Source organism: Staurois parvus, unplaced genomic scaffold (assembly GCF_062004578.1).
Source record: "Staurois parvus isolate SC_StPar_1 unplaced genomic scaffold, SC_StPar_1.0 ptg000744l, whole genome shotgun sequence".
In the NCBI taxonomy this organism is placed as follows: Eukaryota; Metazoa; Chordata; class Amphibia; order Anura; family Ranidae; genus Staurois; species Staurois parvus.
The window spans coordinates 683,794-755,882 of record NW_028318540.1 but is presented as its reverse complement, the minus strand read 5'-3'; the positions used below and the strand labels follow the sequence as shown (position 1 = coordinate 755,882).

At 42.9% G+C, this 72,089-nt stretch overlaps 1 protein-coding gene across 2 annotated transcripts; it reads right to left on the bottom strand.

Moving 5' to 3' along the window:
* Positions 1-33,676: 33,676 nt before the first annotated feature.
* Positions 33,677-51,297, bottom strand: TNNI1 (troponin I1, slow skeletal type). Of its 2 annotated transcripts, none has more exons than XM_089654098.1 (6): positions 51,165-51,297; positions 48,285-48,416; positions 48,085-48,174; positions 47,602-47,778; positions 34,627-34,737; positions 33,677-33,832 (listed from the first exon to the last, which is right to left on the bottom strand). In XM_089654098.1, exons 2-5 carry the CDS (start codon positions 48,408-48,410, stop codon positions 34,630-34,632), a joined length of 501 nt encoding a protein of 166 aa, XP_089510224.1. In that variant the 5' UTR covers positions 48,411-48,416; positions 51,165-51,297; the 3' UTR covers positions 33,677-33,832; positions 34,627-34,629. The 2 variants fall into 2 exon arrangements, with proteins under 2 accessions (XP_089510224.1, XP_089510225.1); XM_089654099.1 differs by lacking the exon at positions 51,165-51,297 and adding an exon at positions 48,532-48,554.
* Between the last annotated feature and the right edge of the window lie 20,792 nt (positions 51,298-72,089).

Here is a 72,089-nt window from a genome sequence, read left to right as displayed (position 1 = left end):
GTAGATGCACTTGTGTTGTGGAAGAGGTTCAAGCTTTTGCAGGTTGGAGGTCTCTGTGTTGAGAGTCTGAAAAGTATTGTTAGAGGTACAGAAGATGATTCTGTATCATTGCAAACATTATGCCTTAGCACAGAACTGGATCTTCCAGTTCTGTTGTAGTAGAACAGTCCCAATTAATACTTTCTCCCATTGCTTATTCAAGGACCTTCAGCCTTGCTAGGGCAGCTGCTTCCTCCCTTTCCATTTGCAGAATCTTTATTTGGGATTCCACCTTTGCTTGGTGAGCTTTGCTCTGAGCTTCTATTTCAGCTTCCTTTCTGGCAAAGGAGGTTTGCGCTTTATTTGCTTCCAGACTTGCACAGGCCATTATTAATTGTAGCTTAATGTTGTACTTCTGGAGTGAGAGGGTCTATAACACAAAGCCCACGGAATGAATCCAGCCCTCCAGGCCATTTCACATGGCTTTTGCACCTCTCCTGCAGCTACAGTACCCCTCTCATCTCTGCCTCCACCTTGTCTCAGACAGAACTCCTCTGCCAGATCCTGCACCTCTCAGTGCAGCTGCAGCGCCCCCTCATCTCCACCTCCCCTGGTCTCAGCACTCAGTAGACTCTGGTAACTGACTCCACTCCTCCTCTGGTCCTCCACCAGACCCTGCACTTTCTGTTTCCCAGCTCTGCCCCCAAAGGGGGTGCACGGTGATGTTAGGGAGGGTGGGGATTCTTGACATTTGATGTATAGGGGTGGGGTGCTCGAGTTTTCAAGATATAACCGTCCCTTTGAGGGCAGCCATAATGCTGATACGGCCCGCGATGAAATGGAGTTTGACACGCCTGGTCTATAAGAACATGCTGTAAGCTTATTAACCCTTTGGCGCCGGTGCCTCCTGGCCTTTTAAGGGTTTCAGAAGCCGGGAGGCAGGGCGGGATTTTAAGGTCATGTGACCATTCGATTTACCATGTGATTCGCTGTCACGGCGGTCACATGATCGGTAAAGGTCTCAATGAAAAGAGGAGATCGAGACCTTTCCGTGAGTACTGGACATGTGTGCTCGGCGTCAAGGCCCAGACGCCAGGAGGCTGCACATTTGCGTGTGGCTGGCATGAAGAGGTTAAATGCAGATTTATGAGATCTGGTCTCCTGCAGTTCAGCAATGAAAGTTGTGTCTTATCCTTATCATCTTGCACTAAGAGATCTCTTTGTTGGTTTTGTGCATCTGTCTTTGGTAGTTCTGCTAAAGAGCCCTCCATATTAGAGTTCTTTAACTACTTACCCTCCTGAGAATTTACCCCCCTTCCTGACCAGACCTCTTTTTGCTACTCGGCGCTGCACTAATTCAACTGATAATTGTGCGGTCATGCAATGCTGCACCCAAACAAAATTTACGTCCTTTTTTTCACATAAATAGATCTTTCTTCTGGTGGTATTTGATCACCTGTGCACTTTTTATTTTTCACGCTATAATCAAAAAAAGGCCAAAAATTTTACGCCATTTTTTTGCTATACAGCGCTGCGCTAGTTATTTTCACACAAATAGAGCTTTCTTTTGGTGGTATTTGATCATCTGTGTGCTTTTTATTTTTGGTGCTATAACCAGAAAAATTTTTGAAAAAAAACTTTTTTTTTGAAAAAAAAACAATATTTTCTCATTTCGGTCTAAAAAATATCCAAAGAAACTCAAAGTTTGTTATAAATTTAGGCCAAAATCTATTCTGCTACATGTTTTTGGTTAAAAAAAATCCCAGCAAGTGTATATTTATTGCTTTGTGTGAAAGTTATAGCGTCTACAAACTATGATATAGATAATGTTTACGCTATAAACAAACTATGGTATAGATAATGTTTACGCTATAAACAAAAAAAGACCAAAAATTTTTAAGAAAAACAATATTTTTTTACTTTCAGCTATAAAAAATATATACTAAACTCAAAGTTAGTTATAAATTTAGGCCAAAATGTATTCTGCTACATGTTTTTGGTAAAAAAAATCCCAATAAGTGTATATTGATTGCTTTGTGTGAAAGTTATAGCGTCTACAAACTATGGTATAGATAATGGAATTTACACAGCTTTTACTTTCTCATTGCCCATCACATTTCTTGAGGGGCTAAAATATCAGGATAGTACAAACACCCTCAAATGACCCCTTTTTCGGAAAGTAGACACCCTAAGCTATCTACTGAGAGGCATATTGAGTCCATGGAAGATTTATTTTTTTTCCACAAGTTTCTGGAAAAGGACAAAATTATTTTTTTTTTACACAAAGTTGTCATTTAAATTATTTATTTCTCTCACAAGCTATGGGTATATGTGGAATTACACCCCAAAATACATTCTGTTACTTCTGTCGAGTATGGGGATACCACATGTGTGAGACTTTTTGGGACAAATACAGGAGCCTGAAATCCAATGACCACTTGGAAAGCCTGAAAGTGCGTAACTTCCTCATTACACTTCCTCACTACCTCACAGTTTCGAAGGCCCTGGCATGCCAGGATAGCACCAACCCCCCCCCCCCCCCAAATGACCCCTTTCTGGAAAGTAGACACCCCAAGGAATTTAAAAAGAGGCATGGTGAGTATTTTGCAGATCTCATTTTTTCTCACAAGGTTTTGAAATATAAAAAAGAATAGAAAAAATATGTTTTTGTTCTTCATTTTCTAAAAACTTGTGGCAACAAATGGGATCCGCAAAATACTTACTGTGCTTCTTATCAAATTGGGGTGTCTACTTCCCAAAAAGGGGTCATTTGGGGGGGTTAGGTGCTATCCTGGCATTTCAGGGCCTCCGAAACTGTGATAGGTAGTCTGGAAGTGTAATGAGGAAATAAAGCCCTTTAAAAGCCTGAAGGTGCTTATTGGATTTTGGTGTCCTGTACTTGGCTAGACTGCCAAAACATCTCTCATATGTGGTACCCCCATACTCGGGAGAAGTAGCAGAATGTATTTTGGGGAGTAATTCCACATATACCCATGGCATGTGTGAGCAGTAAATCATTTAAGTGACAATTTTGTGTAAAAAAATATATATATTTTTTTGTCATTTTTCAAAAACATGTAAAAAAAATAAATTCATCTATTGAGCAAATAGTTTGGGGAGTCTACTTTCCAAAAAGGGGTTGTTCTGGGTGGTGGGGGCATTCTATGCCCAGCATTAGAAGTTTATGCCACACATCACTGACTCTTCTAACCACCTGAAGACCAAGCCTTTTCTGACACTTTTTTTTCACATGAAAAAAATCAGTATTTTTTGCTAGGAAATTAATTTAAACCCCCAAACATTTATATATTTTTTAGATACCAAACATGACATGCTTTAAAACTGCGCATGCCCCGTGCAATGGCGACAAACTGCAAACATTTTTAATATCCATAGGCAACACTTTAAAAGCCTTTAAAAGCTACCATTTTAGATTTAGAGGAGGTCTAGTGTTAGAATTACTGCCCTTGATCTGACGTTCACGGCAATACCTCACATGCATGGTGCAACCGCTGTTTACATACCAGCACAGGTCAAGGCTTGTGCACACAGGTGTGCGCGCATGGGAGGGGCGATTTTTTTTTCTTTTTAGTTATTTTGATTTTCTTTTATTAATTTTACATTGTACCTTTCATTTTTTGTTTTTTATCACTTTTAATGCTATAACAGGGAATGCAAATATCCCCTATAACTTCAATGGGCATTGTTATATATTCTTTTTTGAGAAATCTGGGGTCTATCAGACTCTGGATATCTCCTCTGCCCTTACATTATCTAATCAAACCAAAATCGGTGTGATCAGATGCTTTCCCAATTTACAAATGGTGCTGTTTATATCCTGTGAAACTGAAGTGATAAAATGCTTGTAGCTTCCGAAATCTTAGACTATAGAGATGATGGGCACCACTCTGGTCTCCAATCATCTCTATGGTGAGCTGGCAGAAACACCGGCTGCATTCTCAGGTTCTCCTGATGGCACGAGACTGCCAGAGAAGGCTGTGGAAGGCAGCGGGGGAGGGGGGCATCATCTCCCGCTGCTTGTAAAAGCAATCCTGCAGCTAATTAGCCACTAGGATTGCTTTTACATGAAAAACAATACCAAGATGATGCCTGCAGCTGTAGGCATCATCCTGGTATAACACTTAACACTTTGCCATAAACGCCAGTTCCAAAATTGAACAAATGTTTAAATAGTGGCACGCTTGGATAAAAATTGTCCACGTCTAAGTGGTACCCCATTGTCAGGGCTCCGGGTATGACCAGAGGTGTGTGTACTGACACAGGGAAACGCAGGCTTCAGATATGGTATAAATAAGACAATTTATTAAGACTAACAATACAAATATAAACGCAGTGCACCAAACCCCAAGCTAACACAAATACATACAACAAGGTGAAACAAACCCAAACCTAAACTGATATAGATACACAGGTACATACACATATAGAGCACAACGTAGTCAGGCAGGCCGGGTCGATAACTATCAGGCAGGAAGGTACAGGAGGAGCAGGCGGAGAGTAGTCAGGTCACGAGTCGGGTACAGCAACTAACGGACAGGTAGGTACAGGGGGTCAGGCAGAGAATGGTCAGGGTCACAAGCCAGGGATCAAACAGGAGAAGTCAGCAGAGGTCAGGATAAGGCAGGGTCGGCAACAAGTCAGGCAGGAACAGGAATGCAGGTTACAAGATACAGGGGCCCATGGAAAAACACACACCAAGGCACAGACTGCAGGTCTGGCCATCCCTTAAATACACCTGCAATCAGCCCCAGGTGATGGCTAATTGCCGAAGTGAACCTCTGGTTGTTGAGAGCACCCGCTGGCCAGCCCTGGTACTGCAGCCCACAAGGCAGGTGAGTCCCACCACTATTGGCAAGTCCATTCCTGACACCCATATGGAAAAAGGATGACACCAAGTCCCAAACTATCTTGCCACTGCTCCCCATGTAGTCTGGGAATCCAGGGGGCTCCACGTGACTATCTTTTCCCTCGTAAATCCGAAACTTATAAGTATAGCCTGTTGCCCTCTCACAGGTCTTCTACATCTTGACCCCATATCTGGCATGCTTGCAGGGGAGAAATTGTTTGAATGCAAGGCGGCCAGAAAAATTAATGAGGGACTCATCAACGCAGATGTTTTGCTGGGGAGTATAGACATCTGCAAATTTTTGGTTAAGGTGATTTGCGAGGGGCTGAATTTTGTGGAGCCGGTCAAATTCAGGGTTACCCCGAGGATGACAGAGTGTATTGTCATTGTAATGCATAAAACACATTATACTCTCATATCTATGCCTGGCCATGGCAGCAGAGAACATGGGCATATGATGAATCGGGTCTGAGGACCAATACAACCGCAATTCATTTCTTTTAGTAATGCCCATCTTGAGGGTTAGGCCCAAAAAAAATGTAAATTCGAAAACCATAATGAGTTTCCATGCGACTGGTCTGGCAAGGTTTGAATTTGGGTTGGCGGCGATAAATTGTTGTACATATAAATTGCTTTGATCCACAATCAACACATACAGATATTCCGTGAAAAACAGCTTAAAAAATCAAGGAGGTATGTGAAAGACCAAGATGTACTAGACCGCTGGTACTCACCAGTTCACCAAAAGGTAGAGCAGCACTAGTACTGGCACTCTGCTGCATATGAGAGTCATCAAAATTTACCAGCAAGTGCTAACAGAGATCAGGCCTGATTCTGCGAACACTGCGGTTTTGTGTGCAATGTATCAAGTGACAGTGACCTACTGACACTGCACTTGCTGGGGGAGAAGGGGGGGTAAGCGTAGGGGCTAAATGCAGGTGCTGGCAGGTGCTGGGGCTGATCCCACTAACGCTGCGTTTTTGGGGACGCTATACTAATGTGAATGCTGGTATAGTGCTGATCTGATCAAAGATATTGACCCGTTCAGACACTATACTAGCAATGGAGGTTTATTGTGCATGAGCGTGCTCCTGGCAATCAAGGGGTTAAATGTGATGGCTGGTGTACTGATGAGCAATCTGACACTACCTGGGAGGGGAGTGAAAACCACATATATATGTGTGTGATTTTGCGCACCCATGCCACCCTGTAGCAGTATTTCTGCTATAGGGCGGTCAGGAAGCGGTTACAGAAGTGGTCATGCAACGCTGCACCCAAATTAAATTTACATCCTTTTTTCCCACAAATTGAGCTTTCTTTCGGTGCTATTTGGTCGCCTGTGCGTTTTTTATTTTTTGCACTAAAAAAAAAAAGGCTGACGATTTTGGGAAAAAAAATATATTTTTGACTTTTTGCTATAAAACACGTCCAATAAAAAAATCGAATTTAGTCATAAATTTTTGCCAAAATGTATTCCGCAACATGTCTTTGCTAAACAAAATCCCAATACGTGTAAATTAATTGGTTTACGTGAAAGTTATAGTGTCTACAAATGGCGGGAAAGATACTGGTATTTTTTTTTTTATTATACTACTAATAATGGCGATGATCAGCGACTTATGGCGGTGGTCAGCGATTTATGACAGTGGTCAGCGACTTATGGTGGGAACTGACTTGGGGTCACTGACATCCCTAGTGACCCCAATACAGTGATCAGTGCAAAAAAAACACTGACACTGTACTAATGGCACTGGGGAGGAAGGGGTTAACATTTTTTAGGTAATGAAAGCGTTAACTGTGTGAGGGGAGTGTTTTACTAGGGGGTGGGGGTGTGTACCTCACAGGAACATGCTGATCCCAAGAGATAAACTCTTCTCTCAGGATCAGCGTGCTCCGAACTGACAGATAGCAGAGCTGCAGTGATTGCCGGTAATCGGCAGGACCCGGCGGGTAACGACCCACCGGGACCCGGTGATTGACACCGCAATCGGCGGAACGGGTAGGGCGGGCATGCGCCTCCTACCTGTTTTGCAGACCAACATTTAAAAACAGCGTTCTGCACAGCGGTGCCACCCTGCCTCAGTAAAAACACTGTGGCTGGTCGGCAACCAGTTAAGAAAGCTGTGTATTTTGCAGACAGCCACTGGTAGCATTCATACACTTCAGACAGGTGATCTATAGTTTGTTAATTCTGCTGGTTGATCAATAAAGCGAAGCAAAACTGACATGCAGTATGTAGTTCTGTCCCAAAGGTCTGACAGATTGCTGGAGAACCAATCACAGCAGGTCACATGACAGTTGTATACAATGGATGGCTTCATTCATGCCATCCATTGTATACTAGTGCCTAGCTGTGAATGGTCACAGCAGGTCACATGTACATGTCATGTGTTTAGCTGTGGCCAAATCACAGCTATGCACAATAAAAAAAAAAACCTGAATGAATCGATTTCATTCAGGTAAATGCTTGCTTATAGCAAAGTAATTCTTTGCTATAAGCAAATTGTTTAAAAAAAAAAAAATACTGATCACTTCCCCAAAGTAGTACAATGTTACCATGGTAACATTGTACTACTTTGGTCATAGTAAAATATGAAAAAAAATCTTTAAAAAAATAAAAAAAATTTAATAAAAAATTAAAAAAAAATATATATATATATATATATATTTTTTTCATACTGTCACCAGTCAGTGTCCCTGTTCACCGCCATGGCAGTTATATGATGACACTGTACTGCACTGGTGACAGTATGTAAAAAAAAAAAATTGGGAAAATAATTCACTATTCATTTTCCGAAAAATTATGACACAAAAAATACAACTTCAAAAAACTCGCCATTCCTCTTATGAAGTACGTCGGACTGTCTACTCTGCAAAAAGGGGTCATTTGTGGGATATCTGTACTATTCTGACATTCTTGGACCTCAAGAAATTAGATTGGCTGTCAGTACTTCAGGATTGATCAATTTTCAGATCTATACCATAGTTTGTGAACTCTATAACTTTCCTACAAACTAAAAAATACATCCTAATTTGGATTATTTTCACCAAAGACATGTAGCAGAATACATCTTGGCCTAAATTTATGAAGAACAATTATTTATTTGTAAACTTTTATAACAGAAACAAGGAAAAATGTGGTTTTTTTTCAAAATTTTTGGTCTTTTTTTGTTAATTTAGCAAAAAATAAAAACCCCAGCAGTGATTAAATACCACCAAAAGAAAGCTCTAGTTGTGTGAAGAAAACGATAAAATTTTAGTTTGGGTACAATGTTGTATGACTGCGCAATTTTCATTCAAAGTGTGAGAGCGCTGAAACGTGAAAACTGGCCTGGGCAGGAAGGTGTAAAATTGCCCGGTATTGAAATGGTTAAAAAAGGGTGTTACTTAGCAAAGAAAACCTCTTCTCACTTCATTCTGTCAGCAATGGCACCACATGGAATAAAAATGCCACAAGGCCTGAGAAAGAAAATAATTTCTTTACACAAGAAAGGTGAAGGCTACAAGATCAGCAAAACTTTACATATTAGTCAGGATACTGTAGCAAAAGTGCATATTGTAACTGTGCCATCTCCTGTTTTTTGTTGGCACTATATACTGTAAATGAGGGGCGTCCCTAGGGTTGGTGTCATCTGGTGCGATAACACTTGGTGGCACCCCCTCCGACGATCCCCGCAGAATGGATCAGATCTGCGGATTGAGCATAATGGATCAGACTCCGATCCATTATGCTCCCCAATCCGCAGATCCGGTCCATCCTGCGGGGATCGTCAGCTTTCTTTACAACATACCTTTTCGTGGAGCGGGTCTGGTGTCACCCCGTATATGTTGCATGCCGACAATCCATGCAGGATGGTTCGGATCTACGGATTGAGCATAATGGATCGGATCCATCCTGCGAGGATCATCGGCATGCAACCTATACGGGGTGACACCGGACCCGCTCCACGAAAAAGAAAGCCAACGATCCCCGCAGGATGTGGTAGGTGTCACTCGGTATGGCGTGCACCCCCGCACCTGCCTCGGGACGCCACTGCTGTAAATCCTGTATCATCATAATAATAACAGTAAGCTTTTCTGAAAAATTTAACTTTTTCATTACATACAGTATGTGTTTTGTATACACAATATAGAAAAAGACACTTTGAAACACTTTCAAAACACATCAGATCTCAATGGGGAAACATATCATGCTGGATAGCTATACTGATATGGACTGGGTAATGTGTTAGCTATGTAAGGATGCCCCATCATTTGATGGAAATGAAAATAATCAACCTACAGTGGACTGAACTCAAAGACACCCCAAAGAACAAAGTGAAAAAATTATGCAGTAGGCTAGTCCATTTTGCTGAAATTTCATTGCAGCAACTCAAAATAGTACTCAGTAGTTTGTATGGCCCCCACGTGCTTGTATGCATGCCTAACAATGCTAGGGCATGTTCCTAAAGAGACGACGAATGGTGTCCTGGGGTATTTCCTCCCAGATCTGGACCAGGGCATCACTGAGCTCCTGGACAATCTGAGGTGCAACCTGGCGGCGTCGGCTGGACCGAAACATTATATCCCAGAGATGTTCTATTGGATTTAGGTAAGGCAAGCATGGTGACCATTCAATGGTATCTATTCCTTCATCCTCCAGGAACTGCCTGCATACTCTTGCCACATGAGGCCAGGCATTGTCATGCACCAGGAGGAACTCAAGACCCACTGCACCAGCTTAGGGTCTGATAATGGGTCCAAGAATTTCATCCCGATACCTAATGGCAGTCAGGGGGCCATTGTCTAGCCTGTAGAGGTCTGTGTGTCCCTCCATGGATATTCCTCCCCAGACCATTACTGACCCACCACCAAAACAGTCATGCTGAATGATGTTACAGGCAGCATAACGTTCTCCATGGCTTCTCTGGGACCCTTTCACAGATGTCACATGTGCTCAGAGTGAACCTGCCCTCATCTGTGAAAAGCACAGGGTGCCAGTGTCGAACCTGCCAATTCTGGTGTTCAATGGCAAATGCCAATCAAGCTCTATGGTGCTAGGCAGTGAGCACAGGGCCCACTAGAGGACATCGGGCCCTCAGGCCACCCTCATGAAGTCTGTTTCTGATTGTTTGGTCAGAGACATTCACACCAGTGGCCTGTTGGAGGTCATTTTGTAGGGCTCTGGCAGTGCTCATCCTGTTTCTCCTTGCACAAAGGAACAGATACAGGTCCTGCTGATGGGTTAAGGACCTTCTGCGACCCTATCCAGCTCTCGTGGAGTAACTGCTTGTCTCCTGGAATCTCCTCCATGCTCTTGAAACTGTGCTGGGAGACACGGCAAACCTCCTGGCAATGGCACGTATTGATGAGCCATCCTGTAGGAGTTGGGCTACCTGTGCAACCTCTGTAGGGTCCAGGTATCACCTCATGCTATCAGTAGTGACACTGACCCTAGCCAAATGCAAAACTAGTGAAAAACAGTTAGAAACAGTTAGTGTAGGGAAAAATTGTCAATGACCTCCAGCTGTAAAATCATTCTTGTTTTGGGGGTTGTCTCATTGTTGCTCATCTAGTGCACCTGTTAATTTCATTAACACCAAAGCAGCTTAAACTGATTAACAACCCCCTCTGCTACTTGACTGACCAGATCAATATCCCAGGAGTTTAATTGACTTGATGCTATACTCTGATTAAAAAGTGTTCCTTTAATTTTTTGAGCAGTGTATTTATCAACCAGCAACTGTTGAGATAATGAACACTTGTCGGGACAAAATAACATAAAGTACAGTTTACAGAGTGTAGTGGTCAGGACTATGTAATGTGCAACATAGCATATGAAGTTCTAAGAGAGCTCATTTATCACAACTGGTGTGACAGTGTGTTGTACGATCTATTGCCAAGGTAGGTCCTCACTGGAAAGGGTAGGAGAACCCAAACATGCTAGCAGTTCCTGCAGGGGGCATAAGGTACAACATTCAGCACAGCATAAAGTTCACTGGTGAGTAGCACTTATAACATTCCCAAATGATTAATACCAACCTCATCATTGTACCCTCAGGAACCCCCTCCAAACCTCTCTTTACCAACCCCACCCACCCAGCCTGTCTGTCGTTCCTCCCTTCTTCTTTTCTGATACCCCCTGTTTTTCTGGTATGAGCAAATGTGTTACCAAATTGTAACATATAAAACAGGTAGCATGCAAACCGTGCACTTAAAGCTGAATTCCTGGAATATGCTGAATTACAAGGGTTAAAGTGTTACTAAACCCACAACAGTAAAATCAGTCTGTATATGCAGTAAAACATGCTTGTTATACACATTGTGGAACCTACGGGGTTAATCCTCTGCATTGTGTAAAAAGGCTGTTTGATCATTTCTTCTCTTATCCTCCCCTTCTTCTACGGTCCCAAATCCATCTTCTGATAGTATAAAACCCTAGGAGACACACATGCTCAGTTTAGTATGTATTGCTAGAAGGTTTTTTCTTTGGGAGGGTGGAAGTGATCAGCACAGGGCCAATCAGCACTGTTCAGACAGAGTATCGGGTTATTCAGCCTCATAGGACAGTCAGAGCACCTTTTTGTTACGTGAACTCATTAAAAAAATACAAAGCCTTCTGTGATTGAATAGCAGAAGGGAGGGGCAGACAGAGCTGCTGCTGTGTGAATAAGCAGCATCTGTCCTGCCAGAGCACCAGGCATATAGTGATAGCTATACTCCTTTAACTCAGGAAAACTGTCAGTTGTATATAAAAGAAGTAAGTCCAGGAGGTGGAATGCAGCATGTTGGATTTAACTCATAGTAGGCCAGCACATTTTACAAAGTGGCTGAATTACTGGAATTCAGCTTTCATTTTATGTACCAGTGTTACTACATACAGTAAACTTTAACCTGCTAATGTTCCTAAAAAAAATATTGAGCAAGAAAAGAATGTTCCCCTCCCGCAAATCAAATGGTGGTGAGTAGCACTATGATTCCCGTTCCCCAAAAGCATTAGTAATCAGTGGCAACATATAAAAGAAACTCATTGGTGCACATTTTAACTTACCTGAGATCCCTCCTGAATCACTGTCTTTGTAATGACATCGCTGCCATACCTTAATGGGCACTGCCAGGCAGGAGACATAGGATCAAGGAAGGTTGGTAGGTCTGGTATTCACTGTCATGTGATATAATCCTCATAACATTAATAGTGCTGTATACTAGCACAGTAATTATTATCATTACTTTTTGTTGTAAACTTTAATACATTTTACTAGGGATCCACAGACATGCAACTTCTAACTATAATTGCTAGTAGCTTTATCTTTATTTTTACTTCTCACTTCTTTCACTGCACCAGAATGGGGACAAGACCACTACCAAACACACAGGAAAAAGGTTAGGCAGGGTCCATTTAAGGTTGCTTACTTGATTAGGGTTATGGAGTTACTGAGTCATGAGTAAAAGTGAAAGTGGCAGGGACAGAGAAGAAATTCAGGGATTTTCCTGTTTGTCATTTGTGTATTTTACCACTCGTGATTACCGACAGTCATTGAAAATTCTTTTAAGAGTTTACTACCCGAATATCTTTTATGTAATTTGCATACAAATAAAGATATACGCATTTTAGTAAAATGTTCTCTTTCTTACAAACCTAAAAATAATATTTATATCATTTTTTTATTGGAAAATAAAGTTTGATGGTCTTCCCCTGATAGGTTGGATACTATGTAAGGCAAAGAAAAAAAATAACAGCCCTATTTAATGGCTATACCCCTGCACATACAGCATAAGATGTATCTGCTGCTTCTAGACTTTCAAGCTAAAGATCCTTCAGTTAGCAACTGCTGATAATGTCATACCAGACCCCAGATAATGCATATTCACCGCAGCAGTTGACATACGTATGCAGTGTCATGTAGGAACCCCAGATTCAGATATGAACCGCAGTGGCCATTCTGCTCCTCCATAACATAATGAACCCCTAGATTAGGATAATCAGTGTAGTGGTCCTCACTGTCAATGTTCATACCTGCCCCCAAATCCAAAAAGTTATCAGCACCTGATTCACTCTGGTCTCCCAGGTCACAGACAGTAACTGAGAGATCACCAAGGGTGGTGAGTATGTGGGTTGGTGAATGTTGAATGTTCCAAGTGACTGTAAACCCACCAGGTTCTTCTGGGTATGCTCCTGCACATGGAGTATCTGCTGTGTCATGCTCATCAATGCCCCAGGACAGACAGGTATCCCTTTCAGGGAAAGACAATCTTAAGGCGCTCCTCCAACTTAGAGATGAGCCATATACATGTACACTGAGCAAAATAAACTAGACTCCAGTTAACTCTCTGGTCCCGTGTCAGTGCGCACCTTGACTGTAACTGCTTGCATTTAGGAGGGACATGCTGACTCTATGCCCGTCTAGCATATCTCTGTCACCTCACTTCCAGTGACAGAAAGGCGTCTCTACTCTTGCAGAGCTGACTTTGTAACCCAATGTGCTTGAATTGACCCAAGCTGCAGATGATGTGTAGAGTGACGGTTACTTTCAAACACCCCTTTGAATAACTTCAGACCTGGTGGGAAGAATGTTTCAAAGGTTTACTGATAAACTAAGCATTAACAGTTGCAACAAATCAGGACCAGTGGGTTGGAAACAGAAAAGCCTGCAAACTATTTGGGAGGGCAGCAATTACATTAACCCCACCCCCACAAAAGGGCATCCATAACTACACTAACTATAGTAGGCAACCTGCCTACAAGTAGAGTGTATGCTAAGGGTTGTGCTATGTGTCTTAGAGGAAAGAATTGTTGGAACACTTCAACACAAACTAATTTTTATTCAAACTTCCTGGAGTTCTCTGATTTACTTTTGTGTCCTCTGTTGCTTGTTCCCACTATATATGGCACCATGTTTGTAGGCAGGTGCAGTCTACATTCTCCACTGCAGGTGGTGCTTGCCTGGAATGGCAATGCAGCTGGAGGAGAAAGTCAAAAGAAACTTGGTATCTCTATGATTCCCTCGGTCCCCTGGGGCAGTGTCCTGGTTGGCTACACTGGATCCAGGTGACCCTAATGGCCATCTTGAGTCACACAAAATCTTTTTAAGTCATTTTGCAAAGTGGTTAATGTAGGGACAGAGCACCCATCTGTAAGGGACAGCACTAGTGGTAGGGAGAGGTTCCAGAGGAGTAAAGAAAGCTTAGAACCTTCTTCTGCATCTCAGAAAACTCCCCCTTGGGTTGGATCAGACAGACCACACTCCGTTCTTGAATGGCGCTGTCTCCAGCTTGGGCTTACGCACTGTTGACTCTCTTTGTAACCCACTGTAAGTTTGCCAGTCAGTCGTGCTTTCCCCCAGAGCTGTTATACTATTTTGCAAGTTCTGCAATAAATAGTTTTTTCCAATCTGGGACTGTGTGCTTTCTGCCGCTGCACCACACTGTACATAACCTACATGTTTACTTTGGGCTGGCAGTACACCATGCATTAGGATCTTTTATACATGCGACTTCCTGAGAGCACCATTTCTGGCTGCACACTTACAGAAGCTGGGCAGTGCTTGTTTTTAGCACACTGTACAGTGGTAGTGCTGGGATTTGTGTGTAGATCTATCCCCCACTCTAACCATTTCTGCTCCAGATAACCTTTTAAAACGGTTCTGGGGAGAAACCAGTGGGGCACCGTCTCTGGCAGGCTTTCCACTTGCCTAAATTTGCCTTTCAGCTGTGTGATTGGACACATCTGCTATTGCAAAGCTCAGGTGGAAAGTGTGTAGTTGATTTTTGTTTGCAGTGGGACTTTTAAAAATAATACATCCATAGCCTTATGATCTACTAGAACACCCAGATCCATCTCCACTAGAGATGAGCGAAGTATTCAAAAATTCGATTCGACTGATCTGGCGAATTCGTGGAAAAATTTTGATTCGAGTGGAATATATTCGCTGCGAATTTAACTTATAAAAGGGTGTTTCTAGGCTTCAGAGAGACTTTATATTAGTGCAGAACACTGTACCTTTAATTTAAATGCCCTTGGAGTCTGCTGGGGAAGAGAAATAATACTGACAGTCAGTATGACATGCAGATGAGTGCCGTCGATCTTAGAATCACCACACACTTCACTCATTTGGGCAGTCACGGGGCCAAAACCAGAGTGTGGAGCCACAGTGTGGCGGTGGAGGCAGCAGCAATGGGAGGCCATACAGCACCCTATGACAAAAATGGAAACCACCAGCAGTGTGAGGAGACCTGAAAGTGGCACATGGCAGAGTGTGGCGATGGAGACAGCAGCAATGGGAGGCCGTACAGGGACCCATGACACACTCTGGACCTGGCAGCAGCATGAGGAGGCGGTACAGGGGCCCATGACAGATTACGGGCCTGGCAGCAGCATGAGGAGTTGGTACGGGGGCCCATGGCAGATTACGGGCCTGGCAGCAGCAATGGGAGGCCGTACAGGGACCCATGACACACTCTGGACCTGGCAGCAGCATGAGGAGGCGGTACAGGGGCGCATGACAGATTACGAGCCTGGCAGCAGCAACTTGGACAAGAGGACGTTCAGCTTCTGCACCGTCGGGTGCCTGCTCGCAAACTGTTGTCTCTTGGAAACGGATTCCAAGAAAGACTGCTGACGGAATCCGTGAAGAGGAGTAGCAGGAGAAGGAGCATCTGAACGAGCGGAATATGCCAACAAGCGACAACAGGGGCCCATGACAGATTACGGGCCTGGCAGCAGCATGAGGAGTCGGTACGGGGGCCCATGGCAGATTAGGGGCCTGGCAGCAGCTATGGGGGGCCCGTAATCTGCCAGCACCCTATGACAAAAAATGGAACCCACCAGCAGTGTGAGGAGACCTGAAAGTGGCACATGGCAGAGTGTGGCGATGGAGACAGCAGCAATGGGAGGCCGTACAGGGACCCATGACAGACTCTGGACTTGGCAGCAGCATGAGGAGGCGGTATAGGGGCCCATGGCAGATTAGGGGCCTGGCAGCAGCTATGGGAGGCCCGTAATCTGCCAGCACCCTATGACAAAAAATGGAACACACCAGCAGTGTGAGGAGACCTGAAAGTGGCACATGTTTGGGGCATGATTCATGGCGGATTTAGTCAGTTGTGTCAGGAACTGGTGGTTTGAAATCCAGACTAATCCACGCCTGATTCATTTTCACAAACGTGAGTCTCTCCACACTTTGGGTGGACAGTCGTGTCCTCCACGGAGTTGCAATACCTCCTGCCGCACTAAACACGCGCTCCGATGCCACGCTACTGGCCGGGCATGACAGCCTTTCAAGGGCAAATTCAGCTAGTTGGGGCCAAAGGTCAAGTTTCGTTGCCCAGTAGTCAAGGGGATTGTCTACCTCGGTTGGCAGGGTGCTGTCCAAGTAGGCCTAAGCCTGTTGTTTGAGGTCCTGCTCCAGGTCCACCTGCTGCTGCTGCTGCTGCTGCTGCTGCTGCTGCTGCGGCTGGTTAGTAGTTTCCTCACTGCGCTGGTGAAGAAAGCTACTCATCATCGACTGCAGACTGAGGCAGCTGCTGCTGGTGGAGCTGCCACTGCTCCTACCACCCCACCCCTCCCCTGCTGCCATGGCAGCGGAACGCGAGCGCACAGGGCCCACAGTGTATGAGGATGGACGTTGGCGCAGACAGGCAGAGACCAGCTGACTACATAGGTGGTTTTTATAGTACGTTATTTTGGCCTCCCTCTCAGCAGGTGTGAAAAAGGCCACCATTTTTGAACGGTAGCGAGGGTCCAACAAGGTGGACAGCCAAAAGTCATCCCTCTGTCTGATGGTTATTATTCGGCTGTCAGTACGCAAGCAAGCGAGCATGCTATGGGCCATTTGTGCCAAGGAATGCAAGGGACTCCCTGCCTCCATCTCCACAGCATACTGCCACGGTGCGTCTGGGTCCTCTGTCTCCTCTTCCTCCTCCTCTACCAGATGCTCCTGCTCCTCCACTCCTGTCCGCTGAGTGGAAAAACCACCCATTTCACTCAATAATTCCTGAGCACCAATGTCCTCCTCTACCTCCTCCTCTTCTTCCTGTCCTGCCCCCACAGGGGTCATGTGGCGTTGAGATCTGTGCGCCACGTCTACCGCACCCTGACCAGCCATTGTTAACAGCATTTGTTCCAGGACGTGCAACAGAGGAATGACGTCGTTCATCCCATAGTCCTGCCGACTCACAAATAGCGTGCCTCCTCAAAGGGCCTGAGCAAGCGCAGGTGTCACGCATGAGCTGCCAATGGCTGACATCTAAGTTACACAGGGGAGTACCTTTATCCGCTTTTAACATCAGGAAATCTGTGATGGCCTTTTGCTGTTCGTAAAGGCGGTCTAACATATGTAGGGTTGAATTCCACCTTGTTGCAACGTCACAGCATGAGGAGTCGGTACAGGGGCCCATGGCAGATTAGGGGCCTGGCAGCAGCTATGGGAGGCCAGTAATCTGCCAGCACCCTATGTCAAAAAATTCAACACACCAGCAGTGTGAGGAGACCTGAAAGTGGCACATGGCATGAGACACTGTGGACCTGGCAGCAGCATGAGGAGGCGGTACAGGGGCCCATGGCAGATTAGGGGCCTGGCAGCAGCTATGGGAGGCCCGTAATCTGCCAGCACCCAATGTCAAAAAATTCAACACACCAGCAGTGTGAGGAGACCTGAAAGTGGCACATGGCAGAGTGTGGCGATGGAGACAACAGCAATGGGAGGCCGTACAGGGACCCATGACAGACTCTGGACTTGGCAGCAGCATGAGGAGGCGGTATAGGGGCCCATGGCAGATTAGGGGCCTGGCAGCAGCTATGGGAGGCCCGTAATCTGCCAGCACCCTATGTCAAAAAATTCAAAACACCAGCAGTGTGAGGAGACCTGAAAGTGGCACATGGCATGAGACACTGTGGACCTGGCAGCAGCATGAGGAGGCGGTACAGGGGCCCATGGCAGATTAGGGGCCTGGCAGCAGCTATGGGAGGCCCGTAATCTGCCAGCACCCTATGTCAAAAAATTCAACACACCAGCAGTGTGAGGAGACCTGAAAGTGGCACATGGCAGAGTGTGGCGATGGAGACAGCAGCAATGGGAGGCCGTACAGGGACCCATGACAGACTCTGGACTTGGCAGCAGCATGAGGAGGCGGTATAGGGGCCCATGGCAAATTAGGGGCCTGGCAGCAGCTATGGGAGGCCCGTAATCTGCCAGCACCCTATGTCAAAAAATTCAACACACCAGCAGTGTGAGGAGACCTGAAAGTGGCACATGGCAGAGTGTGGCGATGGAGACAGCAGCAATGGGAGGCCGTACAGGGACCCATGACAGACTCTGGACTTGGCAGCAGCATGAGGAGGCGGTATAGGGGCCCATGGCAGATTAGGGGCCTGGCAGCAGCTATGGGAGGCCCGTAATCTGCCAGCACCCTATGTCAAAAAATTCAACACACCAGCAGTGTGAGGAGACCTGAAAGTGGCACATGGCAGAGTGTGGCGATGGAGACAGCAGCAATGGGAGGCCGTACAGGGACCCATGACAGACTCTGGACTTGGCAGCAGCATGAGGAGGCGGTACAGGGGCCCATGGCAGATTAGGGGCCTGGCAGCAGCTATGGGAGGCCCGTAATCTGCCAGCACCCTATGTCAAAACATTCAACACACCAGCAGTGTGAGGAGACCTGAAAGTGGCACATGGCATGAGACACTGTGGACCTGGCAGCAGCATGAGGAGGCGGTACAGGGGCCCATGGCAGATTAGGGGCCTGGCAGCAGCTATGGGAGGCCCGTAATCTGCCAGCACCCAATGTCAAAAAATTCAACACACCAGCAGTGTGAGGAGACCTGAAAGTGGCACATGGCAGAGTGTGGCGATGGAGACAACAGCAATGGGAGGCCGTACAGGTACCCATGACAGACTCTGGACTTGGCAGCAGCATGAGGAGGCGGTATAGGGGCCCATGGCAGATTAGGGGCCTGGCAGCAGCTATGGGAGGCCCGTAATCTGCCAGCACCCTATGTCAAAAAATTCAACACACCAGCAGTGTGAGGAGACCTGAAAGTGGCACATGGCATGAGACACTGTGGACCTGGCAGCAGCATGAGGAGGCGGTACAGGGGCCCATGGCAGATTAGGGGCCTGGCAGCAGCTATAGGAGGCCCGTAATCTGCCAGCACCCTATGACAAAAAAAGGAACACACCAGCAGTGTGAGGAGACCTGAAAGTGCCACATGGCAGGGGCATGATTCATGGCGGATTTAGTCAGTTGTGTCAGGAACTGGTGGTTTGAAATCCAGACTAATCCACGCCTGATTCATTTTCACAAACGTGAGTCTCTCCACACTTTGGGTGGACAGTCGTGTCCTCCGCGGAGTTACAATACCTCCTGCCGCACTAAACACGCGCTCCGATGCCACGCTACTGGCCGGGCATGACAGCCTTTCAAGGGCAAATTCAGCTAGTTGGGGCCAAAGGTCAAGTTTCGTTGCCCAGTAGTCAAGGGGATTGTCTACCTCAGTTGGCAGGGTGCTGTCCAAGTAGGCCCAAGCCTGTTGTTTGAGGTCCTGCTCCAGGTCCACCTGATGCTGCTGCTGCTGCGGCTGGTTACTAGTTTCCTCACTGCGCTGGTGAAGAAAGCTACTCATCATCGACTGCAGACTGAGTCAGCCGCTGCTGGTGGAGCTGCCACTGCTCCTACCACCCCACCCCTCCTTTGCTGCCATGGCAGCGGAACGCGAGCGCACAGGGCCCACAGTGTCTGAGGATGGACGTTGGCGCACAAAGGCAGAGACCAACTGACTACATAGGTGGTTTTTATAGTACGTTATTTTGGCCTCCCTCTCAGCAGGTGTGAAAAAGGCCACCATTTTTGAACGGTAGCGAGGGTCCAACAAGGTGGACAGCCAAAAGTCATCCCTCTGTCTGATGGTTCTTATTCGGCTGTCGCTACCCAAGCAACCGAGCATGCTATGGGCCATTTGTGCCAAGGAATGCGAGGGACTCCCTGACTCCATCTCCACAGCATACTGCCACGGTGCCTCTGGGTCCTCTGTCTCCTCCTCCTCTACCAGATGCTCCTGCTCCTCCACTCCTGTCCGCTGAGTGGAAAAACCACCCATTTCACTCAATAATTCCTGAGCACAAATGTCCTCCTCTACCTCCTCCTCTTCTTCCTGTCCTGCCCCCACAGGGGTCATGTGGCATTGAGATCTGTGCGCCACGTCTACCGCACCCTGACCAGCCATTGTTAACAGCATTTGTTCCAGGACGTGCAACAGAGGAATGACGTCGTTCATCCCATAGTCCTGCCGACTCACGAATAGCGTGGCCTCCTCAAAGGGCCTGAGCAAGCGGCAGGTGTCACGCATGAGCTGCCAATGGCTGACATCGAAGTTACACAGGGGAGTACCTTTATCCGCTTGTAACATCATGAAATCGGTGATGGCCTTTCGCTGTTCGTAAAGGCGGTCTACCATGTGTAGGGTTGAATTCCACCTTGTTGCAACGTCGCAGATCAGGCGATGCTGTGGAATTCCGTTCTGCCGTTGCAGCTCAAGGAGGGTGTGCTTTGCGGTGTAGGAATGGCTGAAATTCATGCAAGGTTTACGTGACATTTTAAGGATGTCTTGCAGTGGGATGGTGGATTTTAGGAACCGCTTGACAACCAGATTGAACACGTGAGCCATGCATGGCGCATGGCACAACCTTCCTTGACGCAGAGCAGACACCATGTTCTTTCCGTTGTCGGTCAACATGGTTCCGATTTTCAGTTTGCGCGGAGACAGCCATCTGTCGATTTCTCTGTTCATTACACTGAGAAGTTCCTCCCCTGTGTGACTACGTTCGCCTGGACCTGGCAGCAGCATGAGGAGGCGCTATAGGGGCCCATGGCAGATTAGGGGCCTGGCAGCAGCTATGGGAGGCCCGTAATCTGCCAGCACCCTATGTCAAAAAAATTGAACACACCAGCAGTGTGTGAGGAGACCTGAAAGTGGCACATGGCAGAGTGTGGCGATGGAGACAGCAGCAATGGGAGGCCGTACAGGGACCCATGAGAGACTCTGGACTTCGCAGCAGCATGAGGAGGCGGTATAGGGGCCCATGGCAGATTAGGGGCCTGGCAGCAGCTATGGGAGGCCCGTAATCTGCCAGCACCCTATGACAAAAAATGGAACACACCAGCAGTGTGAGGAGACCTGAAAGTGGCACATGGCAGAGTGTGGCGATGGAGACAGCAGCAATGGGAGGCCGTACAGGGACCCATGAGACACTCTGGACCTGGCAGCAGCATGAGGAGGCGCTATAGGGGCCCATGGCAGATTAGGGGCCTGGCAGCAGCTATGGGAGGCCCGTATTCTGCCAGCACCCTATGTCAAAAAAATTGAACACACCAGCAGTGTGTGAGGAGACCTGAAAGTGCCACATGGCAGAGTGTGGCGATGGAGACAGCAGCAATGGGAGGCCGTACAGGGACCCATGAGACACTCTGGACCTGGCAGCAGCATGAGGAGGCGCTATAGGGGCCCATGGCAGATTAGGGGCCTGGCAGCAGCTATGGGAGGCCCGTAATCTGCCAGCACCCTATGTCAAAAAATGGAACACACCAGCAGTGTGTGAGGAGACCTGAAAGTGGCACATGGCAGAGTGTGGCGATGGAGACAACCCACCGACTGTTTTGCTCGCTGCCAAGCTGCCACCCTCTTCTCCTGATGATGCGGAAGCAATAGCCTGATGACGACGAGGCTGCCAAGTGCGATCAGCCTCATCATCATCAATTAGGGTCTCCGCCTCACTACTAGCCCCCTCTGCTGCGTGTGGGTCAGGAGACAGACCTGTCTCTAGACCGGCTACCGAGCCACTCTCCTCGCCACTACTTCTTCGCCTGGCTGCTGAAGAGGCGGATGTCTCCCCCCGTTCCTGACCGCCCTCTGTTAGCTCTTCCTCACTGTACTGGATGACACCGGGAGCACTGGCCTCTGGCTGCAAATAGTGCTGCCTCGACCCCTTCCTCTGCTGCCACGTCTGCTCGCTCCTAAAACATTGCCTCCTCTGCCACTCCTCTGCATGTTGTCTGACATACTCTTTAATTCAACGATTCTGTGTCCCTGAGTAACAATTCTGTGTCTGTCCCTGAGTAACAATTCTGTGTCCCTGAGTAACGTTTCTGTGGCCCTAAGTAACAGTTCTGTGGCCCTCAGTAACAATTCTGTGTCCCTCAGTAACAATTCTGTGTCCCTCAGTAACAATTCTGTGTCTGTCCCTGAGTAACAATTCTGTGTCTGTCCCTGAGTAACAATTCTGTGTCTGTCCCTGAGTAACAATTCTGTGTCTGTCCCTGAGTAACAATTCTGTGTCCCTAAGTAACGTTTCTGTTGCCCTAAGTAACGTTTCTGTGGCCCTAAGTAACGTTTCTGTGGCCCTAAGTAACGATTCTGTGGCCCTCAGTAACAATTCTGTGTCCCTGAGTAACAATTCTGTGTCTGTCCCTGAGTAAGAATTCTGTGTCTGTCCCTGATTAACAATTCTGTGTCCCTGAGTAATGTTTCTGTGGCCCTAAGTAACAGTTCTGTGGCCCTCAGTAACAATTCTGTGTCCCTCAGTAACAATTCTGTGTCCCTCAGTAACAATTCTGTGTCCCTGAGTAACAATTCTGTGTCTGTCCCTGAGTAAGAATTCTGTGTCTGTCCCTGAGTAACAATTCTGTGTCCCTGAGTAACGTTTCTGTGGCCCTAAGTAACAGTTCTGTGGCCCTCAGTAACAATTCTGTGTCTGTCCCTCAGTAACAATTCTGTGTCTGTCCCTGAGTAACAATTCTGTGTCTGTCCCTGAGTAACAATTCTGTGTCCCTCAGTAACAATTCTGTGTCCCTCAGTAACAATTCTGTGTCCCTCAGTAACAATTCTGTGTCCCTGAGTAAGAATTCTGTGTCTGTCCCTGAGTAAGAATTCTGTGTCTGTCCCTGATTAACAATTCTGTGTCCCTGAGTAACGTTTCTGTGGCCCTAAGTAACAGTTCTGTGGCCCTCAGTAACAATTCTGTGTCCCTGAGTAACAATTCTGTGTCTGTCTCTGAGTAAGAATTCTGTGTCTGTCCCTGATTAACAATTCTGTGTCCCTGAGTAATGTTTCTGTGGCCCTAAGTAACAGTTCTGTGGCCCTCAGTAACAATTCTGTGTCCCTCAGTAACAATTCTGTGTCCCTCAGTAACAATTCTGTGTCTGTCCCTGAGTAATGTTTCTGTGTCTGTCCCTGAGTAACAATTCTGTGTCTGTCCCTGAGTAACAATTCTGTGTCTGTCCCTGAGTAACAATTCTGTGTCCCTGAGTAACGTTTCTGTGGCCCTAAGTAACAGTTCTGTGGCCCTCAGTAACAATTCTGTGGCCCTCAGTAACAATTCTGTGTCCCTCAGTAACAATTCTGTGTCTGTCCCTGAGTAACAATTCTGTGTCTGTCCCTGAGTAACAATTCTGTGTCCCTCAGTAACAATTCTGTGTCCCTCAGTAACAGTTCTGTGTCCCTCAGTAACAATTCTGTGTCCCTGAGTAACAATTCTGTGTCCCTCAGTAACAATTCTGTGTCCCTGAGTAACAATTCTGTGTCTGTCCCTGAGTAAGAATTCTGTGTCTGTCCCTGAGTAACAATTCTGTGGCCCTAAGTAACGTTTCTGTGGCCCTAAGTAACGTTTCTGTGGCCCTAAGTAACGATTCTGTGACCCTAAGTAACGTTTCTGTGGCCCTAAGTAACGTTTCTGTGGCCCTAAGTAACGGTTCTGTGTCCCTCAGTAACAATTCTGTATCCCTCAGTAACAATTCTGTGTCTGTCCCTAAGTAACAATTCTGTGGCCCTAAGTAAAGTTTCTGTGGCCCTAAGTAACGTTTCTGTGTCCCTAAGTAACGATTCTGTGGCCCTAAGTAACGATTCTGTGGCCCTAAGTAACGTTTCTGTAGCCCTAAGTAACGTTCCTGTGGCCCTAAGTAACGGTTCTGTGGCCCTCAGTAACAATTCTGTGTCTGTCCCTAAGTAACAATTTTGTGGCCCTAAGTAACGTTTCTGTGGCCCTCAGTAACGTTTCTGTGGCCCTAAGTAACGATTCTGTGGCCCTAAGTAACGTTTCTGTGGCCCTCAGTAACAAATCTATGTTCCTCAGTAACAATTCTGTGTCTGTCCCTAAGTAACATTTCTGTGGCCCTAAGTAACGGTTCTGTGGCCCTAAGCAACGGTTCTGTGGCCCTCAGTAACAATTCTGTGTCCCTCAATAACAATTCTGTGTCTGTCCCTAAGTAACAATTCTGTGTCTGTCCCTAAGTAACAATTCTGTGGCCCTAAGTAACGTTTCTGTGGCCCTAAGTAACGGTTCTGTGGCCCTCAGTAACAATTCTGTGTCCCTCAATAACAATTCTGTGTCTGTCCCTAAGTAACAATTTTGTGGCCCTAAGTAACGATTCTGTGGCCCTCAGTAACAAATCTGTGTCCCTCAGTAATAATTCTGTGTCTGTCCCTAAGTAACAATCCTGTGGCCCTAAGTAACGTTTCTGTGGCCCTAAGTAACGATTCTGTGGCCCTCAGTAACAAATCTGTGTCCCTCACTAACAATTCTGTGTCTGTCCCTTAGTAACAATTCTGTGGCCCTAAGTAACGATTCTGTGGCCCTCAGTAACAATTCTGTATCCCTCAGTAACAATTCTGTCTGTCCCTGAGTAACAATTCTGTGTCCCTAAGTAACGTTTCTGTGGCCCTAACTAACGATTCTGTGGCCCTAAGTAAACGTTTCTATGGCCCTAAGTAACGATTCTGTGGCCCTAACTAACGTTTCTCTGTCCCTAAGTAACGTTTCTGTGTCCCTAACTCTCTCCCTGCATACAGCCAGGTCTGCCTCTGTTGAATGACTGGAGGCAAATGGAGAATTCTAAAATGGCCGCTATTTATAGCTCGACCATTACACTGTGCTGGCTGGCTGGCTGCTGATTGGCTAATGCAATCACATGTCATGAATGAATGCATTATGGGTCAGCGCGCCTTGTCTGCGCACCTTCCCAGACATCCCCGCTCCGTCGCCGCACATGTCGCCGCCATTTTAGGAAAAATTTCGTAATATTCGAAACGAATTCCACTTCGCCTACTTCGATTCGCTCATCTCTAATCTCCACCATTGATTCCCCTAGTTTTTTCCAATCTGGGACTCTGTGTGCTTTCTGCTGCTGCACCACACTGCACATAACCCACATGTTTACTTTGGGCTGGCAGCACACCATGCATTAGGATCTTTTATACATGCCACTTCCTGAGAGTACCATTTCTGGCTGCACACTTACAGAAACTGGGCAGTGCTTGTTCTTAGCACACTGTACAGTGGTAGTGCTGGGATTTGTGTAGATCTATCCCCCACTCTAACCATTTCTGCTCCAGATAACCTTTTAAAACTGCTCTGGGGAGAAACCAGTGGGGCACCGTCTCGGGCAGGCTGTCTACTTGCCTAAATTTGCCTTTCAGCTGTGTGATTGGACACATCTGCTATTGCAAAGCTCAGGTGGAGAGTTTTTAGTTACATCCATAGCCTTATGATCTACCAGAACACCCATATCCTTCTCCACCATTGATTCCCCTAGTTGTACTCCCCCTATTAGTGAAGTGTGATTTTGTCACTCCATAAACTTTGATTGTTGCCTTAGCTCTTTTGATAGATCTGACCCACTTTCTTGGGACTGCTTATGGACCCCCTAAGTAGAAGACTGATTGTAATGAATGCTGGGAGTATAAAGGATTTGTTAATGTAAAATCCATTCCCCAAGTAGTTTATTGAAAGACACATGTCCTTTCCTTCAAGTGATTGCCGGTGTATGCCTTGTTGGCCTGTAGATACATTTAGGATGTTTTATTAGAAAGGTAAGCTTCCTTAATTGTCTTTTGCTTTGCCTAGTGTCCAACATTCTAGAGGCAGCAGCTATAACCATCAATAGAAGACTTAACCAGCCTCAGAATGAATTACTGGTGAAAAGGATTTTGCAGTACAAACAGTGCTCTAAAATTGTTTTGAGTACAAATTTTGAGTAGCATATTTATGAAGTACAGTTTTCCACCAGTCGTCTTCTAGGCCAGCCCTTGAGAGATGGATCTCCTCCCTGCAAACAGGAAGCATGTTTCCCACAGATTCCTAAGGTGGTCCCTCCAGGCTCAAGGTCAGTTATTGTGTTTCCTCCATGCCAAAGGAGACATATTGCCTGATGGACCATGTGTGGGGGGGGGCTCCATCTCTCAAAAGCATCTCCCCGGTGAGAGGACTGGCTGGAGTTGAGAGCCTCTGGTCCAGTGGAGCAGGAGTATCCTTACTAGCAGTAGTTGGTGGAGGGGGTCGGTAGATGCAGCTGCGGTGATCTCTTCTTAGTGGTGGTGACCCCCTCCCCCTCCCGCTGAGCCCAGGTAAGGACATTGGCATGGGTGTCTCCTCTCTCTGGCAGCATGGCTTTAGGCCAGGGATCTCTTCCATCCCAGAAATGATGCCACTTAAATGGGGATGCACACCAGTAGGGATGAGGTCATCAGTGCGTGCGAGGTGGAAGTGGTCCAAACCCTATAAGGCAAAGAAAGGAGGGATGGCTGGATTGGCATTACTAGTGGATGCTAATTAGGAATCTGCTTGCACTCCTATGTAAAATACAATTGGTAAACGTGTGAAGCTGCTAACATCTGATCCAATACCCCAAGATCAAAACAATGCAGAAAAAATACAAATGATGTAGCGCTAAAACACCCAGTTAAAGCGTCAGTGCCTTAGGACATGCAGCATGATGTTAAATTCCTATATGAACATAATACATATATGTGCGTGATGATACTGACAAAATGGAAAACAGATGTGCAACCCCTACACACAGTGCACATATATAAATATAAAGTCCAGTGATCCTGTATCAATATTTGCACTCAAACAGAGTCCTTGGACTGTATGTGGGCCCGCACACCACCACGTGCAATCCGAAATCAGCTGAAGTGGCCTCTCACCTCCTCCCTGCGACCCTGCAGGGCCACAGAGCTTTATCAGATCCCCACTGAGTCAAGGTATGCTTCCTCTTGAGTGGATGGTTGGTATATCCCCAGTATACAGCTTCCACCTCTCCTGTGGTATCCTCCGAGGTGAGCTGAGCAGGATGGACCCCAGCTCAAGCCCCCATGGGATAAAGGAAGCAAAAGACATCCTCCATAGTGTAAAACCGTTTAATAAATGCCGGAAAATAAATGTATAATACACTCACATTTGCCAAATAACATACAAGCTGTTTCCCATAGCATGGGTGTATGCGTGTGGCTGAGGGTGTACCAAGATGGCGCCGCGCCGGAAGTGCGTCACCACGTATTGCCGTCGACGCGTTGCGTCACGTGACCCCGTGACTTCCTTTTTTTTTTATTACTAGTGGATGCCACTTCAGGTAGAGCATGAGTGCCGCACATCCTAAGGATGCAGGGGAATGAACGGGATGATATACATTCTGCACAAGCTCTGGCTAGTCCAAAGCCAGCGGGACACAGATAGGCACCTGGGGGTGTCCTGACTGTTCTTTTTCGGGACAATAGACCAGACATGATTTCTCCTGCGTTCTAGGACCCAGGCGGGTGGCAAATGGATGGAACCAGAACTGGAAAAAGCGACCACCAGTGCATATAAGGTTGTGCAGCTCCATACAAGGCGGGGAAGCCCGACCAAAACTGCAAAGTGAAACAAAAACGAGAAGCGCACCAACCTTGCGCATTACCTCAGTAACCAAAATGTATTAATTAGAAAATGGTACTCACAAACAGCGAATAAAATCAAGCATGTAAGTCCTCAAAGGGACTTCAAAGATAAGGGGCCAGCACGAATACCATCATGGGGGTAGACATTGAGTACAGCTGACGCGTTTCGAAGGCTATGCTACGCGTTCTTTTTTGGGGGCAGAGTGGCTAGGTGCAGTTTATGCCCTAGCAGTCTGGAGGCATTGCAGTTGTGTAGTGTTTCACTGGGTGAGCACCACCTTGGCAGTAGAATTACATGTTCACCACCAGGATTCATGTTGATGTTGCTTCTAAAAGAACCTAAACCCATTCCCAAAAAGCTTTGCATGAGGTGTGGATGCTTTCAGATGCCACTGTGCCATTATGTAAACAGTGTGTCTCACAGTTGTTAAGAAAGGAGGCGAATACCCTTTACACAAAAGGAAGAAGTGCTGATTTCAAACATAAAAGCTCCTGCTGCTCCAATCATTCAGCCCTCTCCTATAGCCTCTCCAAGGTCAGTAGCCTCGGGGTCACAGGACACTGGGTGGGACAAGACAATGAGCCTTGCAACCAGTGATGCTGGTGCATCCAGCTCGGATTTGGAGCAAGAAGAAAGTAGAGAGGAAACAAAGGGCCCCAAGTTTAAATTATCCCCAGATGATGTGGAGGATCTTTTGGGGGCCATTTATAGGACCCTGGAGATTGAGGAAGAGAAGGGTGAGCCTTCCAAACATGATCTTTTAAAATTCTTGATAAAAAGAAATTTAAGGTGTTCCCAGTCCATCAGGTAATGTCAGATGTGGTACTTAAAGATACATAGACTACATCTTTGTCATTTGGGATGATCCTCTAAACACACTGGATGACTTCATGGAGACTATCAATACAAACAAATTCAATCTAAATTTCATTATGACTTATAGTTATGATTCTCTATCTTTTTTGGATATAATTATGATGAAGGATACCAATGGTCATCTAACCACTAGTCTATACCACAAACCCACAATAGGCAATTCGATCTTACATGCATCCAGTTTTCATCCAAAATCCCTAGTCAATTCGATACCATACTGTCAGTATCTGCAACTATGTTGCAATTGTCCAGAATATCATGTATTCAAAATGGAAGCTGACAAATTGAAGGAACGATTTCTTGCAAGGGGATATTCCCCTGCATGCTTAAAGAAAGCATTTACAAGAGCCAAAAATCAAACTAGACATGATCTACTAAATCGAAACAAATTTATTAAAGAAACTAATACAACCAGAATCATCACAAGGTACTCTAACCAGCAAGCTAATATCCACAAAATTGTCCAGAAATACTGGCACTTACTAACTATCGACACTAACATAAGTTATTTTGTGTCAGATAAGTCAGCCTTTACTTTCAAAAGAGTAAGATCAAATGAGATGAGCTAGTTTAAATTGAGTACAAAGGTACCCATTGCGGTGATCCATGCAAACTTGTTAGAACCTTCAAACGTGGGGGCTGCAACTATTGTCAATTCATGGCTATTCGCAAATTTGTAACACTTCAACATGGGCTTAAATTTGAGCTGCAACATTTTGCTAATTGCAAAACCAACGGAGTGGTTTATCTGCTCCAAAGTGAATGCAATTGCTTTTTTTATGTAGGGAAAACAAAGTTAGAGTTCTAGAAGCGGGCATACTGTCACATCACAAGTATAAGAACTTGTAATAAAGATCACCCGCTCAGACAACATGTCAGAAATTTACATGGAAGGATTTTTCCAAAAATACACTTCCTTATTTTAAATCAGTTAATCCAAACCCCCGTGAGGGTGATTGGAACAAAATGCTTCTACAGCGTGGATGGTGGCGGCCGTTGCTTTGGGTGTGACTGTTCAGTCACGGCAATCAGACCAAGGCTTGGCTCTTCTTTGCAATTCAGGCCTCATCCTGGTCCAGTGTTTTTCACCCTCCATGTGCTGGTGACGACTTGATGCGTGATGTCATCCTGCCCCCAGGCGGGTTTGCGCCGCGTTTGTTTCCAGGGGTTAAGTTGCAGCTGTCATTGGTCTATTCCCAGGCTAGGGAATGATAAAAAATTTCCTGTGACACTTGATTGGTGGCTTTTCAATCCCAGGGGGTCCTTTCTGTGCAAGGACATACCTACAAGCCAAGTGGTGGTGGAGGAACAACATATATTTGAGTCAGGGCCTGGTCTGGTGTTTCCCGATTTCTCAAAGACTGACGACTGATGCAAGCAGATGGGGCTGGGGGACCCATCTAGAAGGCTGGCCAGCCCAGGAGAAGTGGACACAGGAAGAAGCCCAAGCGTCCTCAAATTGGAGGGAGAATTTGGCGGTAGCCAGAACAATATCTTATTTTCAGGACCAGCTCAGGGAACATAATATAATAGTCCTGTCTGGCAATGCAACCACAGTAGCGTAGGTGAACAAGCAAGGGGGCACCACGTGCCCATACTTAATCATGATTTTGAATCAAATCTTCTTGTGGGCAGAAAAGAACTTATTTTCTCTGTCTGCGGTTCACCTAAAAAGGGATCACAATTAAGTGGCGGATTTCCTCATCAGGAATTTTCTCAAGAGGAGTGGGAATTACACCCAGACGTGTTTGCAGGCAATGCTGCACACTGGAGAACTCCAGATATACTGTAGACCCATTTGCCTCCAGGGAGAATGCAAAAGTGGATTTTTTTTATTCACTAAATCTCTGAGATCTAGCACTGGGGATTGATCCTCTTCAAAATTGCTGGAATTTTGTGAAATTTTATGCTTTTCTCCTTGATTTCACCATTTTGGTCCAAGAGGACTTGATTTTTGCAGCTTCTTGGTCTTGGCCTCTTCCTCCCAGAGAGGACATGATCTGTCAAGGGCCATTGCATCATTCCAATTTAGGAAGATTCAATTAGATGGCCTGGCTTCTGAAGATGACATTTTGAAAAAAAAAGGTCTCTCATATAAAGTCATAGCGACACTAGTAAGGATACCAGATACCAGAGCCATCTATAAGAAGATGTGGAAAAAGTTTAACTCTTTGTGCATAGAGAAAGCTAGTCCAGGTATCACTTTGTGCATAGATGAAGCTAGTCCAAATATGGACACGCCAACTATTCTAGAGGTCTTACAGCAGGGTTTTGGAGAAAGGACTAGCACTGAGTACTTTGAGGATACAGACAGTAGACCTGTCTGTATGTCTTGATTGGTCTTTACAAGAAAATCCTCTAATCCCCAGGTTCTGTTGGGTTGTGAGTAAAAAGAAACCATCTAAATCTTGGAAATATCCTAGCTGGGACTTGTTGGTAGTGTTAAGAATTGTCATCAAGCCCCCTTTTGAGCCTCTACATGAGACCTGTTAACATTGCAGATGGTCTTCTTGGTGGCCATCTCTATGGCCTGAAGAATAGGGGACATTCAGGCTCTTTCTGTCAGAGAGCCTTTTTTAAGGATTTTTGAGGACAGAGTAATCCTGCAGACAGACCCAGGTTTCATATTGAAGGTGGCATCAGACTTTCATAAGTCTCAAGAAATAGTGCTGCCGTCATTCTGCAGTTCGCCTTCCAACAGTAAAGAACAAGAACTGAGTCTCCTGGACATCAGAAGGTGTCTACTAAGATATCTGGAGGTTACACAGAAATTCAGATCTTCAGATGCCCTATTTGTCCTGTACATGGGCAAGCAAAAGGGGAAACAAACATCTAAAAGCATCTTAGGCAGGTGGATTAAGGCCATCGTGGAGGACTATAGAGTGATCCAGATCTCTCCACTGCAAATTCTAAGAGCACATTCTATTAGGGCAGCCATTTTCAATAAGGGTGCCTTCAGGTTTCCTCAGAGATGTCTTGGCAAAATGCCTAAAAATTGCCCCAAATTGTATATAAGCCAGTGGCCTAGAGCAGGAGTCTCCAAACTATGGTCCTCCAGATGTTGAGGAACTGCAAGTCACCGGAAGCCTTGCAAGACTCTGACAGCCACAGGCAAGACTCCCAGAGGCATGATGTGACTTGTAGTACTTCAACAGCTGGAGGGCCATAGTTTGGAGACCACTGGCCTAGAGGATGGATCAAGAATGGGTGGAAAGGGCAGGTGCTACTCCGGAACAGATATGCAAGGCAGTAACCTAGTCAAGGTTCTCCACCTTTGTCCAACATTATCGGTTGGACCTGATTACCAGCCAGGAAAAGGCTTTTAGTTCCTCCAAGCAGTTGCTTCCCCCCCCCCAGCCTGGTAAGTACTTGGTTATCCTCTCAAGGGATGGCCTGAAAAACTGCTGAGGAAAAACCGGAGTTAGACTTACTGGTAGCTCTGTTTCCAGTAGTCTGCCAGGATAGCAGGTTCCCACCCTGGAGTGATAAATGGTTGTTGGGTGTTGTTGTGTGGTATGTTTTACAAATCTGTCCTTCGGTTCTCATGGATAACTGACCATGGGCCTGGAGGGACCACCTTAAAGATCTGTGGGCAACGTGATTCCTGTCTGCAGGGAGGATCTCCATCTGTCAAGGGCTGTCCTGGAAGACTACTGGAAACAGAATTACCGGTAAGTCTAACTCCGATTTTTTTTGTAGTGTCACTCTTAGTTAATCAGAAATGCCTACACTCATGCATACATGTCCACTAGCAAAAACATAATTAATAAATAAACAATTTGCTGCTTTTTTAGGTCAAGGAGTACTGTTTTATTGTTGGAACACAAATTAGAAATTGAGGCTTATCTTATGTACATCCACAGTATGTTGCAGTGAATTTGAATTAAAAGATAAAAGTGCTAAAAAGCTTTCTTTTATACTTGTATTGTGCTTCAGGTACTCTGTATATAGCTTCCTAACAGCATAGACCCCAACAGTGCATCTTTTAAGACCAAATCCTTATGTCCTTTGTGCTGCCTCAGTTGTCCCTCTTTTTGGTTTGATGTGTACATCTCTATATAAAATGTACTATTATGCTAATAAAAGTGTTGTGCTGCACTAAACTTTTCATCCAACATCTAGATTACTGCATTTGTTATTTTAAAAAAACAATATAAAGTTACAATAGAGGTAAAAAAAAGAACTAATGTGGTTTATCCAAAAATTTTCTGCATGTTATATTTTTGTAGTCTGACTAAAGCGGCAGTAAACTTTTGGTAAAAAAAAAACATTTCCTCCTGCAAGGCAATATCATAATGTACTAGCATACTAGCACATTTTGAAAGCCTTACCTTGAAACGAAGCATTCCAGTGGTATGCTGTCACCGCTGCAGAGGTTACCATCTTCACCTGGTCTTCCCTTTGGATTTGTGGGCTGCGGTCGCTTGAATGGCTGAGCCGCAATGACGTCAATCCTGTGCATGCACACCATGATACACAGCTCTAAAGGAACGGCACGGGTATGCTGTTCTTTCAAAGTGCATGTGCCACTGATGTCACAGGCAGCTGCTAGCTAGAAAATCTCCTAAATGGTTAATGTTTAGGAGATTTTTTTTTACCTTCAGATAAGCTTTATTATAAGCTTATCTGTAGGTAAAAATCAAAATGCGGGTTTGCTACCACTTTAACTAGGACCATGGCAAGGATGTGTCTTGCCTACATACTGTGTGATAAAAGGTGTTCTTTATCATTTCAGAAAGTTTGGAGGTATGTAATAGTAATGAATAAATATGACAGTGAACAGAGAGCACTATTGATTGTTCATCAGGTGCATGTTAGTGTCCATGTTGATGCCACACAGTATGGCATAAGTATGCATGGCTCCTGTTGGTAAGAACTCCATTTGAGTTTCACTCCTGTAGCTTCACAGTTAGTGTGGTATTGGACTATAGAGGGCTCACTAAATAACCAAAATATAGTGACTATCATCAGATCAAGAGAAAAAAGTATTGTGCCTAATATAATCTTTAGTCCCCTATTCAGTGCTGCATACATATTTTGATCTGATGAAAAGATGAAACCTTTTTTAAGGTTGAAGATGAAAAGTTTTTAAAGTTATATAGTGTATATATGTATGTATGTATGCCTTTAAACACACACACACAAACTAACAAATAATTTAATCTTCCTGCACCATCGAAAATATTCAGAGACCCTGATTAAAAAATATAATTTGTTTTGTTTTGTTGCTGAGTGAGTTTAAAAGTAACATATTAGACCAAGTAAAATGTTACAGACACAGATATAAATTTATTGAGGTGTTTCTGAACATAAAGCCACTTGAGATTGGCAGGGCAGCTTCAGGTGCCTGTGGACAAAATCTGGAAAATAACTTTGCAAGTAGAACAGCAAAGTGACATGATTTGAAGTAGATTTTCACTCAATCCTGAAAAAAAAAGAGATCAGCTATATAATTTGTTGATGTTATTGTCTTTCATGAAAAATAAATGATTACATTCTAGCTCTCTCCCCTTTATTGTGCTCCTTCATCTAGATATAAATTATAGCAGTGCCTTAAAGGAACCCTGCCAATTAGCAGAGTCAGTTCCTGAACTGACTCCAGGAACCCTGGCCAGAAAGCACAATATGTTCCTGGACTTGCATGAAACTTTTCTTCTAAATACACTGCAGTATAGAAAGATAGCCTGCTCAAGTAACTACCCCAACATGCTCATAGGGTGATGAAGGATCAACAACCTACTGATGAGATAAACACTATGCTCTCTCCTCCTCTCTGTGTTGGATATACTGACTGTGCACAGCATACATTTTTATTTAATATATTAACACTAATATTTATGCATTTACAATGAATAACTTCAGATATTAAATGTTTCTTTCATTACTTTACACTCACTATTTTATTCCCTTTTTGGTAATCCTAATACAATGCATCCTACAATATACTGAGTATATGCGTGCACATTGTGGAAACATACTGTACATTACTTATACTTGGACCTTAAGAGAAATGTGGATATGCATCTCTGAATTTAAGTTGTAGAAAACACATGTAAATGTGCCGAGACATGTAAAATAGAGAATTGCATCCAACAATTAAAATACCATAGCATAGAGAATATGTTGGGCCTCCTTTGAATATATCTATATATGTTTTAAATGTTCCTTTTTAATATACTGCTACATGCAGATAACATTATAAACAGTTGCAATTAATACCTCTTATTGTGATGTTGGGGATTTTGCTGCATCAAACATTTTCTTTCTGCCCTCCATGCCTGACATGGCCTCTACATTCTTACGCCAGTCACTGACTTCTACAGGACGCTCCTAAGAGATGAGAACATGAGTTTTATACATTCATTTCACACAGCTACTATCTTCCATGAAGAATTAATAGGGAAACATGTAATATAGTATAAAGAATTATATAAAACCTGGCACCATATTTTACACCAAGAAATTGCTACTGTCAGGAAGTAGGCACAAAAAAAGTACATTTAAAGTCAACTTGATGTCAGAAAAAAATGTTGATTGTGCTTCTTATAGTAAGTCGATTCTCAAATTAACTAGTATGATAGTAAAATGTACCTCTCGTTGAATACTTGATTTTTTTTATTAGCCGTTTGTAGTATTGCCCCATCAAAGCACAAATATCATGATAAATGTCAGCTTTACAAGAAAGACTTTGCTCATTGACAGTTTTATCTTCCTCCAGAAAGTAAAATCACATATAACAATAAAGTTGCCAGTGATATATAAGTAACTGGAGAATGGAAAAGCATATCAGAACAAAACTTAAAGTGGGATATGATTAGAGATCAATAATTTGTAGATTGTTGCTGGAAATAAATTGCTACCCAGGAACAAATTAAAAATGCAAGACGATGTATGATTACCTGAAATAACAGGGATTTTCTTTCAAATTCTTTACTAAAAAAGTGAAAAGTCTTGATTGTTTTGGTATTCACCCTTTTCCATGAGTGTACATAGAAAGTTCCATGTAAATACATTTATTCGTTGAAGGCTTCGTTGTTCAGAACACATGTAAAAAGCACCAAAACAAGTCCTGGATCTGGTTTTGGCAGAGCACCAACCCCGTTTGAGTTATTAAAAAATATACCAAACTTTGGAAATCCTCCGGGCAGGGGCGGACTGACAACTCATGGGGCCCTCAGGCAATAGGGGATCATGGGGCCCCTGTGTCCTTGCCCAAACTCAAAAAATCCTATGAAAAAGGTCTCATGGGGCCCCCTACTGAACCCGGGCCCTCGGGCAGTGCCCGAGTTTCCAAATGGTCAGTCCGCCCCTGCCTCTGGGTCACCCTTATTTTATATTATATCCATTATTAAACATACAAATAATTTACCTACTTAACATAACCAAGGTTTGGACCCCCCATCCTCTGGAAACAGCTGTTAAAATCTCTCCCTCAAGATCTAGTTCTGGCCAGCTCAGTAAATTGTTTTTAAAAATGTCTGGACTCTTTCCTAAATGCACAAAATATAACTGGATACCAACATTTATACAGTGAAGGAAATAAGTATTTGATCCCCTGCTGATTTTAAATGTTTGCCCACTCACAAAGAAATGATCAGTCTAAAAATCGAATGGTAAGTGTATTGTAACACTGAGAGAATAGCAACAAAAAATTCTAAAGAAATGCATGTCTAACAAATTATGCACTGATTTGCATGTTCATGAGGGAAATAAGTATTTGATCCCCTTCACAAAACATGACTTAGTACTGGTGGCAAATCCCTTGTTTGCAATCACAGAGGTCAGATGTTTCCTGTAGTTGGCTACCAGGTTTGCACACATCTCAGGAGGGATTTGGGCCCAATCCTCTTGGCAGATCCTCTCCACGTCATTAAAGTTTGGTAGCTGATGTTTGGCAACTCGAACTTTCAGCTCCCTCCACAGATTTTCAATCGGATTAAGGTCTGGGGACTGGCTAGGCCACTCCAAGACCTTAATGTGCTTCTTCCTGAGCCACTCCTTTGTTGCCTTGGCCGTGTGTTTTGGGTCATTGTCATGCTGGAACACCCATCCACGACCCATTTTAAATGCCCTGGCTGAGGGTAAGATTTGACTGTACATTGCCCGGTCCATCGTCCCTTTGCTGCGGTGCAGTTGTCCTGTCCCCTTAGCAGAAAAACACCCCCAAAGCAGAATGTTTCCGCCACCATGTTTGACAATTGGGATGATGTTCTTCAGGATATATACGCAACATTCCTCCTCCTCCAAACATGGCGAGTTGAGTTGATGCCAAAGAGCTTGATTTTGGTCTCATCTGATCAGAACACTTTCAACCAGTCCTCCTCTGCATCATTCAGATGTTCAGGGGCAAACTTCAGACAGGCCTGGACTTGTGTTTTCTTGAAAAAAAATAATGTCATGATAGGGATCCGACATCCCTAAAGTTCTGTGGAATAGATAAAATTGATGCCCCATGGAGAGTGGGTGATATGGTCAAAAATATTTCACAAAATGAAACCAAATCGATATACCAAATGGGGACGTTGATCCCTAAAGGGTTAAATGCAGATATTGACAGATATTTTTTTATCTAATTGGTAGCTTAACCGTGTGCAAATTAATATTTTTATATTTTCATTTCTCTTTCTTTAATTTTATTTTAAAAAAATTTTTTATATATATATATATATATATTTTTTTTTTTTTTTGTCTTTTTTGTTTTTGTTGTTTTTATTTTGATTTTTATTTATATATAAAACATTTTTATTTATTTTATTATTTTTTTATTTTATGTTTTATTTTTATTTCATTTTTTATTTGTATTTTTATTTATTTTTTTATTCTTATTTTTTCATTTTTGATTTTTTTTTGGTATATATATTTTTTTTATTAATTATTGAAAAAAATGGTTCAGAAGATTTTTTTCCTGATTTTTAATTGTGCTAATATGTTTAAGGTTTTCACTGGCTTAAATTTCTAGGACTAAATGATATTGGTATATAAGTTTACACAAAAACAACTATGGCATATCTAAAGTGATTGAGAAAAGGGTCTGTGCCATATGTCTGTTGCAGTATATGTGAAGGAATCCCACGGTATGGGAGCATAGGATGACAGCGTGGCATAATATTCATTGGGACCAATTGACCTATGGGAGGAGAGGGGATGGTCTTTGTGCTGCTATATTAGAGGCTGGAGACTGGAGGTTTATGTCTTTGAAAACGCATGTGGGAGGGGCAAAAAGTGTTGACGCACTTCCGGTCTGCCAGCTAAAGTCCTGCGAAACTTCCGGTGAGTAGAACGCACGCTATAGCGGTGCGTTCCAAGCGGCCATCTTTGATGCTTGACTGAGATACACTCTGTCATCCTCTGCAAGAGAGTCTGTGAGGTTTCTAATGCTGTCCTTGGATGATATGGGAACTATGAGAGCAGGATGGAGGCAATAAAGGAGAACCTTAAGCCCTATATGGTGGAATGGAGTCTTGGAGGCTGTAGAGAGGGTATAGGATCCCTAAAAGTCCAAAAAGGAGTGCAATTCACCATTATCTGGTGAGTGCGGTTTATGTTGGTTACAGCACTGGTGGATGGTGGAAGCACATATTAAAAGAAGGACTTTTATTATTATTTTTTCGGTTTGAAGCACTAAGAATTTTGGGAATAAGGACTTTATGGTTTTGGACACTTTTATTTTTATAATGTCCTGGGGCATATCCGATTGCCTCCTTGGCAATCAGGAAGGATTTTTTTCCTCTACTGGAGCTAATTGTATCATGCTTTGTTGGGTTTTTGCCATCCTCTGGATCAACTGTGAGTATAGGATTGTGCATATGGAGGTTTGCAACATATATGTGTACTCTTTTGGTTTTTTGTTTCTTTCTTTCATTTTATTGGTTGAACTACATGGGCTTGTATCTTTTTTTCAAGCAAACTATGTAGTGATGTATATGTGTCTCTACAGAGGATATTTCCCCTCTCTAAGCATGAAATACTGTATCTAAAACCTCAAATTTTTTGTTGGGACAGAGTGGTGAGTGGGGTTACAACCTTTGCCGCTGGAACCCTAGGTTTATAATATTGATATGGGAATTAGAGGTGGTATTTGGATAGTTTTTCGATTCTTGGCTAGCAGCTTTCCCATGCCAATTGCTGCAGCTAGCTGCTGACAGGTTTTTCACCCATCCTGTCAAAATACTGTTTATTTTCATCTGCTGTCCTTTTTTTCCAGTATACTATATTGTCCTTCTTTATGCCCTGATGAAAGGGGCATTTTTGGGGTACCCAAAACAGGTTGGGTCCACCCCTTATCTTGTCAGCTTGGAATAAATATATACATGGACAATTGATTCCTGGGGTAGCATTTTAATTTAAGAATCATTCAGGTCTTTATTGCCATCTGTGTGTCTGCTTGGGCGGTTCACGTTCTCTATTTGTCCTGGTTTCCACTGTGACTAGAATTGAAAGCATTAGATAATCCAAAATGTTGCTGTTAAAGCAGAACAGGAATAGAGGCAAAATGTTCCAATGAGATTGAGTGAAGACTGAGATTGAGCTCTGCAGTCAATTTTGAAGCAGTTATTTTCTTATTCCAGGTCACAATCAGGCGCAGTGTCCTTTTGTCTCTTTCAGTCAGTTGACCATGTATGTTTATCAGACAAAGTTTTCCCAAAAACTGTTTATACCATCATAACTTTTGACACTGTACCTCGCAACACAACAAATAAATTGGCAACTTCAGTCACAGAGGCACCAGCTAAGGGGGCACCAACAATTTGTCCTCTTTGAAACTCAGTAAGCTCTGACATGACTCCGTATTACTAGCAGCACATGCAGTGAATGTCAAAAGTGAGTCTTCCCACTTGTTCCGCTGTTCCCATTTTTTTTTTCCTTTTGTTAATTTTTTTTTTTTTTTGCAGCATCAGGTTCTGTTACTGCATCATTACTGTTCCCCCTTCTGTGTTGCAGGTGTTCCTCCTCCTACGTCAGCAGTGGTTTCCTTTCTTTTGGGGGGGGGGGGGTTAATTTTGTTTTAAATTTCATTTTACTTGTTTGCCGCAGCAGCAGCACTAAAAATATTTATGGCATAATTACTGCTCCCCCTTCTGCATTGCAGGTGTTCCTCCTTCTGTGACAGCAGTGGTTCCTTTTTTTTTTTTTTTTTTCTGAATCTTTTTATTTTTTTTTCAGCAGTTTATTTTAATTATTTTTTTGCTGCAGCAGTAAATATATATTTGGGCATAATTGTATTGAATATATAATTATATGAACATAGTGTCAGTCACATGCTGCTGGAGGATGCGCAGCAATTTCAATGCTCCAATGTTGGTTCCCGGGTTGGGAGTGACGTGAGCCTAGAGAGAGGGGATGCCAATGACAAACAAGAAATTGGCAGTCATGTTCCCCCAACTGCAGCATACTGCCAAGTTGGCTCCAGTGATGAGGAGGGAGGGGATGATGAGATCACTGACTGTACTTGGGTGCCTGAGAGAACACAGGAGGAAAGTGAGGAGGAGGCACAACTCCAATGAGGCAGGATGTCCTCCAGGGGCAGGTGTAAGGGCAGCCACCCTATTGTATCACATGGCAGAGCTCCACAGGTGCAGGGCACTGCTGATTCCCCGCTGATTTCCAAAAGTTCATTGGTGTGGGCTTTTTTCAATGTACAGTAGATCGCAGCATTACTGTTTGCAGTCTCTGTCTGAAGCGGATCAAGTGTGGCCAAACCACCAGCCGCTTGGGCACCACATGCTTGACAAGACATATGATGACCTGCCATGCAGCCTGTTGGCAACAGCACCTGAAAGACCCCCATCATAAAAAAGTGCAGACTTCTCCTTGCTCCTCATCTGGGATCTCTACCCCTAATATACCTCATGTCATTTCAACAGCCTTCACTGAGAGGGATGATGGTATAGCAATGGGTTCCACAGGTCCTTGTACCCAATCTGCTAGCAGTACACCACCTGCTGATTTCACCAGGCAAATTTCGCTACCTCAGTTGCTGAACCATAAAAAAATACTGTCCCATCCCCATGTTCAGCGTCTACATGCTAGCTTGGCCAAATTGCTAGCATTACAACTGCTGCCTTTCCATCTGCCCCTCTGCTGCCAACTTTGCCCCTTCTGTGAATTTTTGCGGAATGTGCTGTACCACAGTAGCAGGTTTCAAAAAGAACTTTCTTTTCCCATAAGGTCATTCCAGCTCTGTACCATCATGTGGAAGACAATGTTTTGGCCTCGCTGGACAGGGCGGTCAGCAGCAAGGTCCACATGACTGCTGACATGTAGTGCAGCAAGGTCCATATGACTGCTGACATGTAGTCCAGCAGGAATGGTCAGGGATGTTACATTTCCTTCAAGGCACACTGGGTAACTCTGCTGGCAGCTGGGATGCAGGACACGGTTTAGTGCTGGAGCTTGTCCTGCCACCACGCCTCCAAAAAGCTGGTGGTGATTCTGCCACATCTGTCTGCTCCACCCCTTCCTCTATGGCCTCTTCTGCTGAATTGCCCTTTGAACCAGCAGTGCTCTATAAGCGTTCAAGGGCCTACGCAAGCAGTCAGGCTAAAAGATCTGCAGGGGCAGGCTCAGAGGTGGTTGACACCCCAGCAGCTTGAGCCAAGAATGACTGTATGCAACAATGGCACCAACTTTCTCTCCGCCCTCCAACAGGGACACTTGACACATGTCCATGCTTGGCACTGGTCCTGAATTTTGTGGTGCAGCGTTTTTTGAACAGGTGCTCAGGCTTGCAAGATCTTCTGTAGGAGGCCAAAAGTCTGTGGCCATTTCCTGTAGTCATACACGGCCAGTGTTCGCCTGGCTGACATTCAATGGGAATTCAACCTATCCACAAACCACCTCATTTGTGATATGCCCACCAGGTTGCACTCAACATTCACAATGCTGCAGCGGCTGCCGCTGAGGGCCATCAATGAGCACCTGTGTGAGTATGGCACAAGGACAGGCTAAGGGGAGCTTAGTTTCTTTTTACCACATCAGTGGCTGCTGATAAAGGATGCATGCACTGTTCTGTCACCATTTGAGGAGGCCACAAGGATGATGACCCACGACAAGGCATATATCAGTGACAGTATCCCTCTAGTCTTCCTGCTGGAGCACAAGCTGCATGGAATCATGGAGAACTTCCTTTCCTCTCATGGCCCCCAGATACCATTCCTGTGGGGTCACAGAACAGACAGGAGAAAGGAGGATTGTGGCAGCATGGAAGTAGAGGATAACATACGGTAGTCTTGAAGGGATGGTTTTCAGTCCCCAGAAACCCAGCCAGGAGTTGTATGTGGCTGGGAGGAGGTAGTTCCTGATAGTGTCATCCTCAGTGACCCAGAGGACTCAGAATCTCATACCTCCACAAACTTACGCTGCATGGGCTCCCTGATGCTGTAAAGCCTGCGAAAGGACCTGAGGATTCATGGTATCAAGTAGAGGGATCATTACTGGTTGGCAACCCTTCTTGATTACATGGGTAGAGGCAGAGGGCAGAAGACGATGAAACATCTTGAGGACGCCTTGAAGAAACATTTGTGTAACACCTTTCCAGATACTGGGGGAGTTACCAATTTCTGGACAACTTGTTTCTGAGGCTTCGTTTGGTCAAAGGAAGAGCAGTGGAGAAGGCAGCTGGATGACCAATGCCTTTAAACAATTCTTTAGTCCTCAATGCCCAGGGCTGTTAGGTTTAAGCACCCATTGGCATCATCTGCGTCATATGGTGTCAGATTATCTAGGGACAAGAGCAGACTTGCAGACCTTTCTAACTGAGGATCCAGTGGGTTACTGGGTCTTGCGGATGGGTCACTGGCCAGAACAATATGCAATCGAGCTAATGGCCTGTCCTGCATCCAGTGTGCTTTCTGTATGGGCATTCTGTGCTGGTGGAGGTTTTGTGACTTATAAAAAAGTGCATTTGTCCACAGATTCCATTGACTGGCTGACATGTATCAAATGAATCAGTCCTGGATCAACAGCAGCTATCAAGCACCTGATGCTGATGTAACTTGTTAAATTTGTTAGGGATCTGGGATCTCTTAAAGACTGCCTATGCTGCCTATCCGATTCCTGGATTCTGATTATGCTAACTTCCAACAATGTTTTTGGTTTAGTGCACAACCAACACCCAAGGCCCACTTTTTCTTCACCTGTTTGTAAAAAATTTAAATTAGATGCACCTGTCAATTTTTAACAGCAGGGCCCATTCCTGCTTCCAGCAAGAGTAACTGAGGGGTTACAGTGTTCAGGTACCACCAACACCCAAGGCCCAATTTTTTTTCACTGTTTGACAGGCACATGTAATTTAAAATTTTTACAATTTGTTTCTCATTTTTAACAATTTTTAACAGCAGGGCCCATTCAAATCAAGGATCTGCTAGGTATTTAGGGGGGACCTCAAGCTTCCCCCCCCCCCCATTTTTTTGGGTGGAATTTCCCTTAAAAATCCTAGCAGACCTAAAGGGTCTGGTATGGCTTTTAGAGGGAACCCCAAGCATTTTTTAAAAAAAATTTACTGTGGGGTCCCTCCTAACCTTCCTACCAGACCTAAAGAGTTTTTCTTTTATAAAAATATAATTTAAAAAAAAACGTCAGTCCTGCTGCAGCAGGTTCTATGCATTGTACAGATGTGCAACTTTGCTGGTAGTTTAACCACTTGCCGACCAGCCACTGTAGAAATACGGTGGCAGGTTGGCACGGCTGGGCAAAAGCACGTTTTAAAATGTGCTTTTGCAAAACAGGTAGGGGGCGCGCGCGAGGCGCGCCGCCCTACCTGCATCGCCGATCCCAGCCACGGCATTAGCGGCAATCACTGATAGAGAGCAGGGCTGCAGTAGCTCTGCTTTCTGTTAGTTCCCTGACAGCTCCTGACACGCTGATCAGGAGAGAAGAGTTTATCTCTCCCAATCAGCATGTCCCCGTGCAGTACACACCCTCACACCCTAGTAAAACACTCCCCTCACACAGTTAACCCTTTCAGTGAATAAAAAAAGTTAACCCCTTCCTCCCCAGTGCCATTAGTACAGTGTCAGTGTTTTTTTTTTGCACTGATCACTGTATTGGTGTCACTGGGGATGTCAGTGACCCCAAGTCAGTTCCCCCCCAGTGTCAGAATGTCCGCTGCAGTCCTGCCATAAGTCGCTGATCGCCGCCATTATTAGTATAAAAAAAAATTAAAAATCCGAGTATCTTTCCCGCCATTTGTAAACGCTATAACTTTCACGTAAACCCATTAATTTACACGTATTGGGGTTTTTATTAGCAAAGACATGTCGCAGAATGCATTTTGGCCAAAATTTATGACAATTTGATTTTTCAATTTTTTTTACTGAACATGTTTTATAGCAAAAAGTTCAAAATATTGTTTTTTTTTCTCAAAATTGTCAGCTTTTTTTTTTATAGCACAAAAAATAAAAACCACACAGGCGATCAAATACCACCAAAAGAAAGCTCTATTTGTGTGAAAAAAAGTACATAAATTTCATTTATGTACCGTATTGCATGACCGCGCAATTGTCCGTTAAACTAGCGCAGCACTGTATAGGAAAAAAATAGCGTAAATTGCAGTATCTATACCATAGTTTGTAGACGCTATAACTTTCACACAAAGCAATCAATATACACTTATTGGGATTTTTTTTAACAAAAACATGTAGCAGAATACATTTTGGCCTAAATTTATAAATAACTTTGAGTTTACTATATATTTTTTATAGCTGAAAGTAAAAAATATCGTTTTTCTTCAAAAATTTGGGTCTTTTTTTGTTTATAGCGTGAAAAATAAAAAGTGCACAGGTGATCAAATACCACCAAAAGAAAGCTCAATTTGTGTGAAAAAAAAGGGCATAAATTTCATTTGAGTGTAGCATTGCATGACCGCGCAATTATCAGTTGAATTAGTGCAGCGCCGAGTAGCAAAAAGAGGCCTGGTCATTAAGGGGGGTAAATCCTCAGGAGGGCAAGTGGTTAAGGTGACCCCCCAGGCATTATATTTAAAGGATTTTTTTTTTTTTTTACTTTAAGCAATGAAAAATGACTGTCCCTTTTAAAAACAGTACTTTTTACATTTTTTTTCACTGATGCATGTCCGATGCAGTAACCGAGTCCCCATACTCCTTTTATGGCCAATAACTTGCATATAAGCCTTTAAAATGGGCACTTTTGAATTTACAAGTTCGAGTCCCATAGACTTGAATTCGAAGTTCACGGTTGAGCGTTTGTTCGAATGTTCGACCATGAACCGAACAAGGATATTATCTCCATGAAAATTGGATGAGTTGGCTCTGTTCTCACCAGCCAAACAAAAAATATAGCGGTAGACTCCATATTTGGGCCTAAAGGGTGTATGTGTGTGAAAGACAGATTGTCTTTGTCCACATTGGCGGAAATCAATCAATGCAAATGTTTCTATGTACTCTGTTGAGCACATAACATGCTGTTACAGTACAAATACTGGAATTAAATCAAGAAAATAGTCAAGTACAGTACTCATGATGCCATTACTAGTTTGCACTATATTATATATATAGTTTGCACTATATTATTCCTTAAAATGGCTTTGTTATTAAGCATATCTAAGCCATGACATTTTTATGGGGGAAGGGGGGAGTCTTTTCATCACTTTTGTTAGGAAACATACAAAAGTTACAAAACAACCTTAATGCAACAAGACAAAACAATACACTACAGACAAGATAAGGTACTTCCGACTCCAACTGAGCCAGAACTAGCAAAACAATCTATCCACCATCTTGTAATGCTACCCAAAATAATCCCTCCCACCCAACCAGGCCATGGCAACTCCTTCAGCAATGGAGTATTTAGGAGTGCTCAACCTATTTGAAGAGCAAGGGCCATTTAAGTGATTTGGTAACTGGTCAAGAGCCAGAATAAAATGAAATAGCTCAGAATTTCAAATTTTTTATTTTGAATAGTATAATGAACATTTTCCTCCTGCAGTCGTTGAATGCAAGAGGGAGGGAGAGGATGAAAAGCTTCAGTTGCAGGAGGAAAATGAAGAGAATCGGTTCCTGTATAAGACGCCACTGCCACCCGTCCTGTCCAAGTGTGAAACAGAATATGACAAAGAGGCTGCATGGGTCCCCTGGAGCATGGGGCGGTGTCACCCATTGTGACCCCTGAGGCTACACCAGTGGTTGAAGTTGTGTAGTAAAATAAGACTCATCTATGTGGTTTTACCAGACTGCAAATGTAAATGAGTCCTTACAGTACTAAGCCCCCTATGAGGCTGCTCTCACGCTTTGCTGTGGTTTGCCTGTTCCGCAGTGCACCTGCAGCTTTCCTGCGGGTTAGCTGCGCTTTGCCATAGACTTCTATTATATCTTGAGGGTGTGGTACATTTTCTAAAAGTGAAGCAAAACCCCTGCATTCAGTTTGAGGTCAAAGATCACATCAGAGGGTTCCGAGGGCCACAGGTTGAGCACCCCTGATTTAAAATAACATTCCCCAACAGTGCAAGAATGGAATTCACCTATGGAGATTAAACATACTAAATCTCATAGTACACAATTTACCCATTTACCCAACAGACATCCACTGTTCTCTGCATCTCTAGCGCCTTAACCCTTTCAGTAAACAACTCCTTATACACTTCAGACAAGGTTTTAATCAATGAATCAGAACACAACAACTGTTATAAGTAGAAGGCCTGAGTCTCCAGGGTGACATCTCCAAACTGTGAGGTAGGTCTTTCCATGCCTCCAATCTCTTTTTAAGAGTATGGATTAACTGCAAAAGATTAAATTCCAGGTAATCTCCAAATCTAGGTGAGAGTAATTACCAGATAGGTATAGTCAGAAAACCACTGTATGGGAATATCGTGGTCCGCTTGGGCTCTAGTTCCTTTATCAATGGGCATGACACTAGAATTCACCCAATTTACCTTAAGAATACTGGAAAAGTTAGCCAAAACCTGGAAGACAGCACGTAGGGATGGGCCAGGGTCTTGTAGGAACAAAAGGAGGTCATCTGTGTATAAAGCTGAGCAGTTATGAAAACCCCCTCACCTCAGGAGATGTTCAGAGGGCAATGACAATAGGCTCTTTCATGAGCACAAATAAAGAGGGGCGAGAGGGTACCTCTGTCTGGTTCCTCTGCCAAAGGGAAAAAAAAGGGGAGACCATACTACCAATTCTTCAGGTGACGATACAGTATGGAGATCAAAATGTAGACAGGTGCCAGCTATAACATTATGCCATTCGGGACATTTACAGATGAGACTATGATTAGTCCTTTTCCCCCTAATGCCCAGTACTGGGATCGCTATATTACTTCCTGTTAGCAGAGTGGATTCAGTTTTTCTGACAGCAGAGGATCTTGGAAACTGTTGTGTTATAGCCAATATATCCTGTATTTTTTAATGCTGATTGAACTAAAAGTAACACAGAGCTGACAATCAAAAAGGATGTCCTGAGGGGACTGTCACTGTTCAGTCTGCTGATATACTGTAGGTACACCTAACTATCGCATGCACTGTTTTACCCATACAAAGGGGAAAGATGTTTGTAATTGTTGTTGACTATTTGTAGGAAGATTAAACCCAAGGATTTCGGATTTATTATATTTTATTTTTAAAATCTATAATCTTCCATACCTATTCAACTCATACATAGTAAGGGTTCTAGTGTCAGAGCGAACAGAAAAGGTGACAGGGGGCAGCCCTGTCTTGTCCCATTTCTAATTTGAAACCTGTCCGTATTCTATCTTCTGCTTTCTGATATAATGAGGATATCCACCCCCCTATTCTGTCACCTATGCCAATTTTGCCAGTGTTTTGCTTTTATGCTTTAACTGGGGATGTATATCCTAAACCCATTATTCCTGTAGACTACTCTTTTGAACATGTCTAATATAGAAGCGATACTAAAGAATTGTGTCTCTTGAATTATTATTCTATACTGTTGAAATATGTCTGAACCCAGAGTGTCAGAGGTGACAGGAAGCTTGCAACGTCATGGCAACCACTGGGAACAAGCATTGTCAAGCTCCCCCTACGGAGGTAGCACTACACAAGCAATGAAATTAGGTCCAAAGCCCATATGATGCAGTACATCATATATGCCCAGTCTACAGAATCAAAGGCCTTCTCCATATCACCCTCGCACTAAATTTGGAATGATAATCTGTGAGAGGGTAAAGCCATAACATTTTAAAAACTAAAAAGCAATGTGTGTATTTTTCTTAAATTACCTTCTCAGTGTCCTCTTTCTTCACAGATTTTAGGTTGGCACGCAAGTCCATGGAGACCTTATGTTTCGAGCCCAGAAGAGCACGGAGCATAGCGTCAGCAGAAACCCGCACTCTACGAAGTGGCGGTCTCTTAAACTTGCCACGCAGATCCAACACCTTCATTCTTAGGTCTTGAATCTATAATGGAGTACATTTTTTATATAAACATTTTGTACCTTCTGTATTATCAGAAAATCATGTTTTCTGTGGTTTAAAAAATTTATACAATTTGTCCTACCAAAATGGAATTAAAACTTTATGGTGTAGTTCCTATAGAATACATACATTTGTATCTAAGTTACTGTCTTTAGATTCCTTTTCCTTTACAAATGTCAGCATGACTGAGAAACTGTATAAACTCCAAGTTACTAAGGGCCCCCTAAGTGGCAAGGTTTCAATTTATGGCAGTAATGTCCCTATCCAATAGCAGCAACAATAACTTACTTCTCGTGTATTATGAATGACTTTTGCCTCAATGTCATATCTTTCCTCATCAACAATGCCAACTTTCTCATGGAGCTCCCGACATAGTTCCTGCAAAAATGGTGTTAGGGGAGAACTCAGTGACAGTACTTTGATTCGCTATTGCAAACAGTGTTTGATGTCAGACAGCATATTGATACAGATCCCAGCAGAATAAATACCTGTAAGGCAGCAAGTCCCAAACCATGTGTGTTAGTATGTGGGACCCTTTCATTAAGATATCTCTGCTTTTCCTCTTGTGTTGTCATATGCTCTTGATCCCATGCTTCTTTTGCTTTTGCCAGCATCAAACTCTGTGAAGATACAGCAAATATTTAAGACATAATATACCCCCAGATGCAATGCTGTATTACCCATTACATTTACCAGAGTGTTCTATAGCTGTTCCTATGTCTAAGTTTAACTTACATTGTAAATTGAAATCTTCTAGGAATCCTATTTCCTACTAGTTTGTGAAAAGTGCACTACTTTTTCCAGAGGCCTTCCAAGAGCCAGATGTAAAATTTTAGGCAGCCTCAGCACTGATTTGCCACAGTGAGCCTCCTATTGATGGTGGGATACCTGCAAAACGACTTCAGGGAAAATTCTAAGAAGCAGATTTTCACTTTTTACACTAGCTCTAATTATGTAAATATAGTAGGCAGGTCATCACATTGAACAGACTGTGTGAGAAAGTTTGAGAAAGGTAAAGTGAACCTATAACCAGACTATGCACATATTTGCATATTCCAATCAAGCAGTAAATGCACTTTAAAACAAGCCCCAATTAACCACTTGCCCTCCTGAGGATTTACCCTCCTGAGGATTTCCTGACCAGGCCATTTTTTGCATTATGGCGCTGTGTTACTTTGACTGACAATTGCGCGGCCATGCAAAACTACACCCAAATGAAATTTACGTCCTTTTCTTTCCACTAATTGAGCTTTCTTTTGGTAGTATTTGATCACCTGTGCGTTTTGCGGTTTTTTTGCACTATAAAAAATAACACTGACAATTTTGAGAAAAAAACAATATTTTTGACTTTTTGCTATTAAACATATCCAATAAAAAAAAAAAATCAATTTCGTCATGTAGGCCAAAATGTATTCTGCTACATGTTTTGATAAAAAATAAATCCCAATACATTTAAAATAATTGGTTTACGTGAAAGTTATAGTGTTTACAAATGGCAGTATATATACTGGGATTTTTTTTCTTTTTACTAGTAATGGCGGCGATCAATGACTTATAGTGGGACTGCGGGACTGCGGTGGACATTCTGACACTGGAAGGAACTTACTTGGTGTCACTGACATCCCCAGTGACACCAATATAGTGATCAGTGTTAAAAAAATGGCACTTGGCAGGAAGGGGTTAACACGAGGGTTAAAGGGTTAACTGTGTGCAGGGAGTGTTTTACTAGGGGGCTTTGTCAATGTGCTTCACTGTAAGCACACTGCTCTGGATGGCTGTTTCTGTGCACAGCCATCCAAAGCAGTGTGCCTGAGCTGATAGGGAGAAGAACGGTTAGTAAATAAAACAGTCCTCCTCCCCGTCGGAGATGCTCGGTAACAGGAGTGGACTGACAACTCATGGGGCCCTTGTGTCCTCTCCCAAACCCAAAAAAGCCTATGAAAAAGCCAATGAAAGGTACCAGGGGCATCTCATGGGGCCCCCTACTGAGCCAGGGACCTTCGGGCAGTGCCCAAGTGCTCAAATGGTCAGTCCGTCCCTGCTCGGTAATCACTGGGTGCTGGCGGGTAATCACCGGTACCCAGTGATTGAAAGCTGTGGCCACAAATGGTGGTGCGGGTAGGGCACGCGTGCATCTCGAGCATGCCCCCTACCCGGAAATGCGAAATCATATATATATATATATATATATATGTGATTTGGTGCACCCCTGCTGCCCTGTAGCAGTATATCTGCTATAGGGCAGTGGGAAAGCGGTTAATCTTTGTAGCTTTAGGCAGTTTAAAGGAATTAATGTTCAAATTCACAACAGAGGCCTATAACTAGAATTTTGGCAGGTTGCAAATGTTTCTTAGTTGTTAGAAACTGACTGAAAATCGACTTTATTTTTGGAGATCTTTCAAAATAAATCATCTAACAATACAAGCAGCTACAGAGATCAGATATGACTTACTTAAAGCTCATTTACTTATTGTTAAAAATATATACAGTAAATACTCCAACTTCCATAATCTGGGCACAGATGCGCATTAAGGCTGCCACAGATACTATGGGACATTCATATAGTGCGTGCAGGTCCAAGCTTCCTCAGGTACTATATATACTAGCCACCAGGTCTTTAAACATTTAAGGGAGTAAATATTCATTTTTAGCCTATAGGGAGGAGCAGTAAAGGTGTACAACAGATAACTCCCATGCTGACCTATTATGGGAATAACAGTAGTGAATGGACCTTATATTTTGACATGTCTGATTGTTACCCTAGCATCATCATCCAAGAGTCTTGTCCAGCATTAATGTAAAACAATCTTCCAGCATTTGTATTGCCCCGCCCCCATAAATACTTACCTCTTTCTTCTTTCCCTGCATTTACAGGACAAAAGAAGCAGCGGGAGCCATTGGTTCCTGCTCTTGTCAATCAAATACTGTGAGCAGAGAGGAGGGGGTTAGGGCCGAGCCATTCTATGTGTGCTTATAGACACACACAGCCTAGCTTGGAAGCCTACAGGTGTGCCACCATAGGAAACGGTATCCTATGGTGGTACACAGAGAAGAGGAGGAACCAAGAATTCCAACAGGGGACCTCACAGGAGGAGAATCGGGGCTTCTTGGTGCAATACCATTCCACAGAGCAGTTATCTATATCCCCATTTGGTTTTTTTTAATTAGAAGAATACTTTCCATTCACTTGAAATTGTTATTTTTGTGTTGAAGTATGCTCTAAGTAATTATCTTGTAAACCTTTAAGAAGATACCAGTTACATTCCTTTATCACCACAAAACTCACTAACCATCTGTTGTCTCCATGCCTAACTTAATGTATTTTTTTTCATGCTGATTTTTGATGCTGTACTGATATTATTGCTTACCTTTAGCAGAAGCTTACGTGAAGCTGAAATCTTTGATTTCCTCTAAAAGACAGAAACCATTACACCAATAAATCATCACTCATTCATGTATACTAGCTTAAAATTCATGAATTACTGTAGACACAGTGCAAAAGGTAAGTGCATTTACAAGAAAAATAAAAAAGAGAGAAGCAGCGCCATCTAATTGCAGCAATAAAAGCAAATAAAAAGTCAAACTAGTGTTAACTGCTGTTCAAATCCTGTTCGGTGCAGCTGCAGGTAGGTCTCCAATGAACTGTACTTAGCTGTGCTGGTGGTTTCCAGTACTTCCTGGTCTGTGTGGATCCACAGGGCAGGCAGAAGTGATGTCAGCTCCAGGTACAGCAGCAGTAGACACGTCACATGGAAAGGCCCAAGTGTCATCATATGTTAATACAAAAATATATCAAGCCTCCCTCTCTTAAACTAATTAAACTAAGTGCTCTTAAATTAAAATACAATAAATAAAATACAATAAACATATAAGGAGAATATTAAAGGAAAACTATGCAAATTAGAAATACATCTCACTATGCATTATAACATAGAAACCACAATTGCCCTGCACGAATAAATAAATAGATATGTAAAAATAGAAATGTTTATACATATACAAGTGATTCAATATTATTGAAAATGTGTATACAAAAATTCTGGATGATAATAATAATGCTACCTATGCCATTTGGGAAAATGAAAATAATATACGAGAAAATAAATAAAGAATAGAAAAATAATAAGAATCGTGGCAGGATGGCCAGCTACCGGAAATATTGGGAAATGGATGTAACTATGGATAAGCTGAAGATCTAGAGGTATCAAATGAGTAGGTGTAACCGTAGCGTATATGATACTCTATGAAAAAAGCATATGGTGTACAAACATGTAACATATGAATCAGTTATAGTGCCGAGGAAATGAGGGCAAAAAAAGGCACCAAGAGACAGGCAGGAGGGGCAGGGGACCCCCCCCCCCCATACAACTCCACCACTAAAAGCCTGTCAGCTTGCTTCCCAAAAAGGGGAGAACAACAATGGAGATATGCCAAGGAGACACATCTGTAAAATATTTAGAGAACTGTAGTGACTTAAAGTTCCTCATTCAATTCGCCAGGGGCCAAAGTGTCCAAGGTATAGATCCAAAGTGTCTCTCTTTCACAGAGACGTTTAAAACGTTCTGCTGTTGGTACCTCCTCCTCCTCCATACCTCCTCTATGGTCTTATGAAAGATCATGCATGCACTGAATGTGTGCTACGCCTACTGCACCTGGAGTCATCATTACTTCTACCTGCCCTGTAGAACCACACAGACCAGGAAGTACTGGGAACCAGCAGCACAGCCAAGAACAGTGCATTGGAGACCTACCCGCAGCTGGACTGGTCAGAATTTGACACCACTTTGACAAGCGCTCAATTGACTACTTCTGTTGTGAGTTGCCAATTTTGTGGAAATAAATTATTTGTTTTTATTACTGCATTTAGATGGTGCTGCTTCTCTCTTTTTTACACACAAGAGTCTCTTCTAGAGCTTTTGGAATTGGCTGCCACTGAGTCAAGAATTGTTGTATTATCCCTAAACCACCTTTGAGCTTTAAGGACTTTACTTAAACCATATCTCCCTTTTTAGAGGAGATATGGTCTTTAACCATATCTCCCTTTTTAGAGGAAACTTACTTTGCCATATGTCACTGGTTTTCCTCAATTTTCATTTACATTCTTGTACTTTCTGAATCCATAAAATTAAGCAAAAATGCAGCCAGTGAAAACAAAAGTTCTGGTATGAAATGTTGCCTTTAGTCACATCTACCATGTAAGGAACCAACATTAAAACAATATTAAGTCCAAAACCAAACATGTAGTACATTGCAGCTTACCACTCATTAAATGTGGTGGCTTACTGGCCAGACCAGCAGATGAAAAAAAAAAAAGGAAGGAAGGCCTAAAAAAGAAAACAAATGCAGCTGTCACATATAAGAATTGTTAAGCTGCAATATAATCAATGTTTGCTTTTTGGTTTAATACCACTGTGATCCTTGATTAGTAGATCGACCTTTTGAGGTAAAAACCTCCCTGTGACTCTACTTCACTCAATAATGTTATCATACTACTGTTAAAGAGAAAACACAAGTGAAATAGTCCATGTGTCAATGCAAGTATACACATTATTTTATTATATTACAAAAAATACCCACAAAATATACAATGATAAAAAAAAACTTGGCCAAGAAATAAAAGAAACATAAACATTAAACCTTGATTGATCAGCAGTAATAGATTTAGGCATTCTTATTATGATGTAAACTAATGCATAATTTGAAACTGGATGGTTGATTATTTCAAAACTGGATGGCTAGTTACTTTGGCTTCCTCAGAAACTATTAGACGAAAGGATATAATGAGACTTCCTAAATAAACAGTAAGAAATTTCAAATTGGGAAATAGTATAATGATGCTTGTAGAAATATAAGCCATGGCACAAAACATTTGTGCTGGTCATACACATAACCAATTGATTGCTTGATGAAACCATATATGCTACAAAAAAAAGGAATGGTATCTTCTAGATAAATAGTTTTATCAATGCAATGTTTAATAGAAAACAAATGACTGGCTTTGGCAGAATATCCTATCAATAACTGACCATATCAATTGACTTCTTTGTTGTGTCAAAATTTAATTTTCAAGCAAAATGACTGAAGACCATCAAATCTAAGATTAGTCCTTGTTTATTGATATACTGTATGTATGACCAGCAAAATCAAAGAACAATCCTTAATAATGGCATCATTTTGGTTTTGCAGTGCCACAAAGGTAAGACAGGATAATTCAAAGATTATAAATTGTTCCTTACCTCTCTGTTTTGTTGTCATATGTGCAATGAGAAAAAAAAAATCACAAATGTTAAATTTATTAGCAATAATAATGTTAAAAAATCAATATAAATTTCATCATTTTATAACAATTAATTTGGGCTCTGTGGAATAAATTTACTTACAGTATATTACAAATTGCTGCTTAATTGTTTTATTAAGGTATAAAAATAGTGGTAAAAGGACAATGGATAATTATGGAATCAACATAGAGATCTGAGTTCTTTATTTCACAAATCTATTCTAGAGTGAATAAATGTACCAGTGAGCAGGCCTTGTGATGATTGTGATGCCGCAATAATGCAAATGACAGGTTCACTTTATGTGGTTACATTTCTTCCATGTTTTTTGTAACAACATAGCTCAGACACATACACACACTACCACAATTTCCTTATTCAATCACTTACCTCTACATTTTGATTTAAATTTTTTCATAATTCGACCTAAGTTTAAATACTGTACTGTCAAATTGCATGGGGTCAGTTTAAATCCTACTGGTCCCTGAGTAAGATCTACATCTAGCTCTGCTTTTCATGGTCGTCTGTCCACCCTGATGTGATTGCACTTTCTGAAGCTATCCATAGACATGAGATAACAGTAATCCAGTACAGGTGGCTTTAGCTGGATAGCTCAATGGTTTCATGTCTATGGGTCCCACAATGACTGACAACTAAGTATTCTTGCTGTGAATAATCAATCTGGCACTCTAGAATATTGTACTGAGTGCTATTGTCCTGTGTAATAAGCAGCATTGCTGGCATCTACATTCATTAAAACATGAACAGGTGTCTGAGCATAACGCTTATTGTCTACACCAACTGTCCATAAACTGGCCTTGCAATGAGAAGGGCCCTGCTTTCAGGGCTTTCTTATTGCACATAGGACCAAACCACTGAATGCAGAGTGGCAGCAGAGCATTTCAGCACACAGCAATCAGATACCATTAGAAGAGTGATCTCCTACTGGACTTTGGTGTCCGTTTATGACACAGAGAATAGCTGCGATTCAGAGGATCTCAGCTACTCTCTGGTCATTCACAGTTTATAACACGCAGGAGATCAGCGGAAGAATATGTTCAGCCCCTCACTGGAGATCTGTGTTCTCCCTCCAGATTCTCTAGCCCAGAGCTGGAGAATCGGAGGAACCGCAAACTAAGCAGCGATAATTTACCTCTGTTTAGTAAACTGATCTTTTACTGTAATCTTGCGAGATTATAGTAAAATCAGCCGGTTTCCAGCATTTGTAGACCGTTCTCCAGCGTTTGCAGACCGTTCTCCCTTCGTTCGGAGAACTGATCTACACCGCTTTATAAAAGGCATTCACAGGAGAACTGTGTTCCCCGAGAATGCCGGAGAACTGAGCAGCGATCATTTACCGCTGGATCATAAATGGACACCTTTGTCTGGCCATGTCTTCCAGTCAGTAGATAAGCAGCTTTGGATATGAAGCACATTGAACGGTAAGTGCCACTGAATAGCAAAAATTCCATAATCCCATTTGCTTAACACCTTCATGCCGACTGTATGCAAATATGAGGTCCCACTGGACTGGGCTTTTTCCCTGTGGCCGCTAACTTGCAGACCTGTCTTTGTGCTCAGCACAGAGATTGGGGTCTCACTGGAAATCCTGGGTCCTCTTCTAACGATCGGTACTTGGAACTCCCGATTTTGAGTCACCTGATCCCTGTGATAGCCTCTGATTGGCTATCACAGTGATGAGTCACTGTGAAGCCCACCCCTGTGTTTTCTCTCTCTGGATGGAGGAGAGAGATACATTGTATCTCTTTGCCCTTTCAGAAAGAAAAAAGTGTGTGCAAAATAAATAAATAAAAATAAATAAAACGAAAACATTTTAAAAAATACCTAGATCAAGGTTTGATCTAGGTCAGTGCCAGGGTTATTGTTTGGGTCAAAGGTCAGGATCAGTGTCTGTTAGTGGCAGGATAAAAAAAAACAAAATGGGCATTATTGTTTCTGGGCCATACTACAGGTACAAACAACCAGTGGTGTATTTAGGTTTCATGCTGCCCTAGGCAACACAAAAATTGCCCCCCCCCCCCACGGAGAGACCCTGACACCGACCAACACCCCCCTCCCCCACAAAGAGAGCTTGACATTGACCAACAACACCCCAGCCCCCCCACCTGAGAGAGCCTTCCACTACCGCTGCCCCCAACACACTGGCAACACCCCCCCACCCCGGCAAGAGAGAAGACACTCACCTTCACAGCTCCAGACATCCCTGGGAACAAGAGTCAGGCTCTGCATATACCATCAAGCAGCCCACAGCCTCTCTCAGATCCCACCTGGTCCCTGTGCTGCATGTGTCCCTTCTTCCATCCCTTCTTTTGGGGGGTTGCGCTGCCCCCCCTGAAAAATGCCACCCTAGGCAAATGCCTTGTTTGCCTTGTGGTAAATACACCCCTGCAAACAACAACTAACATACATATATGTGATATCACTGCAATCGTCAGGAGCAGGATAAGTTATTTTGGGTTGTTTTTTGCTGGTAGGTTATGGTAGTAGCAAGAAATATACAGCTAAATTTTAAAAAAAATATATATTTTTTTTACTATTTTGGGCCAGTTTTCCTTTGACAATAAAAACAAATCAGGAGATATCCATTAACATTTACCACCAAATTAAAGCTCACTGTACTGAAAAAAAACAAGGTATAATCCACCTGGATGCACACAGTAGTTGTGATGATATATATGGTTTTGAAAACACATGTCAAAGTTGCAAAATTGTGCCTAGGCATTAATATTTGTTTTACCCTTTAGGTGCGAAGGGGTTAATGAAGGGAAACGCTCCCTTGAACTGAGCCCAACAATAGGGCACTGTTCCTCCCACTGATACCAACAACTGAGCACTATTTTTCCAGCTGACACCAATGATGGGACAATATTCTTCCTACTGACACTAATGATGGGGCAACATTCCTCACAATAAAGCCAACGATGGGGCATTATTACAATAAAAATGATGTGGCATTCTTCCTTCCACTGACAGTTGGGATGTTTTTACTTCCACTGTCTGCTGACATAAGTAAATTTTTACATCCACTGAATACTGATGTCACCTTTTTTTCACCTACTGACCACTGACACAGGGGCCTTTTTTTACTCCTACTGACCACCGATATAATAGCATCATTTACTCTTGCTGCCCACTGACATTGGGAAATGTTTACTTCTGCTGACCACCAACACAAGGGTACTTTCTTCTCCCACCAACCAGTGATGCAGGGGCAATTTTATTTTACCCTCATGACCTCTGACACCAGGACATTTTTTACTCCTACTGGCCACAGTCCAGCCCCCAACATTCTGATGGATGCTAAACTGGTCCTTTGCTTAAAAGTTAGAGGACCCCTGATTCAAATTGTGCTGCATAGCAGGAGTGCCTGAATAAGTCAGGTCTTGCAACTGTCTGTTGAACCTGAAAAATTATTAAAGCATTTTATGAATAATGTTTTTTGGCAGGAGAAAATGTTACAGCCTCCATCTGTGTCCTTAGTTTTTCTTACTTTCTGTAGAAAGTAAGGGGCAATACCTCCAAAGTGGACACAAACAGCAATAAAACAAACTCTCTAGCAGAGGTGATAATAAATTGTTTTCTTTATGTCTTTCTTTGACTCTGACTTTCTGAATCAATCCTAATGAAATGCAGTATGACTACTTCATTATGTAACTATAGTGTCTATAGCATAGGATCTTTAGAACAAATTAACCAATGCAACTCTCACATCTATAAAAGTACAAGAAAGATGTGGTAAACATTAGGCACTGTTCTCTCAAGTATGTGTTACTGTCAGGGGCGGACTGACCATTTGAGCACTCGGGCACTGCGGGGTTAATAGGGAGCCCCATGAGATGCCCCTGGTACCTTTCATTGTCTTTTTCATAGGCTTTTTTGGGTGTGGGCAAGGACATGGGCCACATGATCCCCTATTGCCCGGGGGCCCCATGAGTTGTCAGTCCGCCCCTGGCTACTGTGCTTGCTGTACATAAAGATAACAATCAGCATCACAGGGATGCATTGGAAGGAAATGTCCACCCATTTAATTGCAGTAACCCCCCTTTCGTTAGTGTCTGGAGTTGCCACTGAAACAGATAACAGTTGAAAAATTATTTGGCACTTTTGGATCTTGTGTGTTGTGTTAATTTGTTTTGTTTTTTTGTCTTTGACTTGGTTGCTATACACTAGCACGGTTTTCCTTCTTTGAACAGTCATTGTTGAATGAATCATTGAATGGAACAATCATTTCAATGATTGTTCAAAGCAGGAAAATATTGCTAGTGTATGACAACCAAATTAAAGACAAAAAAGCAAAATAAATTAAAAATAAAACTGGAAACACCTTTAGGAGATGTCATCCTAAACACAATGCCCTGGAAGATGTCTTTTACGATGAAACATGTAGGGCGGAGCCTGTTGATGACCTCATTGCATATCGGAAGTGACCCAGATGTCATCACTGTTTGCTGGATATTGTGGTATTTGAATGCGTGTTTTTATCTGTGAGTGCAATTCGTACAATAAATAAAGTTAACGTAAGCTTTTTTACACTATGTGGAGCATTGTGTGCTTGTTTCTCCCCTGAGTTTGTGTGCTTGAAGACTGGACATGGGGAATAAGGAAACACAAATGTGTGATGGAGTATGAAGGATGGACACCTCTTTAAGCAAGTCCTCATGCACATTGGACATTTTTACAGCAGCTGTTTTTGGCTTTTGACATTTTTTTCCTATAGCCAGTAAACTCCCCAGCATGTAATCTTATGTGTCCATGCACACATAGGCTGTAATCAAAGTTTTTTTGGCTGCAAAAAAAAATTTTTTTACGCTGAAAACCATGGCAAAACCCTGTAAATTGTGGAAAACCAGCGTTTTTGGATGTTTTTCTAATCCCCCCCCCCCCCCCCCATTTTTTTTGGTCAAGAAAACTTGAAAAAACGTGGCAAACCGCTAATGATAAAATGCTGAAAAACTCACATTTTTGACGGGACGTTACACAGCTAACATTACCAGCGTTCTTAAAACTCCCAGTGTGCATTCAGCCTAAATATGTGGGATATGACACTTTAAGTAAGAAAATTATTCATTTTTATATCACATGGGACTTCTTTCAGTTTCAGTGTGTCACTTTATGTGTGCACATATAAGATTGGTGGTTATAATCATTTACATGCCCTGGGATATTTTCATTTATATATGTGTTGTTTAGTGATTGGTGATGTATTCATTTCAATGGGCTGCCCTTTGCATGAGAACTGCAGAAAAGAGGATATTATTCCTTTTTCAAAATTGCCCCAAAGTGCATGGTGCCTTGGCAGATGCATGTGCGTGCTACAAATAATGGCACTGCCGCATATCTGCTAAAGGGCAACGTGTTTCTGTGCATGATGAACAAGCATGAGATTTTGCACACATTCCTGACACACACAAGATGTGAACCTATCTTACTGTGACATTGTTATAATGGTACTGTTACAGCGGGACAGACAAAAACTCGGAATTGAGAAAAAAGTATTTTTGTTTACTCACGGTTCCGGCATGATTGATATCTGTAATTTAAGAAACCTGCACAAAAAGAAAATGCAACCAATTATGAGACACATGAGCAGCTAAAACATGTTATTAGACACTGGAGACAGCTGACATGCCTGATATATTGAGATCATTGCCAATAAACACAGAACCTGAACCTTTGATATCTCTTTGCTACTCAGTAAACAATAAGGCCACAAAAGTAATGTAACATTTCAGGGCAATTCTTTCTCAGACATTATATTTGTCTGCCTTTGTAAATAAAAGTTAAATTACAGCCCGGTGAACTGGGACATATTACTAACATAATATATTACACCACCACCAGGGATTCAGCAGACTCTATTTTTGAGGCCTTAAAAAAGGACCGTTTTTGGGGATGTGTATGGGAGAATGTGTCTAGCTTTGGTTCACATGGGAGTTTGCCAAACCCAGTGTAAAGTCTGGAAATTCTGAACATAAATTTGAACCCCACTGAAGTATATGGGGGGCAAATCTTGATAATCAATTCCAGCCATTTGTGATGAACCTCAGTGCCTTACCTCTGACCTCTGCCCTTCCTATCAACTCGTGACAAAGGGCAAGCTAATCTCATACCGCGCTATCACTTAACAATGCCACTCTCAGCTGCTGCAAGCACAAAGATTTTCCAGGTCGTGGGGACACAATCTACAGGTGAAACTCGAAAAATTGGAATATCGTGCAAAAGTTAATTTATTTCAGTAATGCAACCTAAAAGGTGAAACTAATATATGAGATAGACTCATTACATGCAAAGCAAGATAGTTCAAGCCGTGATTTGTCATAAGTGTGATGATTATGGCTTACAGCTCATGAAAACCCCAAATCCACAATCTCAGAAAATTTGAATATTACATGCAATCAATAAAACAAGGATTGTACATAGAACAATATCGGACCTCTGAAAAGTAGAAGCATGCATATGTACTCAGTACTTGGTTTGGGCTCCTTTTGCAGCAATTAATGCCTCAATGCGGCGTGGCATGGAAGCTTTCAGCCTGTGGCACTGCTGAGGTGTTATGGAAGACCAGGATGCTTCAATAACGGCCTTCAGCTCTTCTGCATTGTTCGGTCTCATGTCTCTCATCTTTCTCTTGGCAATGCCCCATAGATACACTATGGAGTTCAGGTCAGGTGAATTTGCTGTCCAATCAAGGACAGTAATCTCACGGTCATTGAACCAGCTTTTGGTGCTTTTGGCAGTCTGGGCAGGTGCCAAGTCCTGCTGGAAAATGAAGTGAGCATCCCCATAAAGCTCATCTGTGGAAGGAAGCATGAAGTGCTCCAAAATCTCCAGGTAGACGGCTGCGTTGACCCTGGACTTAATGAAGCACAGTGGACCAACACCAGCAGATGACATGGCTCCCCAAATCAACACAGACTGTGGAAACTTCACACTGGACTTCAAGCATCTTGCAGTGTGTGCCTCTCCATTCTTCCTCCATACTCTGGGTCCTTGGTTTCCAAATGAGATGCAAAAGTTGCTCTTATCAGAAAAGAAGACTTTGGACCACTGAGCAACAGACCAGGTCTGTTTTTCTTTAGGTCAGGTAAGACGCTTCTGACATTGTTTGTCGTTCAGGAGCAGCTTGACAAGAGGAATACGACATTTGAAGCCCATGTCCAGGATCCGTCTGTGTGTGGTGGCTCTTGATGCACTGACTCCAGCCTCAGTCCACTCCTTGTGAAAGTCCCCAACACTTTTGAATGGCCTTTTCCTGACAATCCTCTCATCCCTGCTGCTTGTGCACCTTTTTCTTCCACACTTTTCCCTTCCACATAACTCTCTATTAATGTGCTTTGATACAGCACTTTGGGAATATATGGAGGGTGTCAATGATGGTTTTCTGCACAACTGTCAGGTCAGCAGTCTGTCCCATGATTGTAATTCCTACTGAACCAGACTGAGAGACCATTTAAAGGCTCAGGAGCCCTTTGCAGGTGTTATGGCTTAATTAGCTGATTAGAGTGGAACACTTTCAGCCTACAATATTGCACCTTTTCACAATATTCTAATTTTCTGGGATTGTGGATTTGGGGTTTTCATGAGCTGTAAGCCATAATCATCACAATTATGACAAATCACGGCTTGAACTATCTTGCTTTGCATGTAATGAGTCTATCTCATATATTTCACCTGTAAGTTGCATTACTGAAATAAATGAACTTTTGCACGATATTCTAAGTTTTCGAGTTTCACCTGTAGGTGCAAGCAGCCTGAGAGTGATTGTCATTGAGGCAAGTAAGGAATTAACTCTTTAACCACCTTCCTCCCGCCCTATAGTACAATGACAGGCGCAAGGTGGTTCTCTCGTTCTGATAGGACGTCATATGACGTCCTACCATTCTCACTGCGCATGCGCGGCTCAGGGAACACGCAGCGCAGCTCAGGGAGCGCGCAGGGTGGCAATCGGTGGATCACGGAAAGAGCCGAACATGTCGGCTTGGTCATGTGATCAGCTGTGTGCAATCACAGCTGATCACATGTAAACACGGAAATGCCGGTTATCGGCCTTTTTTTCCTCTTGAGCTGTCACGCTGACAGCTCGAGAGGAGAGGAGAGCCGGTAATCGGCTTTCCGCGGAGGGGACATGTACACTGATCATCAGGGCACTGATGATCAGTGTGCCCTGATGATCAGTGTGGCCCCAGAAGTGCCACCTGTCAGTGCTCATCAGTGCCATATGCCAGTGTCCATCAGTGGCACGTGCCAGTGCCCATCAGTGCCACATCAATGCCACATATCAGTGCATACCAGTGCACATCAATGCCACATATCAGTGCCCATCTGAGCTGCCTTTCAATGTCGCCCATCAGTGCTGCCAATCAGTGCCACCTAACAGTGCCAGTCAGTGTCGTCAGTCAGTGCCGCATATCCGTGCCATATATCAGTGTCATGTATCAGTGCTGCCTTTCAGTGCCCATCAGTGATGCCTGTCAATGCCCATCAATGCAACCTACCAGTGCCTCCTCATCAGTGTCACCTATCAGTGTCCATCAGTGCAGCCTATCAGTGCCCATCACTGCAGCCTCATTAGCGCACATCAGTGAAGGAGAAAAATCACTTATTTACAAAATTGTATAACAAAAACTAAGAAAAAAAATAGTTTTTTTCAAAATTTTTAGTGGTTTTGGGTTTGTTTAAGAAAAAAAAAATCCCAGAGGTGATTAACCACTTGAGCTCCAGAGGATTTACCCCCCTTAATGACCAGGCCTCTTTTTGCTACTCGGCGCTGCACTAATTCAACTGATAATTGCGCGGTCATGCAATGCTGCACCCAAACGAAATTTACGTCCTTTTTTTCACACAAATAGAGCTTTCTTTCGGTGTAATTTGATCACCTATGCGCTTTTTATTTTTCACGCTATAAACAAAAAAAGGCCAAAAATTTTAAAGAAAAACAATTTTTTATTTTCAGCTATAAAAAATATATAGTAAACTCAAAGTTGGTTATACATTTAGGCCAAAATGTATTCTGCTACATGTTTTTGGTAAAAAAAATCCCAATAAGTGTATATTGATTGCTTTTTGTGGAAGTTATAGCGTCTACAAACTATGGTATAAATACTGCAATTTACGCCATTTTTCTGCTATACAGCGCTGCGCTAGTTTAACGGACAATTGCGCGGTCATGCAATATGATACATAAATGAAATTTACATCCTTTTTTTTCCCCACAAATTGAGCTTTCTTTTGGTGGTATTTGATCGCCTGTGCGGTTTTTATTTTTTGCGCTATAAAAAAAAAAGGCTGACAATTTTGAGGAAAAAAAAACAATATTTTGGACTTTTTGCTATAAAACATGTCCAGTAAAAAAAAATTGCAAAAATCTAATTTAGTCATAAATTTCTGCCAAAATGCATTCTGCGACATGTCTTTGCTAAAAAAAAACCCAATACGTGTAAATTAATTGGTTTACGTGAAAGTTATAGCGTTTACAAATGGCGCGAAAGATACTGGGATTTTTAGGGTTTTTTTTATACTAATAATGGCGGCGATCAGCGAATTATGGCTGCGATCAGGGACTTATGGCAGCGACCAGCGACTTATGGCGGGACTGCGGCGGACATTTTGACATTGGGGGGTACTGACTTGGGGTCACTGACATCCCCAAAAACACTAATACAGTGATCAGTGCAAAAAAAAAAAAACTGACACTGTACTAATGGCAATGGGGAGGAAGGGGTTAACTTTATTTTGCAGGGATGGGTTATAGGAGTGATGAGAGTGTTTTACTAGGGGGCGGGGGTGTGTACTGGGCTGGACAAGGCTGATCAAGAAAGAGAAACTGTTCTTTCTCGATCAGCTCATCCTCGAGCTGACAGGGAAGTGACAGACAGCACAGCTACTGCAGCTGTGCTCTCTGTCACTGTTTGCCGCCGATCGCCGGGACATAGCCGCTAAGGACATCTGCGGTGGTGAACCGTGGGACAAATAGGGCGGCGGCGCGCCTCGTGCGCGCCCCCTATTTGTTTACAAAACACACGTTTTAAAACGTGGTTTTGCCTGTGAGTGCCGCCCTGCCGCCGTATATGTACAGTGGCTGGGCGGCATGCAGTTAAATACCACCAAAAGAAAGCTCTATCTGTCTCAAAAAAATGATAAAAATTTCATATGGGTACAGTGTTGCATGACCACGCAATTGTCATTCAAAATGTGACAGCGCTGAAAGCTGGAAATTGGCCTGGGCAGGAAGGGGGTATAAGTGCCCTGTAGGCTAGTGGTTAAGCTACCACCACCACCTTTTGACAGAGAGGGCAGAAACTCATAATCTTAGCAATAACAAATATGAAAAATAAACATCTGTACACACACATTGTCACCAAAGACAGGTATATTCAGAGACTTGTCACTCTTCAAGAGACAGGGATTCTTTAGTTTGCATTAAAAACCATAGGGACAGTTTTAACACTTTTCAAAAAGGGTTAATAATGAAAAGGTCAAAATGGCGAAAATAAAATCTTTACAGAAAAAAGGTGTTACAAAAAATAAAGAAACCATAAAGTAACAGAGAAATAAAAAAAAGTTGAAAATTAAGAATACTTGTGAAGTGCTTGCTTTTAGCAGAGTCTAATTCCAGTCCAATCTCAAGTCCAGTTAGGTGTCCCTTGGTTGATGTTAAAACGAGAGATGTCAGAGGGTCCTGACATTTCCTTTTTCTGTTGTATCAAAGGGATCTTGACAAAGACCATCTGACCAATTACTTGGTTTAGGGGTGGTGGCTTGGAGGTCACCACATTTATGACTGTATCGTGGCGCTCCCTTACACACAGTTTTATACTAATATTAATATCTTCCACTATGTACAGGTTACAATCTGAAAACTGGTAGATTATTGTTCAGCATTATATTTTGTTGTCCAGGGATACCAAACACAGAATATTGCAGATGGGTCTGTCACCCATGAGGGAGGAGACTGCTTCCTCCCCTTTCCTATGTGCTAACTTAGTCATGTATGACCTTCATTTGTTCATTATGGTATTTCCCATTCAAATATATACTTAATATCAATGTGTCTTGGTCCTGTTGGATTTTATGAATTGTGTGTAGATTTTGTTAAATTGTGAATTGGGCAGAGGTCTCAGAGAGGTCGCCCATGCCTGGCTGCCTTATAAGTAGACGTTTTATGGAATGTTATGTGTTCCTAGTGCTTTAATTACCCTACACATCATGTGTGACAGAACGGATAGATTTTGTTATTGTTTTACATGAGTTCAGAGGGAAGGGTTAATCTGTAGTTTTTTATGGTCCGTAGAAACAGACATCCTGCTAGGCCTCAATTAGCTGCTTACAGCTCTGACCAAGGCCTATGTGCTGGTGTCTGCTGTCCCTAGGTTGAGATAACAGGTTCTTTGGAAGTGTGTTAAAAGTTAAGGCTATGCATTCCATATATTGCAAAAGGAGGGAGGGGCTAAGATAACTGGGCTCATGAAACAAAAATGGCTGAGACCTGATAAGATGGCTGTCACCTTCATCTTCCATGTGCTTAATGCGCACAACAGTTACATCATTGTCAAAGATGTTAGGCAAGGGATTGTAAAAAAAAAAAACACATGGGTAGCTAATTACTGCAATGGGGGACATATACCAAAGCACATTAGAGTGTATTGTTTCAGAGACAATAGCAACAAACATTTTATAATGGATGTACAGTGTGTCGCAAATGTGCGCAACACACAGTGAAGGACACAGACTCCATTTTATTAAGAGTATCCATTTCTCCCTTATTCTCCTTCCCCCCCCCTCCCTTCCTGAGAGGCCCAGGGACATGTGGCCAGTATGTGTGTTAGGAATGTCACAGGAGGGTCATAGGAGCTGTAAAAGCCCCCAAGAGAGTTGGAGTCTCTCTGTCCACAGAACCTGCCAATTGTAACACCTATGAGATAAGGCAAACTTTCTCAGGAGGTAAAAGAGATTCTAACCTCATAAAACCTAACTCTGTGTAGGTGACAGAATCAAATAACTTCTGGTAAATCCATTTTTCCCCTATGTCTCTTATCTTGGAATATGACAGACATACATAAAAACCGGACACCTCGTCAGATGGCCAATGAGCAGACAAACAGTTTGATGGGTCACTCGCCTTGTTTCGGACACTCAGGGAAGCAGAAACATAGATCTCGTGAACCATGCAGTATATAATTTCATAATTCATTTCTAATTAATCCTCAGACTTGTCTGCATAATAATCTACCCGTGGGTGGACTGTCACTTGTGCAGATGAAAAGTTTTATAGGCAAATATGAGTTATGGGAGATTTTTGCTCTAGTTGAGGCATCCACCCATATTTCCACACCCTAAGTGGAGATTGGCCCTTGACTGCAGAGCCACCCCCCTGCTGGGGACTTTAAAACAGGCTGTCAGGCCCAGGAGAAAAGAAGTTGAAGAATTCTCCCATTTTGTCCATCGTAACATAGGGACATCAAAGTAACCTTCTGCTCTGAAACTTGGATCTGCTAACCCAGGACTTTGGCAAGTACTTTAACCCTTTCACCTCTTTCTGATATCTCTTTGCTGTGCTATGGTTCTTTGTATATATACATCATAGTTACATCTTTGTTCTGTAAATATTTTTATTGCTCCTGTTTGACCTTTTAGTAATAAATCTTTCTTTCTGAAAGTGTTGAACTTTTTCTATAGCTCTGTATTGCAACTCACGAATTCCTGCCTCTAAAGAGACGATACTGTGGTTGTTTAAATCTCTGTATAACCGGCCTGAGGACCGTTTTATACAGACGATTATCTCAATCATTATAGTGTTATAGCGGATAACGCCGAGTTTCCTCTTTCTCTGTACAAAAAGGAGAGGGTGGCAGTGTGAAGGGTTAATTGTGTAATTAACCTGACCCAGTAACAATCGCTCAGGCTGCCGGTACATCGATCTGTATCCATTAGCTGGAAAATCATTGTGCAGGGTGCAGCTGGGTGTGGCATTGTTACGCACGTCACATCGCGGTTTTAGATCGCCTAGCCCTTCGGTCACGAGTTTGGGTGAGAAGGTCTGGGGTCTGACGCCGCGATCGTGACATAGTGCACCTCCAAATGGCAAGTTCTTGGCCTGGGTTTCTCCAGAGTAGGATAATTCCAGCTGCCATTTTGTTTTTGTTCGTTTGTTTGTTTTTAATTTCCAGCTTTCGATTTTTTTTAAATTTGTATTTTCTTTATTATTTGGCCAAGTTCTTGCAATACCTCCCATATAATATAGCAGGAGTAGTGAATTAAAATTCACCAAGGTCTGGTCAGTAAAATTTTCTTCCAGCAGAGGTCTGAATCTAATTTTGGTACCTGTGGTGCATTTTCGTGGGCACCAAACTGCGTGTTGCTGCAGCACTATGCAGGTTTGTGTGGCACGATTTTGAAACAAAGGGTCAGGGACTTATTTCTCCATGTTTCTCATTGGTAGTGCAGCCCAATACATAGAAAAATACATAGTGCATTATCCTTTAAAATAAAAGAAACAAAACAATTAGTGAATGCACTCAGCAAAATAACACACTTGTGAATCCTCTGCAGTGAATAAAGTGCAAAACGTGTTGGTGAATCATACGTTGTGCCATACAAGTGATAAAACCGTGTTCACTTCTATTAAAAGTAAGGAGTAAATACCCTTACCAGAACATCAAAATAATGACGCCTTAATCCAAATATCATATGGCAGTCATACATCCCTCATGAAAGGATCCTTATGGATAACCCCCCTCTCCTTCTGTCCTCAGGGTCCATCAGCATACAAGCTCCATAATCCTCCTTACACCATACTCCATCAAGATGCCAAAATATATGAGGAATATAATGGTGTAATTTCGCCAATGCACCATATAAATACTTTATTGAATACACTCACAATATATAAGCCTTTAAAACCGCATTATTCCAGTATTATCAGACCTTTCTGCAGTCCTAAGAGCCTCCAAAATTTTTGGTGTGTTTCTTGCCACTAGTTAAGATGGCCGCCGCTCCACTGCCGATTCTCGTGTGCGTCTGACGTCACTTCCCTTGACGCGTTTCGTCATTGGACTTAGTCATAAGGGATACGAGGTTCAGACAGGAAGGTTCTATTTGTACTCCTCCCCTCCCAGGAGACCCAAATTGCCATATTGGAGAAGGGAGACTTGCCAGTAAAGTTCCGTATATTATACCGGGAATGCCACACTAACAAGAGATTTATAATACACATGTAGTAGTCTCCATACTTGAAACAGGCAACCTGCACTAACTCTTAAAACCTAATCTTAACTGCCACAATATCGAGGGATTTCCTATATATGTGCAGTCTTCTCTATAATCCAATAGACAACCTACCCTGATTCTAAGAACCCAATTATAATTAGATATACTTCATAAATCGCCTATATAACAACATATAATGTATATCATGCTATGGGGAACCTATAGGTAAACTTAATAGACTAAAATTCAAACCTGGTAAACTATCTATAAAACCTATTTAATCCCCATATATCCTAAGTATATACATTTCCTATAGGAAGCCATGCATATTCAATCCACTTGATCTGACACATCAAGAAAAAACTTACAGTTAATTCTAGACAAAATCATAATAAATTCAAATAAATAAAATTAAGTTAAATAAATAAAATAAAAATAAAATAAAATGACCCTAGTAAATTTCTCACAATAACCCCTATCATTCAAAAATACCCCACGGGACTAAATATTAGATATTAAATTAATCATATTAAATATTCTCTATTATATAAATACTGATACTTATGAATCCTCTGATACTATTTTATTATTAATTTTTTAAATAATTTTAAAATAAATAAATATTGAATAAGTTTTAATAATTTTTCTATTTTGAACAAACCATTAAATTTACAATACAACAGTATTACCTAATAAATTATTATTATTATTATTATTATTAAATGAAATAAATTTTAATTACATTAAATTAAAATTTTCTGAACAAGAGCGTCCCCTTTCCCTTGAGAATTAAAAATAAAACAATTAAGATCCAGATCTACATGTAGACCCCTAGGTCTCAATGTTTGCAATTCATAGATCCAAAATGTTTCATTCTTGGAAATAACCCTAATCTTATCTCCACCCCTCCAATGTGCCTCTATCCTATCTATTCCACAAAATTTAAGGAAACTAGGATCACAATTGTGGTAATCTTTAAAGTGTCTCAATAGACAATGATCCTTTTTACCTTTTTTTTATATTTGCTACATGTTCACTTAGTCTCTTGTGTAAAGGTCTTGATGTCCTGCCCACATATTGCAGTCGACAAGGACATTCTAATAAATATATACATATGGGGTGGAACAAGTAATAAAATTTTTGATAGTAAAATTAATAGCTGTGCTAAAAGACATAAAATCTGAAATCACTCTTTTTCTAACATTAGTAACTTTACAAATACTACATTTTTTACATGGGTAAAAACCTTTTAAAATCAAACATATGTGATTTTTTTCTGTTTGGGAGGAGAAATTACATTTTTAACCAAAACATCTCTTAAATTCCTAGTCTTTCTATATATAAAAGAAGGCTTTTCTGGAATAATTGGTCCCAAAATATTATCATTTCTTAATAGGGGCGAATATTTACAAAAAATGGACTCAATTTCCTTATATTGGCAATTAAAACCTGAAATAAAAGCATATTCCACCTTATTTGATTTCTCTATATTCTTTTTATGTATTACTTTCATCTTCTTATTCCCTATATAGTTTTTACTTACTTCAAATCTGATTCTTTCCAATACCTCGGGATCATACCCTTTTTCTATAAATCTATCTTTAATAATATCTGTCTGTTCAATATATTCTTGAACAATTCCTGAAAATTCTTAAAAATTGTCCCTTCGGTATTCCATTGATCCAAGAAGGATGGTGGCAGCTATTAGTAGGTATGTAGCCATTCCTATCAGTTTCTTTAAAATACGTTTTAGTAAAAATAACTCCATTTTCAATCAAAATATTTAAATCTAAAAAATCCACTGATACACTGTCCATATGAAATTTAAAACCTAAGTCATGTTCATTATTCTCTAAAACTGTTAAAAACGCCTTCCAAGAATCACTAGGTCCATCCCAAATTACCAAGATATCATCATGTATCTTTTCCATAATGTAAGCCCCTCCCACTTTTTGCCAAAAAATCACCTTCTCCTCCGATTTGCTTAAAAAAAAGTTAGCTAAACTGGGCGCAAATTTTGCGCCCATTGCTACTCCTTTCTTTTGCTCATAAAAATTGCCATTGTACCAAAGGTAATTTTTAGCCATGCAAAATTCGAGCAAATTTACAATAAATTTCTTTGTTTAATGTGCAAATCTGTGAATTTTTTACGAGCCCATTTAATTGCTTTTATTCCATCATCATGCTTTATATTCGTATAAAGCGAGTTCACATCTATAGTTACTAATATCGTATCTTTAGATACTTTCCTATGTTCCACTAGATTAATAACATCCTGTCCATCCTTGAGAAAGGATGGCATCTGTTTCACTATGGGTTGCAGGAAATAATCGATGTACTCCCCAGTTCTAAAATGCAAAGATCCAATACCGTTTATAATTGGTCTTCCTGAGGGGTTCGTTAAACTTTTTTGGGAATTTTAGGCAAATAATATATCACTGGCATTCTATAGTGTGACGGTGTTAGGATCCGCCAGGTGGTGCCCCAGGCTGCCAACTGACAGACCTACCCAGAGCGTGGGGTCTAAGCCCGGGCTGTGCTTTCACCAGGGCCCCTGATGGACTTGTAACAGACCCGGGCCAGGTCACGACCTCCGAGCAGGCCCACCAGTGGCAGAGGAAGCCTCCGGGGACGTATGCAGGTACCGGGAGAGCCAGATGTGAAGAGGATGGCGGCCCTAGCAGGATGGTAACGGACCGTGGTCCCGTGGGGGTAAGCGGGGTACCGAATCGGCAGGCAAAGAGTAGTCAGGTCACACGCAGGATCAGCAGGGTAAGTCAGTCCGCAGAATGGTCAGACAAGCCGGGGGTCAGAATAGGAGAAGGCAGAGTAGTCAGGGCAAACCGGGTCAAATCACAGGAGAAGGCAGCGTAGTCAGGGCAATCCAGGTCAAATCACAGGAGAAGGCAGCGTAGTCAGGGCAATCAGGGTCACTAGAACGGATACAGGAACTCAGGATCACAGATAGACCTTGCCGCAATCTGTGACAGTGCAGGGCATCTTTAAATAGTGCGCCCTGCACTGTCATTGGCCGGCCAGGGCGCGCCCCCGGCTGTCATTGGACGCCTGAGGTGCGCCCACGGCTCCTACTGTGCATGCGTGGCGTCCTGTCAGCCGCGGCTCGCCGGGACCTAGTGCCTGTGTCCCTGCATGATCTGCCGCCAGTGCGCATGTGCGGGGAGAGAAGCCGCGATCCCTGACCCTGGAGCTGCGATCCCTGACAGACGGGATTAAATATCTCACCTCTTTTTCATTCAATATCCTGTCTTTTTTAGCCTTATTAATAAGTTCCTGGAGTGATTTCTTATATTTACTAAGAGGATTACTTTTCATTTTTATATAAGTATGTCAAACACCGCCCAGCGGGATCTCTAGTGATCCACAGAATGGGATTCCCCAGGATGTGAAGTCTAAGTCCCAGTCTGCCTTTTCACCAGAGCCCCTGATGGTGGGGATGGACTTGGTGCAAGACTGAAACCAGGTCACAACCCCTGAGTGCACCCAACTGTGGTAGAGGGGTCCCTGCGAGGGTACGTGCCGGGGGTGAGCCTGATGTGAAGAGGCTGACAAGTCTAGGTCCCGAGCGGGATGGATGGATGACAGTCAGGAATGAGCGTAGTCAGACTAGCCGGGTCGGTAACGGTGGAGGCAGGTAGGTACCAAGCAGTAGACAGAGAGCAGCCGGGTCACGAGCCAAGGTTCAGCAACTGGAGTTCCAATAGTAATATAACGACAGGCAGGAGAGTACTCAGGGATGAGCCAGGAGTCAGAGCAGTAGAAGATCAACACAAA

What these genes read in the sequence shown, in the direction of transcription:
- TNNI1 (XM_089654098.1), bottom strand. Translation starts at nt 48,410, where the DNA reads ATGCTGGCAAAAGCAAAAGAAGCATGGGATCAAGAGCATATGACAACA. An exon ending in TGGGACTTGCTGCCTTACAG is followed by an intron (nt 48,175 to 48,284) that starts GTATTTATTCTG and finishes CCATTTTTGCAG; the next exon opens with GAACTATGTCGGGAGCTCCA. An exon ending in AGAAAGAGGACACTGAGAAG is followed by an intron (nt 34,738 to 47,601) that starts GTAATTTAAGAA and finishes CTCATCTCTTAG; the next exon opens with GAGCGTCCTGTAGAAGTCAG.